This window comes from Thamnophis sirtalis, unplaced genomic scaffold, assembly GCF_051295495.1.
Source record: "Thamnophis sirtalis isolate CommonGarterSnake01/CBP01778 unplaced genomic scaffold, rThaSir2_p1.2 scaffold_1, whole genome shotgun sequence".
NCBI classification, from domain to species: domain Eukaryota; kingdom Metazoa; phylum Chordata; class Lepidosauria; order Squamata; family Natricidae; genus Thamnophis; species Thamnophis sirtalis.
In genome coordinates this window covers 176,926,781-176,998,635 of record NW_028261381.1, presented here as the reverse complement: position 1 = coordinate 176,998,635, position 71,855 = coordinate 176,926,781, and the positions used below count along the sequence as shown (strand labels likewise).

Below are 71,855 nucleotides of genomic sequence, written 5' to 3'. Positions count from 1 at the left end.
ATTTTTCCTCACTTTTCTCTCTCCATTTTCTTCTTACTTATTTTTGTATTTTGTATTTTATCTTATAACCTAATAAAAATGTGAAATTGGAAAAAAGATGTGTTTATTATTTTAAGGGTGAAATTTTCTTATTTTGTTCCTTACTTTATTTAGTTTATTATTAAGGTAGTTCTTTAAAGAATTGGGTTCAATATCAGTGTTTTTATACATATGTAGCTGTTTCCTCAGGTGTTTGAGGCTTTATAGAACTTCTCTATCACTATTCAGTTGTTCTTGAAATAACAGAGTTTAAATGAGCCAAGGTGGCACAGTGGTTAAAAGCAGCACTGCAGGCTACTGCTAGATCAGCAGGTCAGCGGTTCAAATCTCACCGGCTCAGGGTTGACTCAGCCTTCCATCCTTCCGAGGTGGGTAAAATGAGGACCCAGATTGTTGGGGGCAATATGCTGACTCTCTGTAAACCGCTTAGAGAGGCCTGAAAGGCCTATGAAGCGGTATATAAGTCTACTGCTATTGCTATTGCTATTGCTATAAATCCCCCTCACATCCAGATCTGCAGTACGGCCTCATCAACGTTGGGCAGAATTTCCCAGAGAGGAATGAGTAATAAATGTCATATTTGTATGTAGTATGTTAATCATCTCTTGTGACATTTCATCTCGTGGACTTCCATGGTAAATTACACTATTCTATGAGATCTGTGTGCACAGAGGTTCTCTACAGGAATCGCTCTATCCATGCCCACCATCACAATCAAATGTCTTCAATGAGGACAAGTTCCCACTAATGTCATTCAAGTTATGACTAGGTATGATAGTCACCAAAGTCAGGAGGCAGCTACAAATCACAGAGTGGTCATTTAATCCTGGGTCGTACAGAATTGTTATGTTGAGGATAACGTCTCCATTTCCATCAGACAGCCTTTCCTGTGAGAAACAGAAGCATAGGAGGAATGTGTGCGAATTATCACCATAAAATAGCAAAATCTAATTCTCTGGTTTTCATTAAACTTTATTAAAATGTCTATGGCAACGTAACCAACATACTTTTTTTATTAAGGTAATATTTCTCTACTGAAGATAGTAACAATAAAAGAGTGGCAACATAATTGATAGTTTGTTAATTATGAATATGTATGATTACATCATCTATTTCTTATGTATACAGTATATCATTTCCTCCTCCCTTCTCAAATGCATGAATATGGCTGGATCCTTTGATCTTCTCCCACTATTCTCTGGAGAAAATGTATCCCAAGCACACTCTTAACAAGCAATACTGCTGTGAGACTTGATTATTGGTTTTTGGTCCTGCATTTGAAGCCTGAAGGATTAAGCAGTTGTGATAGCTACATAAACATTACAGATAGTCCTTTTTTAAGCAACAATGATGAAATAGTAACTTCACAACCCATCACATTGATGAGGATGTAACAATTGGCTGCAGTCGCCTTGCCCCAAGCACCTCACCCCAACCTCCCCATTTCAGCTAATGCACCGTGGCCAGCCCTCCCCATCAGTCCCTTCCTGTTATCCCCTCCCTATCATTCCCCCCAACTGATTCTCTCTAACCACTGGTCCCCAGCCACCCTCCAATCACTGTCTCACTCTGGCCGGTTGACTGCAGTACAAATTGCCCTGGCAGATTTGCAATATGGGACAATTAGTCCTGCGTGTCTCAACTGTTCCCAGATCAAAACCATTCTCAGAAGGTCTTTCCCTCTGCAACAACCTCCTCCTCCTCTACTGACACCTGGAATTGGAGACCATTCCCCATTTTTTTCATCTTCACTTTGCAAAGAGGGGTGTATGAGCCATAGCAGCTAGAGAGAGAAGAATGCCATGGGACAGCTGGGGTGAGGGGGCTGGCACGAAATGACTATAGCCAATTGTCCTAAACTACACATTGACAATGTTCACAGGTCAATGAAGCATAAAGAACTGATGTTGTTCCATAAGTGTTGGGACAGATGTGCTTAGCAAGCACTTCCGGCATGATTTTGGTAGCAGCCACCAATGGTGTCAGGTTTCCAAGTGATGAAACCCATTGAAAGAAGAAATGTGCAAAGTTGAAAACATTTTTTTTTAAATTTAGGTAGACATCAAATTGGCAAAATCGGTTGTAATTCCGGATCTGAGACAAACCGGAATTACACTACATAATATTGAAAGTTAGAAAATCCCCAATAAACACTCCATCCACATTGACCGGTGTCTTCAAACTCCACCTTCCAGTCTCACCAGGAGCAGCCTCTGTTCCCACAGAAAAGAAGGTCACCTAGTCAAAACAATCCTCACTATCTATTCGCCCCTCCTCCCCACTTTAAGAATGTGGTGAGCCTGAAAACCCCCCTTACATAGTAAAGAGAAAGAAAAGGAATAAATGAGTATAAAAGAGAGCTAAATAAAATGGTTACACATATGTCAAATACGGGCTGGACAAATGGCGTCATTCAGCTGGTGTCACATGGAAAATGGTGGCCACCTCTGTAATTGCACCATGTGGCCATGTGAGAAAGTCGTTCGTTCTGCTTCTCTCTTGCTGTTTGTGGAGCGTTGCAGAAAACTCTGGAGCTCCACCGAAGATGAATTTTCAGGTGGAGTCAACAGCAGTGATTTTATTTCACAAAAATGATTAGGGACTGGAGGCTAAAACATATGAAAAATGAAGAACAGTTGCAGGATCTGGGTATCTCTAGTTTGATGAAAAAGACTAGGGATGACATGATAGCAGTCTTCCAATTTATTTTATTCTTTATTTTTATTTTAATTGAACAAAAACACAAAAAAGAATAACCCTTCATTACATCTTGTAGAAAGTGTGTGGATTGGTTACAGATAACTTTTGTGCATTTCTTCCACAGTAATTACATATAGTTCATATTAGATGATACACTTTAAATCAAAAATCTTTGTATACCTTCGAGACCACCTACTGCCACATACCTCCCAGCGGCCAGTAAGATCCCACAGATTGGGCCTCCTTCAGATGCCGTCAGCCAGACAGTGTCGGCTGGCAGGCCCCCGGAGGAGAGCCTTCTCTGTGGCTGCTCCGACTCTTTGGAATCAGCTACCCCTAGAGATCTGGACCATACCCACTCTCATGGCCTTCAGGAAAGCTGTTAAAACCTGGCTGTTCCGGCAGGCCTGGGGCTGTTGACCTCATTGTTGAGGTCCAGCCCCAATTAGAATTAATGCATGTGGTTTTGTGATTTTAAACTGTCTTTTTTTTCTTTTTTTTTCTTTCTCTTTTTTCTTCTTTTTTGTAAGCCGCCCAGAGTCCTTCGGGATTGGGAGGCATATAAATTTTAATAATAACTAACTAACTAACTAACTAACTAACTAACTAACTAACTAAATAAATAAATAAATAAATAAATAAATATCTTACTATCAATGTACCACAATTGTCATTTGACTACAATTATTTGAACATGATTTTACCTCAAATCATTCATACTTAAAGACACAACCACATAATGGCATTCATTAGCTATTTCAAAAAATCCTCCAATAACATTACACCTTTATGACATATTTTAAGTAAAAGTCAATTAATAAAGTTTCTAAACCTCCCCCCCCCCTTTTCCTGCCAACTCACAGTTTGGAATTTATATCCAAGTTACTTTTGCCAATACCATAGCATGTATATATTATTAAACAATGTCCATTGACATTTCCTTGTTGTTATAATTGGCTAAAAATCATTTACTATTTATGTCCCATCTCCTCTCATCAACCCCCCCCCAAAAAAAAACCTTACACCTTTATAACAAGATCTAAATAAAATGTTGTTAATAAAATTTATAGGTATTTTTCCCAAATCACAATTTGCAATTTATATTCAAATTTCTTTTACTAGATTGCCAATACATGTATATATATTAATTACACTGTATCCATTATCATTTCATTGTTGTTATTATAGTTAATTAATTGTTAGCGAATAAACATTTGATAACAATCTAAAACAATCTAAGAGTTACAAAATTCCTACTTATTAATCAACTAATTTTTTATTATCAACTTTCATTGTCAACCTGTATCTTTCCAGTAACAAAACAGTCTTATCTCTCTTGCCAATTGTGGTGTCAGTCTTCTTTTTATCTCCTTTATAAGGTTTTTATGACTTCTCTCCGCACTTTGTTGCTTGAAGGATCTCTCATTGTCCACCAGCTGCTACTAAAATTAGTTTGTCTTTGGTTGTCAATCTTGCTTCTGAAAATTTTTTTCTTCTTAAGTCCATCATCATTACTATTGTTTTTTTCTTCTGTGTCCTGGAATCTGGGGTAGAGCTCCAATTCTCCGAATTCCCTTTTCCAGATTCCCTTCTTTCCACTTTCACCCACATTTGCTCCATTAATAAATTCATCTATTGTCTTATCTTTATCTTCTATATATTCATTCTCCCTTTTAATTTTTTGGGCTCCAACCCCATCATCTTTTGCTGTGAGGAAGACTAGACTTTCCAACTTCTTCTCAATTCTCCCATATCCTTCCAATAGATTTTGAATTCCAGCCAAGATATTTTGGAATGTTAAGGTTTCCTCATCTGAATATTGATCCATGTTTCCAAAACAGAAGAGAGAGAAAAAACTAATAATGACTGCCACTCTAGTCTTCCAGGCCTCTCTGCTTTTATTTTAAATTGACTTGAACAAAAGTTATTTTATGCTCTTCAAAGGGAAAGGGTTCTGTTCCCCTCTTTCCTTCCTTCCTTCCTTCCTTCCTTCCTTCCTTCCTTCCTTCCTTCCTTCTTTCTTTCTTTCTTTCTTTCTTTCTTTCCTTCTTTCTTTCCCTGCCAAAATAATTCTCAGAGGCACCTGTGAAAACAGTTCCTGCCCTTGGTTCTTTATCAGTTTCTGTAAACAAGTTGTAAACCCTTCAGTTGCAAAGTTAATGAAGTCAAGTAAGAAGAGTGATAGGTTGTTTCAAAAAAACTCTGAGTCGCAGTTAATTTTCACCTTCTGTAGGAAACAAAGTTCTTTAGATTTCTTTTAGTGTGGTTTAATAACAAGTAGTAGGAAGAATTGTTAAAATAAAAAGGAAGGCTTTAATCCAGAAGTCAAAAAATAAAGCAACAAGAAGCAGAAGAAAAAAAAAATCAATCCGTTCACTTTAAGAGGAAAAATGGAGAATGTGACAAGCATTTCAATCCACAAAAAATACTTAGAGTGACAAAGGGGAAAAAATCTTTCCACAGCGATCCCATTAGGATTATTTTTGCCGCTCAGTTCTTTTGTTTAAGGATCTAATTTGGCTTTAAAGAAACATTTCTTTGGGCAGTCTTTAGCAAAATAGAAAAAATACCTCACCAGATGGACTCACTTTCTCTCTTCCTTTCTTCCGGAGCGTCCTGATTTCATCAGCCTAGGGGCTGCCTGTTTACAGCGGGCTTGAAGCACTTCCCTTGGGCCTATCAGGGATTTTGCCATATCCTTGAGACCAGCAAGGCTTCGTCTTCCTGATAACCATCTCTATGGGATGGTTTAGGTCTCAATGGACTCCCCCAGCGGCAAAAGTATCAACGGCGGTCTCAGAGTATCGAGACTGCATGTTGTAACATTGTGACGTGGCTCCTCCTTCTCTCCATTGAAATCACTTTTTCCCACCCTAATAGCATCCTGACCTTCAAGAAGTTTTTTCCAATCTCAACCATTTCTTAACCTGCCACAAATCAAACCTAAAATGTGTTATGTGCAAATCAGGCTTTGCACCAAATGGCTGCCATATTTTATGATCCAATAAAGCCGTTTTTCCAGTTAGAAGAACGTTCTGCCTCCCTTGGAGAGGAGAGAATGAAACTTTCCTTGATTTTATAATGTTGCCTTTCAAATCACATTTATGGCCCAAATGATTGCATCAGTTAATGGTGAAAACCTGGTCTGGTGGAGCCCCAGGATCGATGTGCCCGACTTTCACAAGAACCATTGATTTATTGTGAATGGAAACCCAGTTGAGAAGTTCATAATGAGCAGATCCCAGCCCATTTTCTGAGGAGGAGACTTCTTCTCCAGCACTGTTGTTGAACTGGACATTCCTCAAATAGGGAAGAAGCTGAAACAAAAGGGACCTTCTGAAATTGGGCGGCTAACAAATGTATTGCTATCAGTCATATCAGTTGAATGTGAGTTGTGAAATGAGCAAGTCTCATCCTCTTTTCCTCCCTTGTCCATTTTTTTTAAATTCTAAGCAAGCTCCAATGTCAAAACAAAAGTTTCCAATCCCTGCATTAGTCAGAGATATTTTAGTTCTTTGTTACAATGTCTGTGATTCTATTTGAACTTTAGCAGGAAATAGAACATTTGGGGGACCAGATATAAGCCAAAAGACCAGTTCCTGGGTCAAAAATACTCACTGGGGACAACTCACCTCCATGAAAAGTAAAATAGGGAGTGTTTATTGCTGATCAACAGGTTTCCCAAAGATGCTTTTTCAAGAGGCAACTGGACTTTCTTGGTTTTTTTTAAGATGTTTTTTGAAGCTTCCAAGAAGCTTCTTCAGTTCTGACTGGATGGTGGGGAATGGAAGGATTTATACTCCTTGTAGACAGTTGGTCATTTGCATTCTTTTAGAGAGTCATTGAGGCCACCTGGAGGTTTATCTGTGTCCTCAGGGTCACCTGAGTGGTGCAAATGGGGGTTGGGCCTTCTTAGAACTGCTTAAAGGACTGTGTTGTGGACAGGAGATATATGATGTCATATCCTCCCCCCTCTGTTTAGAGAGGACTGTTCAATTTTGACATGTTCAAACCAGCAGTCCTAACTGTCCAAAATGTGGGTGTTGCTGTTTTCAAAAGACTGCCCATTGTCTTTCTTCTTCCTTCTTCGCCCCACCATCCAGTCAGAGCTAAAGAAGCTTCTTTGATGAGAAGCGAAACCTCTTCAAAGACAAACAAGTAAGTCCAGTTTTATCTTTAAAAAGCACTTTTGGGACAGCCAAGACCTGGATGACTGAGAATATTCATAGACACTAGCAGAGAATTCTCAAAGCCTCAAGAAACTATGCAAACAAATATATATATATATATATATGCTCAAAACCACTGTCACCAAATCTTAACCTTTTAAAACAATGTAGTAAAAATACAAATTAAACGAATAAAGTAACAAAATATCCTCCTTAATATAACAAACATATATTTAACTCCAAGCATTATTTCCACAGTGGGCACTTGGTCTCAGTGGGGACAATGGGAAGACATGGGGAGGGGGGAAGGCTAGGTGATGGTTGCTGACATCAGATATAATGTGACCAGTTTTAGCATTTGATAAGGTCTTATTTAATCAACATGTTCCTCCTTCTCTGTCATTATCTTTTAGAAATATCTCCGTATATTATACATAACTCAATATAAATATACATGTTTCCTATCCTTGCATTAGAGATGTTTATTCCTTATCATATTTTCTCTAAATTCAAGATGGGGCCTCAGTAGGATAATGTAACATTTGGGGGGAAAGATGCAAGCCAAGAGACCAGCCTCAGAGGCCAAGATGGAGAAGATCTCCACGGCCACCATGGACTTCCCTTTGGTGCTCAGGTAGGTGGGGAGGAAGGTACCAGGACTGCAAAAGACCAGCATGCTGAAACTAATGAATTTGGCTTCATTAAAATTTAATCTATATCTTAAGAAATGGAATACAAGCAGGAAATTATACAAAGAGTCAGAAAACTATGGAAACAAATATATGTCTGCATTATTGCTGTTGATAGCAGTTTTTTTTGTTTACTTATTCATTTACTTATTCATTCAATCTGTGCACCTCAAACAAGCAACACTTTTGTAACCAGTTATCATAGTTGATAAGGCATTATTTAATGGACATGTTCCTGTTTCATGGTCAGCATGTTTTAGAAAACTCATAGGATACTAAATGTGCCTCAAAGATAAATTTAAATGTCTTCCATGCGTGCATCAGTTAGAGATTTTTGTTCCTTATCATATTTTCCCTACAATTCAAATGGGGTCTCAATAGAATAATGAAGCATTTGGGGAAAAATATGCAAGCCAAGAGACCAGCCCCAGAAGCCAAGATGGAGAAGATCTCCACGGCCACCATAGACTTCCCTTTGGTGCTCAGGTAGGTGGGGAGGAAACTGATCCAAACACTGCAAAATACCAACATGCTGAAAGTAATGAATTTGGCTTCATTAAAGCTGTCAGGCAATTTCCTAGCCAGAAAGGCCACCGTGAAACTGATAAAAGCCAGGAAACCCAGGTAGGCAAGAACAGTATAAAACATTGAAGTTGAGCCTTCATTACATTCCAAGATGGTCTCTCCTTCCAAGGAGTGGAAGTCCAAGTTGGGAAATGGGGGAGAGGTTATCAGCCAGGTGACACAAAGAATTCCTTGTATCAAAGGACAGACTAAGACAATGGAGTTGGTCAGTGGTTTTCCTAAGAGCTTCCTTGCCTTGTTCCCTGGTTTGGTAGCCATGAAAGCCAGAACCACCATGAGAGTTTTTGCCAAGACAGAGGAAACTGCAAGGGAAAAGAGAATGGCAAAGGTGGTTTGTTGGAAGAGACAGGTGAGCTTCCCAGGTCGACCAATGAAGAGGAAGGAGCAGAGGAAGCAGAGTAGGAGGGAGACCAGGAGGATGTAGGAGAGATCTCGGTTGTTGGCCTTGACAATCGGTGTATCGCGTTGCTTAAGGAAAATTGCCAATATGGCTAATGTCATCAGAGAAAGGAAGAGAGCCAGAGAAGTTAAAGTGTATCCCAGGGTCTCTTGATAGGAGAGGAAATGCATCTTCTTGGCAATGCATTGGTCCTTGTCCTTGATGGGATATTGGTCTTCTGGGCAGGGGTCACAGCGACCTGCATCTGAAATGAAGACTCTTTGGTTCAGTATTTCATGGGCATCCACAGTGAGTTTTATCCCTCCCACTTAGTTTCTCAGGTGTGACTCCCATCTATAGGGTCAACTCAAAAGGAAAGTGGTGGAAGGGCCCCTGGTTAACGTAGGTCCCTGAAAAGGGCAAATCATCCTGGTAGAAAATAAGCCTGGGCAGCATTTGTCATAGATTGTCATCTCTCCCACTCCAATCTCTGGACACTTGCGTTATTATTTTGGCCTTTTTGTCAGAAAAAGATAGGCACCTTTTGTTGAAGATTGACCTGCCAGTCAGGAATTCGGCTTTTTCTGCTTAATTACATTGTCATTTGTGTGTTATAAGATCATAAGCTGATGCAAATATGTGCAACACACACACACACACAAACACACACACACACACAGAGAGAGAGAGAGAGAGAGAGAGAGAGAGAGAGAGAGAGAGAGAGAGAGAGAGAGAGAGAGAGAGAGAGAGAGAGAGAGAGATCTGCAATAGGTGGGAGAGCCAATTCTTCAAATTGAAATAAGTTTCTCCCATCATTCGGTCAGACTCTTTGTTTCCAAGAAGTAAATAGGAGACATTGGCAGATTGATTTCTCTCTCTCTGACAGGCCTGTATGTTTCCAGGGAGACTGATAGTCCTGACATAACCAGCACATGACAAGTAACACAACTGTTAGGTCCACCGTTGTGTCCTGCCCTTCTGCTAGAAGAGGGGCAGAGGAAGCTTGCTGGCATTTTCACATGCTTTTGCTTTGACTGTAACTGCTTCGGAATTAGGGAGGGGGACTGTCAGCCTCTGTTTCGCTACTTGCTTTCAGCTGCCATTGAAATGGGAAAGGGGAAGCCTGGTATTTGGGAAGGGAAGTTTTAAGTACAGGAGAGATTGTGTAAAGGGAGTTTTGTTCTCACCATCTACTGCGCATGCTGGAGATAGTGATGGGAGCCGCCAAGGCCAACTGTGATGCTTTTTGAAGATGGAACTCACTTGACACCTAAGGGATTTGCAGATTGGACTAGGGATGGGGTTACCAGGGGGAGGGGGTTGGGTCACATATTGACAACTATGATTTCACGCGCTTTTGCCTTGCTTTGCTTGGCTGCTATCTTTTCATAACCAGTAAAAGTACTCTTAATTCTGCAAAATGGAGTTGTGGTTTCTTTCTTGGTTGCTGGCTTGACAGGGACTGCCTTTGGAGATGGAGCAGATTCACTCCCAGCCAATTAGCAATAGGACTTAGGGTTATATACTGCTTTACAGTGCTTTACAGTCCTCTCTAAGCGGTTCATAGAGTTAGCCTATGGCTCCTTCCTTCCTTCCTTCCTTCCTTCCTTCCTTCCTTCCTTCCTTCCTTCCTTCCCACTTAGGCTTATATACTGCTTCACAGTGCTTTTACAGTCCTCTCTAAGTGGTTTATAGAGTTAGCCTATGGCTCCTTCCTTCCTTCCTTCCTTCCTTCCTTCCTTCCTTCCTTCCTTCCTTCCCACTTAGACTTATATACCACTTCACAGTGCTTTTACAGTCCTCTCTAAGTGGTTTACAGAGTCAGCCAATTGCCCCTGACAATTTGAGTCCTCATTTTACCCACCTCAGAAGGAGCCAAGGCTGAGTCAATCTTGAGCCTGGTGGGATTCAAACTGTTGAATTGCAGGCAGCCGGCAGCCGGCAGACAGCAGAAGTAGCCTGCAGTACTGCACTCTAACCACTGTGCCACTGTGGCTCATTATAAGTTACAGCCTGACTTCAAGGCTGTCATGGCCTAAGAGTGAACCATTATCTCTTTAGCACCTCAGAGTTTCCATCACAATCTTGTGACATCACATTGGCTGCCAGTGGAATGGTCAGGGGTGGGTGGGTTTTGGGAAATGAAAGAATGCTGTGTGCTTTGTGTAGGATTTTTCAGATCTCGCCTTGCTTTGTGCAATCACTTTCTCTCAGTAAAAGTTCTTTTGATTTCACTTAATGGATTCAAGAGTCTTGCTTTCCTGAGGAACTAGCTGAGGCAGGTCCTTAAAACAATATTTGAATTCTCAACCACCGCTCTGTGTCATTCATTCAGAAAAGTAATCAGGAGGTTTTTTTCCCCACTGGTATGTGACAGGAGGATGGGAAATGACACAAAGAAATTTAAAAAATGTCTGCCTTGAGTGTTGACCCTGTGTGAAATTGGATCAGGAGAGCAATTCTGCCTATCCTAATTCCTCAGATATGGGCAATTAGACAGGGGATCAGAATAATTTTCATCCGTGTTGGGAAACAGGTTATATCTACCACACATGACCAAGAATCCCTTCATATTTGGGTTGATTCCTTGATCCTGGAAGATTTACATTTGAGGTATACTCTACCTGTCTGATTAGAAATGGTTCCTTCTGGACAGGGGGCACATTGGTAGCAGCAAACCTCCTTGCCTTCTGGAACACTTTTTTTCTCTCCTGCCTGGCATCTCTTCTTGCCACACCTGGCAAAGGGCACCTTCTAAGACAGAAAAGAGAAATGCTTGAGGTGCTCCATTCAATGAACATGCATCATTCAATTTCCAAAATAAGAGAATAACAGCATTAGAAGGAACCTTGGAGATCTTCTAGTCTAACCCCCTGCTTAGGCAGAAAATCCTACCCCAGTTCAGACAAATGGTTATCCAATCTTTTCTTAAAAACTTCCAGTGTTGAAGCACCCACAACTCTTGGCTGCAAGTTGTTCCACTGATTCATTGTTCTAATGCCACAATGGACCTTCCTCCCTGTTCTCCTGGGCAAATTATTATGTTCCTCCTCCCATGTGCTGGACTTTCTAATGTAATTAAGAAGTGCCGCCTTCTGCCATGCATCTGGGAAAGCACTGCCATTGCCACAGTTTGCCAAGAGGCCCCTCAGCCACAGCATGTCAAGCAGACCCAGAGCCATAATGCACCCAGAAGCTCCAAACCTTACAGCGTGAAGCCTCCGCTATCCCACCCTAGAAGCATGAAACATAGGCCCAACCACAGCCCTGCTCTTCACCTGCTACCATCCAGTGCTCCATCACCTCTGCTGACCTTCACCATATTTTGCCTCCTGCTGTTGATGATGCATGTCAAGATGTCTTCAAAAGACAGCTGCTAGCTACCCAAGTCCTCATTCCCAAGGTCTCCTGAGTGAACCAACCTTGAGCGACTTAGGCAGGCCAGGTGTTTGCATTCTCAGCAGCTGGAAGAAGAAGATGGCGAAGGTCAGCTGGAAGTGGCAGAGCACACTCTGCCTCCGAGCTGCAGCTTTTTCTAAAAGAAAGAATCATAATGTTCCAACCAAGCAGGAATGATTCAGGGAGTTCACAGTTGCCTTCTTGAATTATACCCTGGGTTTAAATAGAATCCAACTGAGTTTCAACTAGGATAGCGCCATGATGTCACAGTTGTTAGCATGCAGTATTACAGGGAAACTCTGCATTCCACTACCAGGAGTTCTGACCACCTCAAAGTTGACTCTGCCTTCCATCCTTCCGAGTTTAGTAAGATGAACTCAGATTGTTGGGGGCCATATGCTGACTCTGTAAACCACTCAGAGAGGGCTGGAAAGCACCGTGAAGCAGTATATAAGTGCTATTGCTATTTTTTCCTAATCCCAACCCTTCTTGGCCGTGGCACAAATCAGACTTGAATCCATTTCATGAAAAGATCTTTCATCACTTGGCTGTCAATTTTTCTGGTTCAACCCATCTTTTTTTTTTTCAATGAGAAGGAAATTCTGCATCGTTAGGAGAGAATGAATCATTTCCTGGATTTATAACATTTCCTTCTACCCTACCTTTCTGGCCCAGGTGATTGCACCAGAGTTGATGGTAAAATCCTGGCCTGGGGGAAGCCTGGGATTTTTTTGTCCGACTTTCACAGTGACAAATGACTGATTGCGTAGGAAAAGCCAGTTGAGAAGGTCATACTGAACTGTTCCGAGTCCATTTTCTGAGATTGTGACTTCATTTCCAAAACTGTCATTGAATCGGACATTCTTCAAATATGCAAGAAGCTGAAAGAAAGAAAAATAGATCCTTAACAACTGGGGTATATATGAGGACGGTTGCAGGAACTGGACATATATAATTTAAGGAAAACAAGGACTAGAGGTGACACAATAGCAGCATTCCAATATCTAAAGGGCTGCCCCAAAGAAGACTGGGTCAATCTATTCTCCAAAGCACCCAAAGGCATGACAAGAAGCAATGTATGGAAACTAATCAAGGGGAGAACCAACCTAGAACTAAGGAGAAATTTCCTGACAATTAATCAATGGACTGACTTTCCTCCAGAAGTTGTGGGTGCTCCATCACTGAAGGTTTTAAGAAGAGACGGGACAGCCACTTGTGTGAAATGGTATAGGTTTTCCTACTTGAGCAGTGGGTTGGAATAGAGGACCTCCAAGGTCCCTTCCAACTCTTGTATTCTGATACTCAAAAAGTACTAAATGTAGCATCTGTGCCTGGTCATCTGCCGTGTAGAGTCGCTGACTTACATATGACATAGTCAGGCAAAAGCAACAGCCAGACGGCATTTATCCCTCCATGACAGAGAAGCAACCCAGGTTAAGCCTTGATGAAGGTCAGGAGGAGCTCTTGAAAGCATTTTGCACAAGGGCCCTTCTGCGTGATCTGAGATTCACAGAAGCTCCTTTCTCCCAGCAAGCTAAGCTGTACAACAAATACTATATTAAACAAACACAGGATGCTAAACCATTAAAAGTAAAGCAAGTTTACTATACTATACTTTAAGTTGATGTAGCAAAACTATGGTTAAAATTATTAATTTGTAAAGATTAGTTGTTTAGTAATGACATGTAAGCTTAAAGAAATTAATGGGAAAAGATTATATAAAAGAGATGAATAGTGCAGAAAGTGTGGAGATCAGAATATACTGAAATTATGATTATAAATGAGATATATAAAATGTAACCCAGTCAACACTCTGTCCATAAAATATGTATGATGGGGAAAAATGAAAATTTGCAATAAAACTTAAAAAAAAAAACAAGTAAAAATGAAAAGTATATAAATACTTTCAAAATCATTTAATCAGAAGAGCGTTATTGCAAAAATGGCTCAAAAAAAAAAAATCCACTATGTGAAAATCCCAAATTGGCTATCACTGACAGAAAGGACGACTCATCCAAATTTTATAGATTTGAACAAAATGCTAAGATACAGAGACTTAATTGATAGACAGGGAAATTTAAAAACAATTGAAGAATTGGCACATCAGAACATGAAAGTTGACTGGCTAACTTACTTCCAAATCAAAACTAAATACAATAAAGATACTAAATTATATGACATCGAAACAGAACCACACAAATTGGATAAAATTATTCAAAGCTCAGATAGAAAGAAGATAGGGAGAATATATAAATTCCTCCTGAAGTATAAAATGGAAGAGGAAATTGTGAAAGAACAAATGATAAAATGGGCACAGAACTTTGGTTATAATATTGAATTAGACAAATGGGAAAAATTTTGGGGAACAAACTTAAAAATGACACTATCAGTTGCATACAAGGAAAACCAGTACAAAATGTTTTACAGATGGCACCTGGCACCAACAAGGTTAGCTAAAATCTTAACAAATACCTCCCCAAAATGTTGGAAATGCAAATCAATACACGGAACATATTGCCATTTATGGTGGATCTGTGAGGAGGCTATTTTTTTTTTGAAAAAGGATCAAAAATGGCTGGAGGCAATAACGGGGGTTGAAATAGAATGGAAACCTGAAGTTTTTTTATTAGGAATAATGTCTGCGAAATACAAAAAAGAACTCCAGTATTTAATACTACATATAATTACAGTGGCAAGGATTTGCCTTTGCCCAGAAATGGAAAAACAAATTAATTCCAAGCGAACATGAAATAATAAGAAAGGTTATGGATTGTGCTGAAATGGACAAACTAACTAAAGAAATCCAGGGAAAAGAAGAATCAGAATTCTACCAGATATGGGATAAATGGTGTAGGTGGATGGAGGAAAAAAACAAGAATCAATGAAGGAATATAACAAAACTCAAAAAATAATAGTTATGAGTAAAATAAGAGGGTTAAGAATGGTGAAAGCCAAATGAAATACAATAGAAGGGGAAATAATATAAGGTGAGCGGTATCTATTGATAATTGCTATTAGAAAGAACAGGAAGCTCCTGTTCGTATTGTATTTTGTAAATGTGATGTACGTCTAGATTTTGTGTGTGTGTATTTTACATGTTTGTTAATACAAAAACCAAATGTGTGTAGAAACATTGTGGACAATTTGTTTTGAGGAATGAACTTTGATGAAGAATTGATTAAGGGGAGACTAAGAAAGTCATGGTGGGAAGGAGATGATGATTGTCTTCCAAAAGAATCTGAAAGAAGCAAAGGCAATCATTTGGTGTTGTATGGGTTTGGTAGAAACAATCACTGTCTTGCAAAAAGCAAAGTCCTAAGTATCTTCTTATTTAACAGACTGAGCTTTTACAAAGACCTTACATGCCATAGCCAATATATGTGCCTAAGCAGGAGCTGAGAGTCCAGGAACACTCCCAGAATACTCAGCAGTGCTAATAATGGCACTGCAATATCATTGACACTTAGAACAATTAATCAGTGGAACAGCTTTCCTCCAGAAGTTGTGGGTGCTCCAGTACTGGAGGTTTTTAACAAGAGATTGGATAGACATTGGAATGGTATAGGTTTACTGCTTGAGCATCAGATTGGACTAGAAGACCTCCAAGGTCCCTTCCAACTCTGTTATTCCGTTATCCAGGACCAAATAGGAAAAGTCCCAATATTGGAAGAACCGAGCATTCACCCTTGCTTTGTTTGGGTTTTTGCTAGGATTAAGTCTGAGAGTTCCTTCACCTCCAACATCCTTCAAGCACTGGGACAGAACCTTCACAGCATTCCTTGGTCAGCAAAATATAGCAGAATATATTATCTGAGTCCAACTAGTTTAAATTAATGTAACATCTTGGGAGATCTTCCCACCTATTTTTAAGTTCTATGGGATAAGTTAATTTCTTTTCTTTTTTAAATAAATTTTATTCATAAACCCTTTTTTGAAAAACAGTGCATTGTCAGGGTAAAATTGACATACAAACTAATAACAATAATACAGCTATAGTAACAATACTAATAATATAACCAAAGAGCTTTTAGCTAAATTTCTTTTCACACTAAAGTATGTATTATCATTATTTATTTTCTTACCTTCAGAACTAACATTTATGATCTTATTTTTCTCTCATTCCTACCTCTTGCTTCTATCCATTAATAGAATTTATTCCAAATCACATCATAATCTGTATCTTCTTGATCTTTAATTTTAAAGGTTATTCTTTAAAGAAGGCATGAAGGTGACAAGCAACAGGGAGAAAACAGAACTATTTAACTCATGTTTTGCATCTGTCTTTACACAAAGGGATAAAACAGTCCAACCTATCAAAAACAGCACCACAAAAATCAGATTAGGAACACAAATTGAAATAGGGAAGAAAATGGTAAGTGAGCACCTGTCTACCTTAGACAAATTCAAATCACCAGGACCAGATGGATTATACCTAAGGTGACCATATGTCCCAATTTCAGCGGGATGGTCACGATTTCTAACAATTTGTCCCGTGTCCCGGGCCGTTTTTAAAAAGTCCCGATTTTGTGGCTTCATGTTGAAAGCCCAGTGGATTTGCTTAAGAAATCCTAACTGGGGCAAGACAAAAGACACTCTGTCTAATCTCTCTCTCTGTCTCAGTACTTTCATTGAAGATATTAAAACGTTAAAGCAACAAAACGGACCCCCCCCCGCCCCTTTTACCTCATTTTATAAGAAAAAATGACCTAGTACCATAGAGCTCCAGAAAATACATGGCTAGAGAAGCTGCGAGTGTTACTTCCTGGATTTTCCGGAGGGGAGGGGCACGGAGGTTGGAGGTCGGCTCGTGAAAAAAATGGTGGCAAAGTTTCTTTGAAAAATAATTCCTTGACTAATTTCACCATTTCGATTTGCTCAGTTCTTTGTATTAACATCTACATCATTCTTGGTTGACTTGGAGTGCAAGCCTGCTGGTAAGCGAGCTGGGTTTTTTTTTTCTTTTATTTTTTTAATGTATTTTAAAATAATATTTTATTTATTGTGCATAGGATTTTTTAAAATGCTGTGTGGATTCTTTTTTTAAATTGTCTTAGACTATTAAAAAAAAAATATTCTATCCAAAATAAATTGAAGTGAAATCATGTTTAAAAATTCTATGCACAATACTTTGAAATATATTGTGCATAGAAAGGATAGTTTGAAATGTTTTACTTCAATTTATTCTATGTGGATTCTTTTTTTAAATTGTCTTAGGCTATTTAAAAAAATATTCTATCCAAAATACAAAATACTAGGTGCAGTTATTCACTTAAGAACTGTGGCACAGAACTGCTCCCCGATCTAGTGGTATCCCGAAGGAACCGAGGAATGCAAGCACCTTCCCTCCCCCTGGTTCACATGGCTTGCCGCCTTTGGGATACTGCTAGGTTGGTGAGTGGTGCACTGTCTGGCTGGAGGGGGGTTTGTCCAGGGGGGTTATTTTCAGGGGAGGGCTTATATTTTTGCCCACCCAAAAAATGTGGCATGGTCTTATTTTCAGGAGATACCATATTTTCGGGCAAACACGGTAGCAGTCCAATTTTGGCCACAATTGAATAGTGTAAAAGTACACAGGTCCTGCTTTTCTTGTGTGGGCCCTCGTAAAATAGCTTCCCTCCAAACATTGAGATCTCCCATGTTCCCCAAGCTATTTGCAGAATAATTTCTCTGAAATGTAATTGCTCTGAATTTTGTTGGTACTGCAATTGTTTTTCTAGTTAACTGGAGACTGTGTTGAATTGCAAATGAACAAAGGAAGCATAGGAAATCTAACATCCTCCAGCCCCATTCAGTCTAGCTCTCCATAAATTTCTTTCCTTTAGCTGACCATTATTTCCAACAAATCCAAATAATTGCCTTTCCTTCTTTCAGGTTCTTTGGTGGGAAAAATCATCAACTCCCTCTAAGCAAATGTCCTTAATGACATTTGCTTTTTCTCCAAAATTCATTCCTCACCAAATATTATCTACAACGTTTCTATGTATGTTTGCACATCTCATAATTCTTCCAGCCATTTTTCAATCTTTACAATTTTGTCATGATACAATAATTCATCCACCTATCCTTAGCATGAATTTTTCTAAGCAGACCTTGGGAATAGATGTTCTTCAGTTCTCTCTGACAAGGGTTTCTTATAAATTGGTCATTCCATTTGAGGGTTCTTGTTGCTCCCTGAGCTTGGTTGTTTTCTTGCAGACATTTCATTACCTAAACTAGGTAACATCATCAGTGCTAGTTCATCAACCCTAGCACTGATGATGTTATCTAGTTCGGATAACAAAATGTCTGCATGAAATCAGCCAAGGTCAGAGAGCACCAAGGCCCCCTCATTTCAATCATTAGCTACAAATATCTCCTTTATTGGGCACTCCATTTCTCTGTCAAACATGATTAACTTATAGCAATAGCAATAGCAGTTAGACTTATATACCACTTCATAGGGCTTTCAGCCTCTCTAAGCGGTTTACAGAGTCAGCATATTGCCCCCAACAACAATCTGGGTCCTCATTTTACCCACCTCGGAAGGATGGAAGGCTGAGTCAACCTTGAGCTGGTGAGATTTGAACAGCCGAACTGCCGAACTGCAGTCAGCTGAAGTAGCCTGCAGTGCTGCATTTAACCACTGCGCCACCTCGGCTCTTGATGTTTGATGTCTTGGTATTCAAATACATAAAACAAGTCCGCATATATCACATCTATGGAACATTGTTGGAAATGATTTGAGTCCTTACATAACATACCATCATCGTTATATAGACAGTTGGTTTCCCAAATAGCAAATGTCTAAGCATTTTCTGTACTTTTATCTGTAAGTTGTTAAACAACAAGAGAACAACATATAATCTTGTCTTCATCCCTATTTAATAATGAACAAGTCATGATTTATTCTATTTATTCTCGCACATTCTTTCTTGCTTTCTTCTATCCAGTCCTCTGTCCATCCTTCCTTCTTCATAATATTTGGCATGGATAAAAATATTAATAATACCAATGATGAGAAAATATATACTGATATCTATTTCACATGATCTTTATTAATAAATAAAAAAATATTACAATACTATTTTTGCGTTATATGAAAATTTTTGTTGCTCCGTATAGAATTTTTAATCAAGCCCCACCCCACTGTCAAAGGTGTCCCTCTTTAGCAATCTGAAAATCTGGTCACCTTAATTATATCCCAGGGTTCTGAAGGAACTGGCAGAGAAGATCTCAGAACCACTGAATTATATCTTTCAGAGATCCTGGAGCACTGGGGAACTACCAGAGGACTGGAAAAGAGCTGATGTGGTTCCCATCTTCAAAAAAGGGGAAAAAATAGATCCAGGAAACTACAGACCTATCAGCCTGACTTCAATACCAGGAAAGATTCTGGTAAAAATAATCAAGCAACGAATTAGCAAACACCTAGAAGCAAACAAAGTAAGCCAACATGGGTGTGTCATGCCAGACTAATCTTATTGCATTCTTTGATGATGTGACAAAATTAGTAGGAATGCCGTTGATATAGTTTACTTGGACTTGATAAGGCATTTGATAAGGTGGACAATAACCTATTACTAGATAAAGTAGAAGAAAGTGGGTTAGGCAGCATCACCACCAGATGGATTTGTAACTGGCTGAACAACCGCACTCAACGTGTAGTCCTCAATGGAACTGCATCTTCATGGAGGGAAGTATGAGTGGAGTACCCCAAGGCTCTGTTTTGGGCCCAGAACTCTTCAACATCTTCATCAATGATTTGGATGAGGGAATAAATGGGGAACTCATCAAATTTACAGATGACACCAAGCTGGCAGGAATAGCCAACACTCCAGAAGTGAGGCTTAATATACAGAAGGATCTGGACAAACTTGAAAATTGGGCCCTATCTAATAAAATGAAATTCAATGGTTTAAAGAGTAAAGTCCTATAATTTGGCAAGAAAAACAAAATGAACAAATACAGTATAGGTGGTACCTTGCTCAATAGTAGTAACTGTAAAAGAGATATTGGAGTCCTAGTGGACAATCATTTAAATATGAGCCAGAAGTGTGCAGCAGTTGTCAAAAAAGCCAACACAGTTCTAGGCTGCATAAACAAAGGGATAGAATCAAGATCACATGAAGTGTTAATACCACTTTACAATGCCTTGGTAAGCCCACACTTGGAATACAACATTCAGTTTTGGTCGCCACAATGTAGAAAAGATGTGGAGACTCTAAAAAGAGTGCAGAGAAGAGCAACAAAGATGATTAGGGGACTGGAGACTAAAACGTATGAAGAATGGTTGCAGGAACTTGGTATGTCTAGTTTAATGAAAAGAAGGACTAGGGGAGACATGTTAGTAGTGTTCTAATATCTCAGGGGTTGTCACAAATAAGAGGGAGTCAAACTATTGCACACATTGTTTCTTGTTCTGCCTGATGGTAGAACAAGAAGCAATGGGTGGAAACTAATCAACTAGAGAAGCAACTTAGAACTGAGGGGAAATTTCCTGATAGTTAGAATAATTAATCAGTGGAATAGCTTGCCTCCAGAAGTTGTGAATGCCCCAACACTGGAAGTCTTTAAGAAGATGTTGGAGAGCCATTTGTCTGAAATGGTATAGGGTTTCCTGCCTAGGCAGGGGGTTGGACTAGAAGACCTTCAAGTTCCCTTCCAACTCTGCTATTGTATTGTATTGTATTGTATTGTATTGTATTGTATTGTATTGTATTGTATTGTATTGTATTGTATTGTATTTAGTATTGCATTGTATTGATGTATTGTATTGTTGTGTTCTATGGTATGGTATGGTATGGTATGGTATGGTATGGTATGGTATGGTATGGTATGGTATGGTATGGTATGGTGGGGTATGGTATGGTATTGTAATATATCCAGGTCTAAAACCTGAATAATAAGCAGAAGTGGTATTCAGCAGGTTCTGACCAGTTCTGGAGAGCCAGTAGCCGAAATTTTGAATAGAGAACCGGTGAATACCACCTCTGACTGGCCCTGCCCCCATCTATTCTCTGTCTCCCCAATCCCAACTGATCTCCATCACCTACCCCAATAAACTAATTTCTCCCATAGATTTTAAAAATAGGTAAGATGCTCTCTCAAGATCTTAGGCTAATTTGAACTCTAGCAACTAGTTGGAGCCAGCAAAGTTGGTCTTCTGTGTTGTCTAGGGAAGCAATATGTGTTTGCGATGGTGGTGAATATCTGTAGCTCGAGTGCAGGACAAGGGTGGAGATTTGTTCTCTGAGTTTGTGGGCTGGTTTACGAACGTTTCTTTACCAGGCTAAGTAACATCATCACATCTCCAGTGGAATGATACATGTGGGAACCAACCCACAAGCTTGGAGAATGAACCTCCACCTTCAGGACTATATGTCTCCAGTATTGTCAGCGGGTGTAGGAAGGATTCCATCAACCATGGTAAACCCTTGACTGATGGGGGTAATAAGAGTGGGTGCAATGTGTTTGTTGTGTGCTTCTTTCCTTTCTCTGAAGATGGTTCCAGTCAGTGTTGCTTGGAAGGGAGAGATTGAGCCCAAACTGCTGGTTCTTTAGTTGGCTCAGTGAGGCCTTTTCAGTTCTAGCTCAGAGGTCAACTGTAGGTTGATGATATTCAGTTCTACAAGCATTGACTGACAAAGCAATGCAGTCAATTTTTTGTCCAGGTGCTTGAAGGCTGTTGGAAGGGGAGGAAAAATCTCAGTTTGAATCCTAGGAAAACTAAGCAGCTGTGGATGATTGGTCCATTCAGGACTTTCTCTCTTTGGTCCTGCATGATGCTACACTGCCTTGTGGTGTGATATTGGTGTGTGTGTGTGTGTGTGTTTCCACCAAATCTGTACAGCACAAAATAATTGCCCTTCCTTCTTTCAGGTTCTTTTGGGAGGCTCTCCTCAGTTCCCCCCATCCATGACTTTCTGTTCCAGATGGCAAATGGAAATAGAGGTTCTGCAACACTCTGCCAAGGGCTTCTTCTAAATAGTTTGCTCCAGAGGTAGTATTGTGACCGCTTCTGGCAAACAATTAGTGAAAAATTTGAGTAGTTTGGAGAATCAGCAAATACCACCTCTGGCTTACCCTGCCCCCATTTCTTCTCTGCCTCCCAAGTCCCAGGTGATCTGAATCCCAGCTGATTGGCTGGGTCTTCTTATGTTGCCTTGCACCAGAGAATGGAGCTGGAAAGCAGGTTAGTGGAGTGGGGAGGGAATGGGGATTTTACGGTATCCTTCCCCTGGAATTGGGTGGAAATGGTGATTTTACAGTATCCTTGCCTGGAGTAGTGTTGGAATGGATATTTTATAGTATTCTTAGCCTGGGTGGTGTTGGAATGGAGATTTTACAGTATCCTTCCCCTGGAATGGGGAGGGAATGGAGATTTTACAGTATCCTTCCCCTGGAGTTGTGTGGAAATGGAGATTTGACATTATTTCTGCCCTGGAGTGGGATGGAAATGGAGATTTTGTAGTATTCTTCTCCTGCCACACCCACCAAGCCATGCCCACCAAGCCACACCCACAGAACTGCTAGTAAAAAAATTGAATCCCACCATTAGTTCGCTCAATTTCTCAGTTGCCAAATACAACAGTTTTGGTATTTGATATATTAATTTGCAAATATATTCAACAAGTATGCATTTCAAATCTAGGAAACATTTATTTTGACTTCTGAGAAAACATTTATTCTCATCCATGCTTCTTTCCTTTCTTCCATTCATCTCTTCGTCCTTCCTTCTTCATCAATAAACCATAAAAAGTAGTAACAATTAGCAGAGACAGAAAAAATATTGTTAATATCTACTTTTAATATCTGCTATTTTTATTATCTTATATCTTCATAAAGTATTTTTCAGTTAATAGAGAGAAGACCAATGTGGATTATTTGAACTATAATTTATTTTAAAAGAAGTAGTAATCAGGTGAATGAAAAAAATAATAAGAAATTCAGCAAACTTTCAGTGATCTATGGAAACAAACGTGCTTAAAAATAACGATAGTATATCCACCCCAACATATTTTCTTAGACACTTTTGATTCAAATAAATCCATCATTTTGGAAAGGAATGTTTACATATTTAACATCCAGATTTATTTCCAAGATGATCAACTCAAGGGGATCGACTCAGAAGAGAACTGGCATAAATGAAAAATAAAAGGTGAGGGATTGTTTAAGATTAACAGGTACTTTGTAATGGTTTGCATCATCTGATTATTTCATGGAAAAGCCCTTTCCTCATTTCATATTTTAAAGAAAGCTGATAAAATAAAAAAGTCCAAAAATCAAATAAAAGTTCTCAAAAACTACATTAGTCAGAAATTCTTGGATCTCATTATGTTTTCTCTACAATTTAGATCGGGTCTCAGTAGAATAATATAACATTTGGGGGAAAAGATGCAAGCCAAGAGACCAGCCCCAGATGCCAAGATGGAGAAGATTTCAACGGCCACCATGGACTTCCCTTTGGTGCTCAGATAAGTGGGGATGAAGGTGATCCAAACACTGCAGAAGACCAGCATGCTGAAAGTAATGAACTTGGCTTCGTTAAAGCTGTCAGGCAAGTTCCTAGCCAGAAAGGCCACAGTGAAACTCACAAGGGCTAGAAAACCCAGGTAGGCCAGGACAGTGTAAAACATTAAAGCTGAGCCTTCATTACATTCCAAGATGGCCTCTCCAGTCAAGGAGTGGAAATCAAAATTGGGAAATGGGGGAGTGGTTATCAGCCAGGTAGCAATAGCAATAGCAATAGCAATAGCAGTAGACTTATATACCGCTTCATAGGCCTTTCAGGCCTCTCTAAGCGGTTTACAGAGAGTCAGCATATTGCCCCCAACAATCTGGGTCCTCATTTTACCCACCTCGGAAGGATGGAAGGCTGAGTCAACCCTGAGCCGGTGAGATTTGAACCGCTGACCTGCTGATCTAGCAGTAGCCTGCAGTGCTGCATTTAACCACTGCGCCACCTTGGCTCTTGGCTCAGGTAGCACAAATAATTGCCTGGATCAGGGGACAGCCTAATACAATGGAGTTGGTCAGTGGTTTTCCTAAGAATTTCCTTGCCCTGTTTCCTGGCTTGGTGGCCATGAAGGCCAGAACCACCATGACAGTTTTTGCCAAGACAGAGGAAACCGCAAGGGAAAACAGAATAGCAAAGGCTGTTTGTCGGAAGAGACAGGTGAGCATCCGAGGTCGCCCAATGAAAAGGAAGGAGCAGAGGAAGCAGAGCAGGAGAGAGACTAGGAGGATGTAGGTGAGATCTCGATTGTTGGCCTTGACAATTGGTGTGTCATGATGTTTACGGAAAACCACCAGGACTGCAGATGTGGTCACAGAGAGAAAAAGAGCAAGAGAAACTAAGATGTATCCCAGAGTCTCTTGATAGGAGAGGAAGTGGAGCATCTTGGCAATGCAGTGGTCCTTGTCCTTGTTGGGATACTGGTCTTCTGGACAGGGGTCACAGTGAGCTGCATCTGAAATCAAGAGTCATTTTGTATTTCATGATGGATCAAAAAGGGTTAATCATCCTTTACTGATGACCCTGATGACAGGTTAGCTAGAGGCAAGGATGTTTTCACCTCTTTGGCTCAAATTCTCTGCTTTGTGTTTTGCAATTACACTTTCAGGATTTTGTTGCAGAGGAGAATACACAGATATAGCTGGATATAACTTCTCATTCCCCAACAGGTCTGTCAATTTTCTGGGACTGAACAATCATATTCTAGATAATAAATATTGGAGCTTGAACCTCACACTCCTTCATGAAAAGATTTGTGTGGGATTTCCCAATGGGTTGTAAGAGAAGGAGTTGTCAGCCTCTGCTTTGCTGCTGCTTTGGCTGCCATTGAAACGGGGAGGGGGTGCATGGTGTTTGGGAGGGGAATCATTGATGTGCTGGAGGAAGTTTCCAGATGCTGAGCTTCCCACCTTACTGTGCATGTGGAGGTGGGGTGTTTCCCACCAAGGCCAACAGTCCAGCATTCCATCCTGGTGATGCCTTTCAAAGTTATCACACCTGACAATTGGGGGCAATATGATTGGACTGTGCACAGGGATGCTAAGGGGAAGGGAATGAATTATACATTATATTATTCGATTTCGCGCCTAATTAACCAGACTCAGCTTAGCTTTGCAACTGTTCATTTATAATTAGTAAAAGTACACTTGATTTCAAATCAAATGGAGTCCAGTGGTTTTCTTTCCTGATTACTGAATGAAGTGATGCTGACAATAAGCTGAGTCACATTTTTTCACCCATCCCGGAGCTAAAACCTACCAAGGGGGGTGCCCTCAGAAGAAGAAAAGAAATGTCTTTGCATGTAAGTGACCAGGAGTAAGAGGAGGGGGCAATGTCGGGACCATCTTTAACTGAAAGGCTGGCTGAACTAAGAGTGGAAGAACCTGCCGTTCGTCCCAGATGGACTTGGGGTGTGGGACAAAAAGAGGGGCCTGAGTAATTGGATGCTAGAGTCACGAGAAGGATTACTTTGGGGTTTTTTGGTAATGGAGGTTGGAGCCTGATTTTTTTTTCTCACCTAAGAATCCAGACTAGAGAAAAGAATCAGAATAGTGGTGGAAGGGACCTTAGAGGTCTTCTAGTCCAACCCCTGCTCAGGCACAGAGACCCTATACCATTTCAGATCAGTGGCTGTCCAGTCTTTTCTTTAAAACATGCAGTGATGAAGCATCCACAACTTTTGAAGGCAAACTGTTCCACTGGTTAATTTTCCTCACTGTTAGGAAGTTACTCCTCAATTCCAGATTGCTTCTCTCCTTGATTAGTTTCCATCCATTGTTCTCTTCTCTGAAGAGCCAAGGTGGCGCAGTGGTTAAATGCAGCACTGCAGGCTACTGCTAGATCAGCAGGTCAGCGGTTCAAATCTCACCGGCTCAGGGTTGACTCAGCCTTCCATCCTTCCGAGGTGGGTAAAATGAGGACCCAGATTGTTGGGGGCAATATGCTGACTCTCTGTAAACCGCTTAGAGAGGCCTGAAAGGCCTATGAAGCGGTATATAAGTCTACTGCTATTGCTATTGTCCTGCCTTTTGGTGCCTTGGAAAATAAGTTGACCCCCCTCTTCTTTGTGATAGCCCCTCAAATACTGGGAAGCTGCTATCATGTCACCCATAGTTCTTCTTTTCTCTAGGCTGGCCATACCCAATTCCTGCAACTCTTCTTCATATGTTTTAGCCGCCAGGACTTTGATCGTCTTGGTTGCTCTTCTCTGCACTTTTTCCAAAGTCTGAACATCTTTTTTGTAATGTGTTGGCAGTTAGGAGAGCAGCCCTGCCAATTCTCATTACTCAGTGTTAGGAGGTTAGGCTGGCAGGAGGGGGGGGGGGAGGACAAGATAATTTGCATCGCTGTAATAAGACTCTCAAACCTACCAGGAATCACCCCAAATCTCTTAATATATTGATCTACTGAATGGCTTCCTTGATCCTGAAATAGCAATAGCAATAGCAGTTAGACTTATATACCGCTTCATAGGGCTTTCAGCCCTCTCTAAGCGGTTTACAGAATCAGCATATCGCCCCCACAGTCTGGGTCCACATTTCACCCACCTCAGAAGGATGGAAGGCTGAGTCAACCTTGAGCCGGTGAGATTAGAACCGCTGAACTGCAGATAACAGTCAGCTGAAGTGGCCTGCAGTACTGCACCCTAACCACTGCGCCACCTCGGCTCTTCAAATGTCGACATTTGTAGTATACTCTACCTATCTGATTGGAAATGGTTCCTTCTGGACAACCATCACATTGGTAGCAACAAATCTGCTTGCCCTCTGGAACTCTTCTCCTCTCTCCTGCATGGCACCTCTTCATGCCACACCTGGCAAAGGGGATCTTCTAAAATATAAAAGAAAAATACTTGAGATGTCCTGTTTAATGGTCATGCATCATTAAATCCCCACATTGATATTTCCGTCTTCAAAAAAAATTTTTAGGATTGGATATGGCACAAGTCAGACTTGAATCTGTTTCTTAAAAAGCACATCATTCGCCACACATCTGCCTTCTTTTCTGATTCAATGAACTTTTTAAAAAATATATTGAAAAGCATCCCCGGGAGAGAACAAATCTTTCTTTGCCTTTGCCTGAACGAGTCATTTCTGTCTAGCCCACCTTTTTGGCCCAGATGATTGCATCGGAGTTGATGGTGAAATCCTGGCTTTGGGGAGCTCCAAAATCTATTTGCCCAACTTTCATGGGGACAAAAGATTGATTGGGGAAGAAAATCCAGTTGAGAATATCATACTGAACAGATCCTAGTCCATCTTTTGAGAAAAAGATTTCATTTCCAACACTGTTGTTGAACCGGACATTCTTCAAGTAGGCAAGAAGCTGAAAGAAAAGAGTTTCTTAGGAAGTGGAACAAGTAGAAATGAGACATCCTGGCTTCTAACATTCTCGGATGACCATCATTTTAGAAGATAATTAGTAGATAGCCCAGTGTTGCCCAAGTATTTATTTATAGGGGAAAAATGTCTGGACCAAATGTAATTTCTAATGTTGGATTTTCCACCTTACCAGAGGGAGCCCCCTTGTGGAGTACTGTGAAGCAGTTACCATGGCAACTCTACTGTGCTGCACAGTAGAAGCCATTTTAAGGCTCAACAGGTCCTATATTAACAAAACACCCCCCCAAGTGGTGTTAGGAGTGTCTTACCACTACCACCACCACAACCCACAGTATTTGTTTCCAGAGAGAAAGTCATCTGTGTACCAAATTTGGTTGAAATTACTCAAAGCGTTCCAGAGTTATGCTGAAATATACACACCCACAGCCGTTTTTATATATACGTATATATAAGATTACAAATCTTTAAAGCTAGGCATGGTTGGTGGATATCTGAGTGATCAGGAGCAGCATCAATTCCAATAATCTATTCATGGGGCACGAGAGATTGACTGCCAACACTGTAAAATATTCTGTTATCTAGTGTTCTTTACCATGGCTTCTTTAATAAATGTTTAATAGAATAAAAGTACTCCTCAGGTTATGGCACCATTCAAAATGACCACACACACCCTCCAAAAAGCCCCTATTGATACATTGCTATACAATTTCAGATAAGTGGCTGTCCAGTCTTTTCTTAAAGACCTCCAGTGATGGAGCATTCACAACTTCTGAAGACAAGCGGTTCCACTGGTTAATTGTCCTCACTTTTAGGAACTTCCTCCTGAATTCCAAGTTATTTCTCTCTTTAATTAGTTTCCATTCATTGCTTCTTGCCCTGCCTTCAAATGCTTTGGAGAATATCACTGTGTTGTAACTCAAGGACTACTTTTACTTAATTTATGCATGAATCCCCTTAGACTCTGCCTGTCTTTACTGCTTTTTGGTAAGTGAATGTGTAAAGTAAAGAACTATTCTATTCTATTCTATTCTATTCTATTCTATTCTACTCTACTCTACTCTACTCTAGTCTAGTCTAGTCTAGTCTAGTCTAGTCTAGAGCAGCCATGCCTGACAAGATGCCAAGCAGGGTCTCTGGCTGACAGAGGACATTGTCTGTCAAAAGGAACCGGTTGCCCTGTCTTTTCCCTCCAGGATCAGGAGGCCACCCAAGTAAAGCCGTTGATGCAGAACATCTGGATGAATTTCAGAGAAGGAGAAATCCTGCAAACTGCTTTGCACTGGATCCCTTCTGTGGGTGCACAGATTAAGAGAGGCTGGGCAGTGCAACAGATACTTTCCTAAATAAATGGTCAATGTTCACACAGAATCCTAAGCCATTAAAAATAAAGCAAGTTGAAATGAATCGAGGTTAATGTCTTGTTACATGTTGCATTCACACTTTGGTGCTTCAGCAAATGTGGGCAGTGTGACTTCTCATGATCTGTGCAAGCATGTTGCACAAAGACACCCAAATCGCCCTTTTCCTCTGGGCTGACACTCTTTCCTCAAAGGGCATTTCATCCTCTGAAACTCCTGTAACTATGTTAAAGACGTTTCAGGACCTCAAAGGAAGAATATTCTTTTGTTGATGTTGTTTGGTTATCCCTCCCCCCCCTTTTTAATCAATCAACATTTTATCCTATTTTATTAATTGCTGATTTAGTTTGTTTTCAGATTTAGCTACAGATGCAGTTAGATGGGTGGCATAGAAATATCTAATGAATTAACCAAGAAACTTCCATGGGAAGTTCAAAGAATCTGTGGACTGGATAACAGTCAGAGAAATTACCTGCCATGGGTGGACATTTGAGACCCCCTTTGCAAGCCTCATCATGGCTCGTTGTGCTCCTGATCCACACATGGCATGCAAAGCGTGTGCCACAGCATAAACGGCATTGTAAATATTGTAACTTTCGCCCGTCATGCTCGTTTCAAATATGTAAGATGGCAGATTCTGTAAATTCTCCTTTCCCGTGCATGGTTTTCTCTCCTTTTGAAGGATCTCTCCTGGTTTGTAAATCTTGCACTCAAAGACATCTTCCCACCATTGTGAAAGAAAGACATCTCCTTGGGGGTTCAAGGGGTCTAAAGACAGAAGAAAGTGCCTGAATTCTGGGATGTCATGGCTATGATCCATAAAATGCAAAGCGCCATGGAAGGGCTTTCTGAATTCCAAAGTCTGGTGATATGCACTTATTTCCCAATGGGAAGTCAGGATCCAAACCTTTCTAAATGCAATCTTCGTCCTTTTTTCAAAGATATACAGAGCGGGATATAGAGTATTCACACACTTTAATTCTCCAAGTAAAAGGATCACTTCGGCTTTAAACCAAGTTTTGATTATAGAAATATATTTTGACCTTGCAATACCATAAGATTCATATGCCAGCAGATGACTGAAGGCCAGGCAGATCTCCTTCTCCTCCAGCAATGGACTCAGAGATGAGATGAAACGTTCTCCACTGTCACCTTCAGGGGCAATAAGACCAACCCAGTTCCATTGGAAATGCAGGAGCAGCTGGATTAAACCACCATATTGAGGAAATTCATTGGGGCTGATCCGGAAAAAGGAAGGAAAAACAATTCTGTCTTCCTGAGTGAACTTGAGGAAGTCAAAACCGAGCTGCAGAAAAAGAGAGTCTTGCTTTACAAATGGATTTTTCATGGCAAGGTCATATTTTATGCTGAGCTTAAAGCTCATCGTCCTCTGTTTTTTGTTCTTGTGCCCATCAGCCCCAATCCCATGAAGTTGTACAATAAGCTTCCAATTACATTGAGGTAAAACTGAAGATCATGCAGCTGAATGCTTTTCCTTTGCTATGGATAATCAAGATTGCTTTATTCTACAAAGTAAACTCTCTCATGTAAACTCTCCTCATAGCAATAGCAGTTAGATGTATACCACTTCCAGGAAAGCATTTTAGAAATTTCCTATTGTTCCATATAAAGGAACACACATCCTGACACACAACATATAAGTTCACCCCTTGCATGAGTTCTGCACATCATGTAGTCCTGATTTTCTCCAAGTTTATTTGGTCTCATCTTTGGCTTTTATGCTTGCATCTGTTCTCTATCTGCTCCAAACTGGTACCCTATGGAAGCCCCTTACCTGTGGAACCTTGAAGATGCTGAAGATGGAGGCCATCTGCCTTGAGTACTGAGAGGTGAGATCTCCAATGACAGAGAGCAGCATGTCCTGCTTGTCACATTTGTAATCTGGAACCATCCGGCTTTGTGTAGATAGGAGAGAGAGGCTATTCCAGGAAATTCTCATAATGGTCTCTTTATTGTCATAAATATGGAAGCCGAGGGTGATGTTGGGGAGAAGAACCAAATCCTTGTTGATCTCCGTGACGGCAAGTACCAAGGCCAAGAAAAGCTGGTAATTCCTGAATGTAGTGCTATAATGAGAAAACATTGGGGATTATTACACAAAAGCTTTTTTGTGCTGATGGAATTCACCTTTCCTTGAGTGTGTTTGTCTGTGTGTTCTCCTGGACTCTGAGGCGATGGATCCATATGTTGTGAGCCATTGGACAAGACAATGTGATTAAGAAGATTGTGTGGTTGGTACTACCATGAATCCATGGTTAATGTAGAGAGGGATGTACCACATCTGCAAACCTAAACAGCCATGACTCATCCACATGAGAAATATCTTAAGTAGCTTTGGCAGTTGGATGTCCTTTTCGAGGCTGTATCAGCTATGGGAACCACTCCTGTTCATAATAGTCCACTGGAGGCCACAAGATAGTTTTGCTAAAGGCCATTACAAATGACCTAGAACTAGAATAACAGAGTTGGAAAGAGGACTTCTAGTCCAATCCCCTACATCACTTCAGACAAGTGTTTATCCAACATCTTAAAATTTTTCAGTATTGGAGCATTCATAACTTCTGAAAGCAAGTTGTTCCACTTATTAATTATTCTGTCAGGGAATTTCTCTTTAGGTCTACGTTGCTTCTCTCCTTGATATGTTTTCACCATTGCTTCTTGTCCTACCCTCAGGTGCCTTGGAGAATAGCATGACTCCCTCTTCTTTGTGGCAGCCTAGCCCTTCTTTTCCTTAAACTAGGCATACCCAGTTCCCGCAATCGTTCTTCATCTGTTTTAACTTCCAGTCCGTTAATCAAATGAATCCAAAACTGGGTTTGTCTTTTCACACGACACCACTACATTGTAAATGGATTGACCTGCTCTTTGAGGTTTTCCCCTTGGCTTTGTGTCTAAATTAATATTAAAAGTCAACTTCTTCACTAAGTCACCACAACTTCTAACGTGTATCCCATTGGTCACTTTTTATGCTCTTTATTTCGTCTGTAATTAAACTGGAATATTCTAGTCTATTTCATGAGCATGGTTCTGCCCTGTAGCAGACCTTAGAAATGCTACCAGAACAAGAATTTTGAAAAAGTGACTGAATCCCAAAGAAAGCAGAACATCTTTTAATCCATTCCCTTCCAGGGAAAACATACCTTCTTAAAATTGCTGACTTTGATGGCTCACAATTAAATTCAATCATTTCAATAAGAACAAACTTTTCCAGGAGCAAATTCCCTCCAATAATGAGATCTTCAGGCCTGTAGTAGTCCTCCACAGTTCGTAGAGGATTCCTCGCTACACATATGCTTTGTATTACCTTATGAGTTGTTACAGGCAGGAGCCAAAACAGAAGAATCAAGAGAAGCAGCCCATTCATTGTTCTCACCTTCTTTCTCAGATCATGATCAAAATTCCCATCAAGGCTTTAATAAAGAAGAAGAAGGCTGGGACTCTTGGGTGGCCTTAATATCAAGTGTGCTTTCTATTACCTAGTTTGAGTTGTCACTGAAGGTCAAATTTGAGTTCAGTTTCATGGATCACAAGAAATCATGTGTCTGCAAAACAACCTAAACTAGCATTTCCAGACCCTTTGGGAAAGCTCAGGCCGTCTTTCATGTAAGCAGGTTTTATCTTGGAAGACACAGGGGTTGAAATCTATGAGGGATAAGAATTAGTGTTCTTCTGATAATTGCAAGGAAAAGCAATTGTCCTACCCACTGAGCAATACTCTTCAGACACCAGAAGGGGAAAACATGTTTGTATGCCTTGTTGTTGATCCTACGAGCAGATGGAGTTGAAGGTCAAGGTGCAGGTCAATGTATTCGGCCCACCTGAAACTGAGCATCTGCACCCCAGATGGATTCTGGCCTATGCAGGAGTTTGTTCAAATAGCAGGAAGGCTAAGCATGGCGATCAGTTGTAGCCTTATGAAAGTGATCAACAATGCAGTTGTGTGTGTGGAAGAACTGGCTTATTTATTCCAGTGTGGTTAGGGATGATATTGAAGGAGTATATGAATCAAACTAATATTGGCTATAGGCTTTTATCAATCAAACTAATATTGGCTATTGGCTTTTATTATGAATTGCTTAAATATACTATATAATTGTTACTTATTAAAGCAATATGGGCTGTTTGTTTCTGATACAATAAACCACTAGAAATTATTTATTAGAATAATAAATTGTTATTGGCTTCTGCTTATATTATTGTACATTGTCAGAAATTCAACATTAAGCAAACACAAGTAGTAGAACAAAGTCAAACTAGAGTCTTGGACTTTAAGAGAGCTAATTTCAATAAACTTAGAGAGAACTTGGGAAGAATTCTAGGGATGAGAATCCTCAAGGGGAAAACAACTCAAGAAGTTTGGGAAATTTCAAAAAAATGAGATTACAAAAGCCCAGTCTAGCACAATACAAATGAAGAAGAAAAATAACAGTTCCCAAAAGAAACCAGCATGGCTGCATAAAGAACTCGCTGACAAATTGAAAGACAAAAAAGATAAGTAGAAAAAGTGGAAGAGGGGGATATAACTAGGGCAGAATATCAGCAAATAGCCTGAGCCTGTAAAGACGAAGTGAGGAAAGCTAAGGCTCACAATGAAGAAAGGCTTGCCACAAAAGTAAATAATAACAAAAAAAGCTTCTTCCAACATGTTAAAACAAGAAAAAAGGTTAAGGAAACAATTGGTCCATTGCTGGGAGAAAGTGACAAGAAGGTGACAAGCAACAGGGAGAAAGCAGAACTATTTAACTCATTTTTTGCATCAGTCTATAGACAAAGGGATAAAACCGTCCAATCTATCAAAAACAGCACCACAAAAATCAGATTAGGAACAGAAGTTGAAATAGGGAAGAAAATGGTAAGTCTACCATTTTCTACCTGTCTACTCTAGACAAATTCAAATCACCAGGACCGGATGGCTTACACCCCAGGGTTTCTGATGGAACTGGCAGACGAGATCTCGGAAACACTGAACTATATCTTTCAAAGATCCTGGAGCAAAGAGGAACTGCCAGAGTACTGGAAAAGAGCTGATGTGGTTCCCATCTTCAAAAAAGAAAAAAAAAATATCCACGAAACTACAGACCTATCAGCCTGACCTCAATACCAGGAAAAATTCTGGAAAAGATAATCAAGCAACGAATTAGTGGACACCTAGAAGTAAACAAAATAATAGCGAAAAGCCAACATGGGTTTGTCAAAAAGAGATCATGCCAGACTAATTTTATTGCATTCTTTGACAAAGTGACAAAATTAGTGGACCAGAGGAATGCTGTCGATATAAATTACTTGGACTTCAGTAAGGCATTTGATAAGGTATACCATAACCTACTACTAGATAAAGTGGAAGAAAATGGGTTAGGCAGCATCACCACCAGATGGATTCGTAACTGGCTGAACAACCGCACTCAACGTGTAGTTCTCAATGGGACTGCATCTACATGGAGAGAAGTATGCAGTACTCCAAGGCTCTGCTTTAGGCCCAGAACTCTTCAACATCTTCATCAATGATTTGGATGAGGGAATAAATGGGGAACTCATCAAATTTACAGATGACACCAAGCTGGCAGGAATAGCCAACACTCCAGAAGTGAGGCTTAATATACAGAAGGATCTGGACAAACTTGAAAATTGGGCCCTATCTAATAAAATGAAATTCAATGGTTTAAAGAGTAAAGTACTATAATTTGGCAAGAAAAACAAAATGAACAAATACAGTATAGGTGGTACCTTGCTCAATAGTAGTAACTGTAAAAGAGATATTGGAGTCCTAGTGGACAATCATTTAAATATGAGCCAGAAGTGTGCAGCAGTTGTCAAAAAAGCCAACACAGTTCTAGACTGCATAAATAAAGGGATAGAATCAAGATCACATGAAGTGTTAATACCACTTTACAATGCCTTGGTAAGCCCACACTTGGAATACAACATTCAGTTTTGGTCGCCACAATGTAGAACAGATGTGGAGACTCTAAAAAAGAGTGCAGAGAAGAGCAACAAAGATGATTAGGGGACTGGAGACTAAAATGTATGAAGAATGGTTGCAGGAACTTGGTATGTCTAGTTTAATGAAAAGAAGGACTAGGGGAGACATGTTAGTAGTGTTGTAATATCTCAGGGGTTGTCACAAATAAGAGGGAGTCAAACTATTGCACACATTGTTTCTTGTTCTGCCTGATGGTAGAACAAGAAGCAATGGGTGGAAACTAATCAACTAGAGAAGCAACTTAGAACTGAGGGGAAATTTCCTGATAGTTAGAATAATTAATCAGTGGAATAGCTTGCCTCCAGAAGTTGTGAATGCCCCAACACTGGAAGTCTTTAAGAAGATGTTGGAGAGCCATTTGTCTGAAATGGTATAGGGTTTCCTGCCTAGGCAGGGGGTTGGACTAGAAGACCTTCAAGTTCCCTTCCAACTCTGCTATTGTATTGTATTGTATTGTATTGTATTGTATTGTATTGTATTGTATTGTATTGTATTGTATTGTCTTTAGTATTGCATTGTATTGTTGTATTGTATTGTTGTGTTCTATGGTATGGTATGGTATGGCGTGGTATGGTATGGTATGGTATTGTAATATATCCAGGTCTAAAACCTGAATAATAAGCAGAAGTGGTATTCAGCAGGTTCTGACCAGTTCTGGAGAGCCAGTAGCCGAAATTTTGAGTAGAGAACCGGTGAATACCACCTCTGACTGGCCCTGCCCCCATCTATTCTCTGTCTCCCCAATCCCAACTGATCGGGAGGGAATGGGGATTTTGCAGTATCCTTCCCCTGCCATGCCCATCAAGCCATGTTTACCAAACCACACCCACAAAGCCGCACCCACAAAGCCATGCCATGCCTACCATGCCACACCCACGGAACTGGTAGAAAAAAAATAGGAATCCCACCACTGTTGGTAAGGATCCAGATACTCCAGTTTATCCAGAAACCTCTGAAGCTGTTACACAGCCATCCTCTCCATCACCTACCCCAATAAACTAATTTCTCCCATAGATTTTAAAAATAGGTAAGATGCTCTCTCAAGATCTTAGGTTAATTTGAACTCTAGCAACTAGTTGGAGCCAGCAAAGTTGGTCTTCTGTGTTGTCTAGGGAAGCAACATGTGTTTGCAATGGTGGTGAATATCTGTAGCTCGAGTGCAGGATGAGGGTGGAGATTGTTCTTTGAGTTTGTGGGTTGGTTTACGAACATTTCTTTACCAGGCTAAGCAACATCATCACATCTTCAGTGGAATGATACATCTGGGAACCAACCCACACGCTTGGAGAATGAACCTCCACCCTCTGGACTATATGTGTCCAGTATTGTCAGCTGGTGTAAGAAGGATTCCATCACCCATGGTAAACCCTTGACTGACGGGGGAAATAAGAATGGGTGCAATGTGCATGTTATGTGCTTCCTTCCTTTCTCTGAAGATGGTTCCAGTCAGTGATGCTTGGAAGGGAGAGATTGAGCCCAAACTGCTGGTTCTTTAGGTGGCTCAGTGAGGCCTTCTCAGCTCCAGCTCAGAGGTCAACTGTAGGTTGATGATGTTCAGTTCTACAACATTGACTGACAAAGCAATGCAGACAATGTTTTGTCCAGGTGCTTGAAGGCTGTTGGAAGGAGAGGAAAAATCTCAGTTTAAATCCTAGCAAAACTAAGCAGCTGTGGAAGATTGGTTCATTCAGGACTTTCTCTCTTTTGGTCCTGCATGATGCTACACTGCCTTGCGGTGTGATATGGTGTGTGTGTGTGTGTGTGTGTGTGTGTGTGTGTGTGTGTGTCCCACTTGACTCTCAGCTCCTGCTCAAGAATCGGATTATTTTCTTCTGCTGCCCCTGTTCTCTGGAGGTTTTGTTTTGTCTATTTATTTAAAATATTTATAGAGCCTCCCACCTTCCAGGACACTGTCAGCTTTTCCTGAGAAACTAGATCTGATTCTTGTGTCCCACAAGCTATTAAAAATAGAATTATTCTGGAATGTATTTGGTGTTTAATGCCTTGCCCTCAATCTATACTAGTCTCTGTTTATTTCTTTGTTAGTAAAACATAAATTCAACACAAAAATACTTTGTCACAAAAGCAACTGCTTATGAAGGCTCCTGGATTGGGGCTGAAAGGCAAAAAAAAATGGAAGTGGTATGCTCAATCCCATAATTGGGTAGACCAGGTTGCCCTGACAAAAAACATTTAATGTTTCCCCTGGTATAGCCGACAAAGGGAGGAAAGCCCATAGCTTAAAGGTCAATACATCTACCTAATATGCAAGTAGCCCGGGTTCTAATCCCAGAAGGGTACGGCTAGCTGATGAGAGCTAAATAGCTTGAAATAGATCTGTACTAGTTTCCCTTTATATCTTTGTTGGTAAAACATAAATTCAACAAAAATGGTTTGTCCCAAAATTGATTGCCTGAGAAGGATCCTGGATTGGTCCTGAAAGACAAAAATGAAAATGGAAGCAGTACACTCCATCCCATAAATGGGTAGACCAGGTTGTCCTGGCAAAAAAAATTCCTTGCTCTCAATTTCATTGGTTTTATAGGAAATATGGCTAAACTCAGCATAGCTCTTCATACCTTTCCCTTACTTCAGGCCACCATAGTTTCCACCAAATCTGTACAGCACAAAATCATTGCCCTTCCTTCTTTCAGGTTCTTTTGGGAGTCTCCCCTCAATTCCCCCCATCCATGACCTTTTTTTTCCAGATGGCAAATGGGAACTAAGGTTCTGCAACACTCTGGCAAGGGCTTCTTCTAAATAGTTTGCTCCAGAGGTGGTATTCAGCCAGTTCTGACCACTTCTGGCAAACAAGTAGTGAAAAATTTGAGTAGTTTGGAGAACCAGCAAATACCACCTCTGGCTTGCCCTGCCCCCATCTATCCTCTGCCTCCCAAATCACAGATGATCTGAGTCCCAGCTGATTGGCTGGGTCGTCTTATGTTGCCTTGCACCAGAGAATGGAGCTGGAAAGCAGGTTAGTGGAGTGGGGAGGGAATGAGGATTTTACAGTATCCTTCCCCCGGAATTGGGTGAAAATGGAGATTTTACAGTATCCTTGCCCTGGAATGGTGTTGGAATGGATATTTTACAGTATTCTTAGCCTGGGGTGGTGTTGGAATGGATATTTTACAGTATTCTTCCCCTGGGGTGGTGTTGGAATGGAGATTTTACAGTATCCTTCCCCTGGAGTTGGGCTGAAATGGAGATTTGACATTATCTTTGCCCTGGAGTGGGATGGAAATGGAGATTTTGCAGTATCTTTTTCCTGCCACACCCACTAAGCCATGCCCACCAAGCCACACACACAGAACTGCTAGTAAAAAAATTGAATTCCACCATTGGTTCGCTCAATTCCTCTGCCAACTACAACTGTTTTGGTATTTGATATATTAATTTGCAAATACATTCAACAAGTATGTATTTCAAATCTAGAAAACAATTATTTTGACTTCTGAGAAATCATTTATTGTCATTCATGCTTCTTTCCTTTCTTCCATTCATCTCTTTGTCCTTCCTTCTTCATCAATAAAAAGTAGTAACAATTAGCAGGGACAGAAAAATATTGTTAATATCTACTTTTAATATCTACTATTGTTATTATCTTACATCTTCATAAAGTATTTTTCAATTAATAAAGAGAAAAACAATGTGGATTATTTGAATTCTATAATTTATTTTAAAAGAACTAGTAATCAGTTGAATGAAAAAATTAATAAGAAATTCAGCAAACTTTCAGTGAACTATGGAAACAAACATGCTTAAAAATAACGATAGTAAATCCACCCCAACATATTTCTTAGACACTTTTGATTCAAATAAATCCATCATTTTGGAAAGGAATATTTACATCTTTAATGTCCAGATTTATTTCCAAGATGATCAACTCAAGGGGATCGACTCAGAAGAGGATCTGGATTGGGGTGAACAAACTCGTACTCAATCCTGACAAGACTGAGTGACTGTGGATGTTGCCCCCGAGGGACAGTCCAGACAGTCCATCCTTGATTTGGGGGGTGGGGTGAAAACTTACACCCCTCAGAGAGGGCCCGCAATTTGGGAGTCCTCCTGGATTCACAGCTGACACTGGAACACCATTTGTCCGCTGTGACCAGGGGGACCTTTGCCCAGGTTCGCCTGGTGCATCAATTGCAGCCCTACTTGGATCGGGGGGCACTCCAAACGGTCACTCACACCCTAGTCACCTCAAGTCTGGAATACTGCAACACGCTCTACATGGGGCTACCCTTGAAAAGTGTTCGGAGACTTCAACTAATGAAGAATGCAGCCGTGCGAGCGATACTGGGTGTACTTAGGTACACCCACGTTACACCGATCCTCCACGAGCTGCACTGGCTACCTATTGGTCTCTGGATGCAATTCAAGGTGTTGGTTATTACCTTTAAAGCCCTACAAGGCTTAGGGCCAGCATACCTGCGAGACCGCCTACTGCCACACTCCTCCCAACGGCCGCTGAGATCCCACAGGGTGGGCCTCCTTCAGATGCCGTCAGCCAGACAATGCTGGCTGGCGGCTCCCCAGAGGAGAGCCTTCTCTGTGGATGCTCCGACCTTTTGGAACGAGCTACCCCCAGAAATCCGGACCTTACCCACTCTCATGGCCTTCAGAAAAGCTGTTAAAACATGGCTATTCTGACAGGCCTGGGGCTGTTGACCTCATTGTTGAGATCCAGCCCCGATCTTAACGAATTTATGCATGTTGATTTTAACCTGTTTTTATTTTCATTTTTTATTATTTCTTTTTCTTTTGTTGTAAGCCGCCCAGAGTCCTCCAGGATTGGGCGCCCTATAAATTGATTAAATAAATAAAAATAAATAAGAGAAAATTAAAAAAATAAAATAAAATGTAAGTGACTGTTTCAGATTAACAGATACTTTGTAATGGTTTGCATCATCTGATTATTTCATGGAAAAGCCCTTTCCTCATTTCATATTTTAAAGAAAGCTGATAAAAAAAGTCCAAAAATCAAAAAAAAGTTCTCAGAAACTACATTAGTCAGAGATTCTTGGGTCTCATTATGTTTTCTCTACAATTTAGATCGGGTCTCAGTAGAATAATATAACATTTGGGGAAAAAGATGCAAGCCAAGAGACCAGCCCCAGATGCTAAGATGGAGAAGATTTCCACGGCCACCATAGACTTTCCTTTGATGCTCAGATAGGTGGGGATGAAGGTGAGCCAAACACTGCAGAAGATCAGCATGCTGAAAGTAATGAACTTGGCTTCGTTAAAGCTGTCAGGCAAGTTTCTAGCCAGAAAGGCCACAGTGAAACTCACAAGTGCCAGAAAACCCAGGTAGGCCAGGACAGTGTAAAACATTAAAACTGAGCCTTCATTACATTCCAAGATGGCCTCTCCAGTCAAGGAGTGGAAATCAAAATTGGGAAATGGGGGAGTGGTTATCAGCCAGGTGGCACAAAGAATTGCCTGGATCAGGGGACAGCCTAATACAATGGAGTTGGTCAGTGGTTTTCCTAAGAACTTCCTTGCCCTGTTTCCTGGTTTGGTGGCCATGAAGGCAAGAACCACCATGACAGTTTTTGCCAAAACAGAGGAAACCGCAAGGGAAAACAGAATGGCAAAGGCTGTTTGTCGGAAGAGACAGGTGAGTATCCGAGGTTGCCCAATGAAAAGGAAGGAGCAGAGGAAGCAGAGCAGGAGAGAGACTAGGAGGATGTAGGTGAGATCTCGGTTGTTGGCCTTGACAATTGGCGTGTCATGATGTTTATGGAAAACCACCAGGACTGCAGATGTGGTCAGAGAGAGAAAAAGAGCAAGAGAAACTAAGATGTATCCCAGAGTCTCTTGATATGAGAGGAAGTGGAGCATCTTGGCAATGCAGTGGTCCTTGTCCTTGTTGGGATACTGGTCTTCTGGACAGGGGTCACAGTGAGCTGCATCTGAAATCAAGAGTCATTTTGTATTTCATGATGGATCAAAAAGGGTTAATCAACCTTTCCTATTGGCCCTGATGACAGGTTAGCTAGAGGCAAGGATGTTTTAACCTCTTTGGCTCAAATTCTCTGCTTTGTGTTTTCAATTACACTTTCAGGATTTTGTTGCAGAGGAGAATACACAGATATAGCTGGATATAACTTATCATTCCCCAACATGTCTATAATTTTCCTGGGACTGAACAATGATATTCTAGATAATAAATAATAGAGCTTGAACCTCACACTCCTTCATGAAAAGATTTGTAGTGGGATTTCCCAATGGGTTGTAAGAGAAGGAGTAGAAAGTCAAGGAGGTAACACATGAAGAGCACCAAGGACTCCTCAACACATGAATTGTGTCCCAAACTACCTTGCATTTAATTGCTGAGCAGCAGGACAGGTTGTCTCCTCAGGACAACCTCAGGACAACCCTGACACAGGTGGCCTGGGGTGGGAGGTGGGCAGGACAATTTAGATCCATGAAATCAGAATTTCTGCTGAAAAAACATGACTATGTTGAAGAATGTCAATTTATGAAAAATAAGAACAAAATTGATATTTGCTTCTACTGAGTGGTTTCCTGGATCTTAGAAGATCTACATTAAAAGTTTGTTCTACCTGTCTGATTAGAAATGGTCCCTTCTGGACAAGGGTCGCATCGATAGCAGCAGACCTGCTCTCCCTCTGGAACACTCCTTTTCTCTCCTGCATGGCACCTCTTCATGCCACACCGGCCAAAAGGCACTTTCTGAAAGAGAATATGGAGATGCTTGAGATGGTATAAGCAACAAACATGCTTCACTGATTCATTTGTACACTTCTGTTTCCATTATCAAAATGTCTTCAAAAGAAATGGTTAACTGGGCTCTAGCAGAAACCTGGAAAAGGCACAGGGAGATTAAGGGCCATTCCATTCCAGACCACCAATGGATGCTGGAAATTGTAACTGGGGCTTGACATGCAATAGAAGGGTCATGAATTGAGCTATAGCTTTTCTGAAGGAAACACTGATGGAGATCCAACTGAATGGGAATGGTCCATGGAAACCACTATTGGCTGCTCCATCTGCTTCCTGAGTATCAAGTAGAATTTCTTCCTAATCTCAAATCTTTTGGATCTGTCACAAATCAGACCTCAAATATGTTAAATGCAAAGTAGTTTTGTCATCAAATGGTTGCCAAAGTTTTGATTCAGTAACCTGTTCTCCAGTAAGGGAGATGTTTTGAATCCCCAGAAGAGAATGACTCTTTTGCTCCATTTATTTTAACTTCCAGCTCACCCTTTTTGTCCAGACAATTGCATCAGAGTTAATGTTGAAATCCTGGCCTGGGGGAGCCTCAGGTTCTACCTGTCCAACTTTCCTGTGGACAAAAGATATATTGTGGAGAAGAACCCAGTTGAGAAGATCATAACGAGCAGATCCCAGTCCACTTTCTGAGAAGGAGATTTCATCACCAGCACTGTTGTTGAAGTGGACCTTCCTCAAATAGGGAAGAAGCTGAATGAAAAGAAATTGGAATAACTGGTTTCTATCATTGTGTGATGGCCCTCATATTAGGGGATTTGTATCTATCTGAGAATCTAGAAGAGTTTCCTTGTTGAAGATCTGAGCAAACTAGAATAACATCAAGTTTTTAACTACTTCCCTTTAGTTTCTCTTTTGAATTGGCCATTTGTATTACAGCTACTTCAGCTGCAGTTTTTATCAGAATGATGTCTACATTCAAATATGTCAAATTCAAAATTCTTTGTATGATCTTGCTTCTGTGATATTAGGCTCTTTTTAAATGTTGACTTTGGCCCAAAGTCTTGAAAATGAGTAATGCATTTTAGGAACGATTAAATCATTTCTGCCACATTGGTGTAGAATCCCAGTGACTTTCTCTAGCTGAAAATCAAGGAAAGCAGAATGTGGAAACAAGATATGACCAAGTGGGGCCATGTGAAGGAATTTCCTGCCCCAGTTTGTTATTCTACTGTCCAGGAGAGACCCAAGGTTTAGCATTTGATGCCGAATTATGTGCTTGCTTATTCCCTTCTTGCCATTTTCTTCCATTAATGGATCAATTGTTTCCTTGATTTTTTTCTTCTTTTTTAAATGTTGAAATAAGTTTTTTTATTTTTTTGTACTTTTGTAAAAGTTTTGTAAAAGGAAAAGTTCCTTTTAATATGCCAATTAGCAAACATTCCTTCTTTATTTCTGTTTTGCTAATACTCCCTTCACTCTGCTAAGGATTTGTTTTCCACACATTGCCTGCCCTGATTTGTGGCTTCACTGGCCAAAGAGATCCGTTCTTTAGCCTTTGAGGCAGAAATAAAAAACATCTGATGAATTTCAGACTAGGTTGAGTCCAGTTCTGTGTGGTAAATTTGACAAAGGTTGCTTGGACACAACAAGCTGTTCAGTACAACACGTTGCAAACTAAAGACAGGAGGAAGGTCACACAGCATGCTAAGCCATAGAAACACAAACCAAGGTTAAAATCAACTGAGTTTACTATCTTTTTAAAAAGTAGTACCAGATTGGAAAATGAGGAGAGATCTGCACCACAGAATCACCAAAAGTCAGGCATGATGGATAACATCATCATCATCAAGGGTACATCCATAAGGAAACTGAGGTGGTTCTGCAAATGTGCCCACTAGGACTGTTGAAGCATCTGGTCAAATTGCCATCTTGCTCTATGTTCTTTCTTGCTCTGGGATGGTGCTTCCTCCCTGGAATGTCCACTTTATGAAACTCAGGCAACCCTTGAAGAACTTTTAGGAAAGTCTTTCCTATATGGACCTCATGGGCAACTGGCTTGGATTATTTCTCTTCTCCCCTCCACCTCTCTCAACAAAATATTGTGTTTAATTCACTTTACTGTTGTTTTCTGCTTAAATACTGTTTCAGTCTTGTTTGATGCAGTGATATGATGCCATGCATATATTTGATAAAAGAAATACAAATTGTGAGTTTCCTATTTAAAGATGATGATGATGATTGCAGAAATTACCTTTTATGACTGGACATTGGATCACTCTTGATAATCTTCCATTTATTACTTCCTATTCTGCTCTCAGTTACTTTGTGTTTTTGTTAATAATTGCTGTTTTAATCTGGTTTGATGCAGATTTGATGCAGTGATATGATGCCATAGAATTGTTTAATTCAAGAAAAACACCTGGGGAATTTCCTCTCTAAGCATCTGTGTCCTGTATTAAAAACCTTTATCCAGTCCAAGGAATGGACTGGGCCAAAAAAAAAAAAAAAACCCACAGAAATTACCTGCCATGACTGGACATTTGAGATCCTCTTTCCAATCCTCATCATGGCTGGTTGCCCTCTGGATCCATGCATGGCATGTAACACATGTGCCACAGCATAAATGGCGTTGTAGATGTTGTAACTTTCCCCTGTCATGCTTGTTTCAAACACGTAAGATGGCAGATTCCGTAAATCCTCCTTTCCTGTACATGGTTTTCTCCCCTTTGGAGGGATCCTGCCTGGTTTGTAGATCTTGCAGCCAAAGACAAATTCCCACCACGTTGGGAGAAAAACGTCCCCTTGTGGGGGGTTCAAAGGGTCTAAAGACAGGAGAAAACGGCTGAATTCCGAGACATCCCTGGTGTGGTCCCTAAAATGCAAAGCTCCATGGAAGGGCTTTATACCTTGCAATAGATATTGAGAGTTCAGAACATTAAGTTTCCAACTGGATGTAAAGATCCAGACTTTCAGAAATGATGCATTTCTCTCTCTTTCATAAACAAAAATAACTGCCTGTACATTTGCAATAGTATTGGAATCTGCAAACAAAACAATCACTTCACCTATAGACCACGTGTTTAAAATCTGAAATAATTTTGAATCTGAAGTAGCAGTAAAACCAGATTTCATAATTTCAGTGAAGGCCAGGCAGATCTCCTTCTTCTTCAGCATTGGCACCAAAGAGGAGATGAAATGTTCTCCACTGTCATTGTCAGGGGCCACCAGCCCAATCCAGTTCCACTGGAAATACATGAGCAGCTGGGCTATACCCACGTACTGAGGAAATTCCCTGGGATTAATCCGGAAGAAGGATGGATAAAGTCTTTTGCCTCCCTGTGAGAATTCAAAGCCAACACCTAGCTGGAGAAAGTGAGAATCCTCTTTAACAGACAAAGGACATTTTAATGCTGATTTTAAGGGTCCCCATTGTGTGATTTATTGCCCCACCAGTCAAGTTTATCCACTTCAAGTGGCAGGTTTCATCTTCCTCCCTTCTTAGGAAGAGCCGCCAGTTTCCGGTTTTGACTGGTTGTGATAGATCAGAAGTCAAAGGAACAAACCCTAAATCTGACACAGAGAATAAATTGCACCGAAAGGTACAGAAATATGATAAACTTCTATGAAAGTCAGGAACTAATTCCTCTTTCAGAATTATATCAATATGGCTTTGTGGTTATATAAAAATGTATCTTGATATATAAAATCCAGAAATCAATTCAAATATGGGATGGATTATTTAAGTCATATACACCTAATATCCTCCCCTCCCCACCAAAACATTGATTTCATCCTTGCCTTCTCTATGTTTGTCTACTCCATACTGTAATCCCCACTTACCTGTGGGATCTTTAAGATGCTGAAGATGGAGGCCATCTGCCCTGAGGATTTGGGGCCCTCACCCCCAATGACGGAGAGAAGGGTGTCCTGCCTGTCACATTTATAACCTGGAACCATTTGGCCTCGTGTGGAGAGCAGGGAGAGGCTTTGTAAGGAAATGTGCCTGTGAAACTTGCTATTCTCATGGACGTGGAAGCCAAGGGTGATGTTAGGCAGGAGATCCAGATCCTTGTTCACCTCCATGACAGTAAACACCAAGGCTAGGAAGTACTGGTAGTTTGGGGGTGTGAGTCTATAATGAGAAAAATATTGGGGATCATTGTATTCTGTGTTCTGTTGAAGTTGGAATTACCTTTGTTGGATGTCCTTGGAACAGAAAGTCACAAGTTTAATTGGGTTTTTTTGGGGTGGTGGTGGTGGTGGTTGTTGTTTAAGGATGTTCCTTGACTCAACTTGGGTGGATTTCTGGGTAAAGAGAAAATCCAGGTCTTACTTATCTCAGATCATTTTAACCCCCCCCCCCCCACTTTGTTCTCCTTCCTTCCTTCACTTGGTCTGAAATCCTCCCCAGTTGCTCTTCTTCATAGCTAATCATTTTCTTCCTCTCCCAGAGCAGCTTCTTCAGGTCTGAGCAAAAGACTCCAGTGAGGGTCAAAACACAGACTCACTAAGGGCCATTATTCATGAGCTCTGCTGATTCCTAGCCTATTTCTTGAATTTGCCTCTTTATTGAGACAAGGACTAAGATCTGAAAATCCCCAGAATGAGTATTTCTTAAAAGAGGCCCTGAATCCAAAGGAAAGAAAATAATCACCTACATCTTTCCCCTTCAGGTGAAACTTACGCGACTATATTACCTAGATGGAATGGGTCCTTTTGAAAATCTGGGATTTTGAACAGCAGAGAGGTGAGCAGGGACAAATTCCCTCCAATAATCAGATCACCAGGCCTGTAAAATTCCCATGAATATCGAAAATTAAACTGTTTTTGGGATGCACATACGGTTTGAATCTCCTTAGCAGCAATTGAGGGAAGGAGCCAGAGGAGCAGCAGCAGCAGGAGAGGCAGCCCAGTCATTCTTCTCACCTTCCCTCCTAGAGCAAAAATCAAGGTTTGTGCAGAAGCTGAATTGCAGGGAGCACTTGAAATCTCAGCAGAGTTTTAACACAATAGACAGCTTTGGTGCCTTTTAGATGGCCCCAGGGCAAATTTATATGCTGTCTCTTTCTAGTAACACATTTGTATTATGTCACTTTATTTCTTCTTATCTGTCATATTCTGAAATTAAACTATGTGCTGTATTTTATACTATTTTAATGATAAGGTTGCAAGACTAATCAATCAATAAAATCCTGTATCAACCATGCTTTCTCTTACCTGTCTTTGTGCTTTGATATGAAGGCCAGCTGAGTCTCACCAAACCCTGGAGTTAGCTCTGTGGTAGACAAGGCAAGGTCTCCCAGCAGTGTGAGAATGTAGAACATATATTTGAAAGCAGAATTAACCTTGGAATTTTTTTCTGGATTGAAATCCACAGGGGATACAATATGAATTACTGTTCTTCTGAAAATTGCAAGGAAAAGCCATTGTCCTACCCACTGAGCAATAGATGTTGTTTCTACATCAGATAGGAAAAAACATGTTTGTGTCCCCTGTAGCTAATCCACAGAGCAGATGGACTTGAGAATCAAAGTGAAGTAAACTTGTTGCCCTATCTGAAAGTGAACACCTGCACAGAAGATGGAGTTTGATCTGCACCATAGTATGTTCAGACCAAATGGGTGCTGATGGGGCAGGGTGGCTGTCAGCTGTACCCTAGTAAGAGTGAGCAATCATGCCAACATTTAGATGGAATAAGAGGTTTAGTTATATCCACAAGACAAGGGATGGAAGTTTATATGGCCACCCATCTCATGCAAATTGATTCTGAGCACATACAACAGTCCAGTAAAATTATTAATAAAGAAGACAATCATTGCTTAAAACCTTTATACAACATTTATTAAAAAGAATTGAAATTATCAGGGTCCCCAAGGCTGCTAGCATGACCAGCTCTGAGGGAACTTCAGAAGCTCAGGAATGATGAGGCCACCAATGCAGCTCAGCAAGCAAAGATATAATCAGACCTACCAGAAATATAACTGCTCTTGCTAATGCAGTTTGCACCAGCTGAAGTTTCTGGATACTCTTCAAGGGAAGGCCCATATGGAACACATTGCAATCGTCCAACCAAGAGGTGACATGGGCATCCTTTGTCCTAGAATGGGTGCAACTGGCACATAAAAAAAGTTGTGAAAAGGCCCTTCTAGCCATAACTGCCACTTGATCCTCAAGCAAGAGTTGTGAGTCCAGAAAGACCACAAAGCTCTCATGGGGTCTGTTTGGGGCAATGCAACACCACCCAGCACTATAGATGATGTAGTCCTAGAACTAGAGATCCCCCAAACCCAAAGCCACTCAGTCTTGCTGGGGTTCCTTAGAAGCCTGTTTTTCCCCATGCAGATATTCATAGCCTTCAGATAGCAGGACAGGACATGAACAACACTGCTTTATTTACCAGAAGCACCAATGTTCAATTGGATATCATCAGCATTTTGAGTATACCTCACCACATGGAGATGGATGAGGTTACCCTGGGGTCTCATGCAGATGTGGAATAGGAGAGGGGCCAGCATTGGCCTCTGTGGCACCTCATGGTGGAGTCCTTAGTCGCCACCTGGAATACAGCGGCGGCGGGGGCTCTAAACCTGATTGCGCCTTTGCGACCTCTCCGAGGCAGTGGATCCAGGAGGGCCCCTTGGTTCACCGAGGAACTCCGGGACATGAAGCGCCAAAAGAGGTGCCTAGAGTGCCGCTGGAGGGCCAGTAAATCTGAGTCAGACCGAGCACTGATGAGAGCCTTTATCAGAGCCTATCTCGTGGCAATATGGGTGGCGAAATGTTCGCATTTTGCCGCCCTTATTGCATCCGCTGAATCGCGCCCAGCTGCCTTGTTTAGAATAACCCGCTCCCTCTTGAAAGGGAGGGATGCGGATGACCCTTTACAAGGTAGAGCTGAGGAATTTGTTCAGTATTTAACGGATAAAGTCGCTCGGATTCGGACAGAGCTGGACTCCAATTGCACGGTAGCAGCTGAGGTACCGGGGGAAGGTCTTGAGCATATTTTATGGATTGAGTTTCAACTTGTCTCTCCTGAGGAAGTGGACAAGGCCATGAGAGCGGTGAGTGCCTCCACCTGTATACTGGACCCGTGCCCCTCCTGGCTGGTCTCGACCAGCAGGGAGGTGACACGTGGCTGGATCCGGATGATAGTTAACACCTCTCTCTGGGAGGGAATTTTCCCGCTCCTCCTAAAGGATGCAGTGGTGAGACCCCTCCTGAAGAAACCATCTCTGGACCCAGCCATTTTGAGCGACTATCGTCCAGTCTCCAACCTGCCCTTTGTTGGGAAGGTTGTTGAGAAAGTGGTGGCCTCTCAACTCCAAACAAGTGGCTACTGATGTTCCCTCCCAAAGATTGGCCAAGTATTCCATCTCTCAGGCTGGGGGTTGAAATTATATGCCCCTCCGAGAGGATTCGCAATTTGGGAGTTCTCCTGGATCCCCAGCTGACTTTAGAACACCATTTGTCGGCTGTGACCAGGGGGACCTTTGCCCAGGTTCGCCTGGTGCACCAATTACGACCCAATCTGGATCGGGAGGCCCTTCAGACAGTCACTCACGCCCTTGTGACCTCAAGACTGGATTACTGTAATGCGCTCTACATGGGGCTGCCCTTGAAGAGTGTTCGAAGACTTCAGCTAGTCCAGAATGCAGCCGCGCAAGCGATCGTGGGTGCACCCAGGTACACCCACGTTACACCTATCCTCCGCGAGCTGCACTGGCTACCCATTAGTCTCCGGACTCGCTTCAAGGTGGTAGTCGTTACTTTTAAAGCCCTACATGGCATCGGACCTGGGCACCTGAGAGACCGCCTCCTGCCAATTACCTCCCATAGACCAATCAGTCGCACAGACTAGGCCTCCTCCGGATCCCATCTGCCAGCCAATGTCGGCTGGCGACTCCACGGGGGAGAGCCTTCTCTGTTGCAGCTTCAGCCCTCTGGAATGAGCTCCCCGTGGAGATCCGGACCCTTACTACTCTCCCGGCCTTCCGCAAAGCCACTAAGATCTGGCTGCTCCGGCAGGCTGGGGGGCTGTTGAAATAGCCAGCCCCACTGTAACTATGAATGTTGTCTATTTTAAATTGTTGTTTGTCTATTTGTCTATTATCCCCTTCCTTTGTTTATTGTAAGCCGCCCGGAGTCCTTTGGGAGTGGGCAGCATATAAGACCAATAAAATACAAAAAAAAAATACAAATACACATAAAGAAGCTCCAGGGTGTGATCTCTCCTCCACAATTGCCATTGAGTCAGTTAAGACAAGGATGGACACAGTATCTTAGCTGTTCCTAGCACTTCATTCTTCTGGGCCTATAACTCTACTGTTGTTCCTGGGATCTGCTGGAGCTCCTTTATCAGTTTAGAAGTCACCGCCCAAAATACCCCTATCACTAGGACCACTTTCACCTTGATTTTCCAGATCTTCTCCAGTTCATCCTTTAGACCCTGGGACTTTTCCAGTGTCCTATCCTCCTTCTTCCCGATCTTGCTGTCATTTACAGATACTGATTAACAGAGTTGGAAGGGACCTTGTAGGTCATTGGATCCAACACACCACCCAAGCAGACCTTACACCATTTTTGACAGATGGAAGTCCATTCTCTTCTTGAAAGCTTCCACTGATGAAGCTCCCACAACTTCTAAAGGTAACTTCTGTTCCATTGGAGACTGCTTCATCTATCCCCACCTCTGTCTACTTCTCCATGAACTCTATGTCTGGTTCATTGGCCAGGACCTGCCTGTCTGATTTGATCTGGAAATCCCAGAGTATCTCAGCCCTATTATTCTCCACAACTTTGTGTGGAATATCACAACTGTGTTTTAGAAGGTTTAGCCCATACGCTGTGCTTATGTTCCTGTTCCAACTACTTGGTATACTGTCCCTGCCTGCATCTTATACCCTGTTACTTTATGTATTGGATTCTCTCTGAGGCTGGATGCAATATTGAGGTGTGATCCACCCAATATATAATAGGGATCCATATCCATTGAGTTGGAAACAACGCTTGGAATTCTATGGGCCAGATCTCTCCACACCTTCTGATCCTGCATTACATTTTGAGCTGTTTTATGCCACAGCTGCTGTCACTTTTTTTAGTGTCCAGCCATGGCATTTTTTGGTGGCCTGTTTTACTTTTACCACTAACTCTTCCAAATATAACTGTTTTCTCCAGTGAATTTCCCTACATGATATGACCAAAGTAAGTGAGACTCCATTTCATAATTTCCTTCCAGCATCATGGCTGGTGTTATAGCAATAGCAATAGCAGTAGACTTATATACCGCTTCATAGGCCTTTCAGGCCTCTCTAAGCGGTTTACAGAGAGTCAGCATATTGCCCCCAACAATCTGGGTCCTCATTTTACCCACCTCGGAAGGATGGAAGGCTGAGTCAACCCTGAGCCGGTGAGATTTGAACCGCTGACCTGCTGATCTAGCAGTAGCCTGCAGTGCTGCATTTAACCACTGCGCCACCTTGGCTCTTATGTGTTCCAGTGCTTGCTTGTTAGTCACAGTTACTGTCCAAAAGGTTGTTTAATGTGTTATTCTAATTAGTTAAGCATATCACATCACCATACTGAGACCTAAGTAGAAATGTTTTAATACTCTAAATTGTATCATTCCAAATCTGAAATGCAAATAAAAGGGATTTCAAACAGGAACTAAAATGATGTATCTTTGGACAAAATTGATTATAAATAAAAATAGCAATAGCACTTATGCTTATATGTCACATGACAGTTCTTTTGGAAGTTTACAGAGTCAGCTAATTGCCCCCAACAATCTGGGTCTTCATTTTACTGACCTCGGAATGAAGGAAGGCTGAATTGACCTTGGGAGGCTGAAGATAGAATCCCTGGGAATCAGCAAAATTAGCTGCAATTCTGCATTTTAACTACTGCACCATTAAATATTTCCATGATTTCCAATCATTGGAAGGACAAGCCACTCTCCTATTTCATTATTGTTAAGAAACCACATCAAATTAAAAAAGGGCCCAAGGGCAAAATAAAAGTTACAAGTTTGCATATGAATCAAAGATTCTAGTGCCCCATTATATTTTTTCTCTGGTTCAGATCTGGCTTGAATAGGATAATGTAGCATTTGGGAAAAAAGATGCAAGCCAAGAGACCAGCCCCAGAGGCCAAAATTGAGAAGATCTCCACAGCCACCATGGACTTCCCTTTGGTGCTCAGGTAGGTGGGGAAGAAGGTAATCCAAACACTGCAAAAGATAAGCATGCTAAAAATAATGAATTTGGCTTCGTTAAAGCTGTCAGGCAATTTCCTAGCCAGAAAGGCGACAGTGAAACTGACCAGGGCCAAAAAACCCAGGTAGGCGAGGACAGCATAAAACATTAAAGCTGACCCTTCATTACATTCCAAGATGGTCTCTCCTACTAAGGAGTGGAAATCTAAGTTGGGAAATGGGGGAGAGGTTGCTAACCAGGTGACACAAAGAACTGCTTGAATCAGGGGACAGGCTAAGACAATGGAGTTGGTCAGTGGTTTTCCTAAGAATTTCCTTGTCCTGTTCCCTGGCTTAGTGGCCATGAAGGCCAGAACCACCATGACAGTTTTTGCCAAAATAGAGGAAACTGCAAGGGAAAAGAGAATGGCAAAGGCAGTTTGTCGGAAGAGACAGTTGAGTGTCCGGGATTGCCCAATGAAGAGAAAGGAGCATAGGAAGCAGAACAGAAGGGAGACCAGGAGGATGTAGGTGAGATCTTGGTTGTTGGCCTTGACAATTGGTGTATCATGATGTTTAAGAAAAATTGCCAGAACTGCTAATGTTATCATGGCGAGAGAAAGTGTGAGAGAAGATAGAGCATATCCCAGAGGCTCTTGATAGGCAAGGAAGTGGATCTTCTTGGCAATGCAGTGGTCCTTGTCCACGTTGGGATATTGGTCTTCTGGGCAGGGATCACAGGAAGCTGCATCTGAAATCAAGAGTACTTTACAATATCATGGAATATAAAAAAGGAGAAATCATCCTTCAATATTGATTATCCTGGGGACAGGTTAGCCTGAGACAAGATTGCTTTCACTTCTTTTGCTCAAGTCTTCTGATTTGTATTTTGCATCGACTCATTTTATTTTTAGATTGAATCTTTCTTTGATCATTTTCATACCATTATTGCTTTTCTGGCCTTCAGGTGCCTTTGACAATTGCTTGACCATTTCCTCTCTGTGGCAACTCCTCAAATATTTGAAAATTTCTATCATTTCTCCCCGGTCCTTCTGTTCACTAGACTAGCCATGCCCAGTTCCTGTAACCATACTTCATTTGTTTTAGTCTCAAGTCCCCTAATCATCCTGGTTGCTCTTGTCTTCACTTTTTCAAGAGTCTCAACATCTCTTTTATAATTTGGTGAGCAAAACTGGATGCAGTATTCTAGTTGTGGTCTTACTATAAGGCTTTATAGAGTGGTATTAGTACCTTGATCTTAATTGTATCCCTCTGTTAATTGACCTTTCTGCCTGCTGCAGCACACTGTTGGCTCATTTTTTTTTCAAAATTTCTATATCTTTATTTTTTTTTTAGCAACAATCCAGCTTTCAAGGTACAATACACATTTAGAAGGCTGAGTTTTTCCACCTTCTGTTTAAGTACCAGCACGATCATGCATAGTACTAGAATCAGTTGTGCAGGAAATGTGTCCCCAAAATTTTATCCAACTAATATTTATTTTTTGTGGGTGCAAATTGTTTTATTTCATTTTCATTTTCATTTCATACAGTCACATATATACTGTGCATGATTGGGGCCATATAACATTGAGCAATAAACACAGCCTTCCTTGTATTCCCCAAAATACAAAACCAATATAACGCTTCAACCTTCCATACACCCTTTCTTTCTCCCCCCTCCAACTTTCCTTACTCCCCTCCAACATTCCCCTCTCCTACTTCCCCTCTCCCTCTAGCACTCCTTTCTCCCCCTCCCTTCCATCTCACCCTCCTTCCAATCCCCTCTCCCTCCCTCTCTACCCCTCCCTCTTCTTTCCCTCTGCTCCTCACTTCGGTGTATTTCTACTATCCATCGATATATTCAGCTTCTTATTTTTATACTAAAATTAAAGAAAAAGCAACAGTATACAAATGCTATCATGTTGTTTTAAAAACTGGCACAAACTATATTTCCCCCCTCCCCCCTCCATGACCCCACCTCCCTTCCCCCCTCCCAACTTCCCAGAGCCCATACAAGGTATAGCTTTTATCAAACACGGTCTTAAATGTATTACAACCAAGTAAGCTAGGAAAAAGAGAAAAAAAAGAAAAAAATACATTGAGCTCAGCTTCTTACCATTACACTAACTTAAGCAGTTTGCATTGTTAATTGATTAATTACCTGCAAGATTTCCCCAAAAGTTATTTACTGATTAAACTTATCCTGTACTCTTCCAGCTAGGGGCCTTATCTCTTTATCTAAATATCTATCTGTTTCCACACCCTTAATTTTGTCCCCTTTGTGCCTCCTTCCTCTATAACACAATTTAAATACATTTCAAATTTTCCTTTTGCTTTCCTCTCCCAACTCTTTTCATTTTTGCCCTTGTTTGTGTCTATATGTGCATATTTTTTGTTTTTATATATTCATCAATACTCCTCTCATATATGCTTTACTTACATCGTCTACAAATTCCCTAAATATACCCTTACTCATATTCCGAACAAAGTATTCAGATAGCAATTTTTGCATCATTAATATACTTTTCATATCAAAATAAACTCCCAGTCGACCTCCAAGACCTTCTGATATTCCTCTCATATATGCTTTATTTACATCTCCTACAAATTCCCTGGATATATCCTTATTCATATTCCAAACAAAGTTTTCAGATAGCAATTTTTACAATCATTAATATACTTTTCATATCAAAATAAACTCCCTTTCGACCTCCAAGACATTCTACCTGGACTACCCTTCCCTATTCCGTCCAAACTGAGTTATGATCCAAAAGAACCCTCGCCTCAATCTTTATCTTCTTCACCCTAGAAAATAAATCGTTAGTGATTTGTATAAAATTCAAAGTTATCCATCAAGACTTTTTAGATCTAATGCGATATAACTTCCAAAGGGGTCTGCTTCAGTTCGCTCAGCCTTAATGTCTTTTCTTCAGTATACAACTATGCCATTTTTCTTTTGCGTGGCAGAAGTCACAAAATATTAACCAAGTTTGGGATTGAGCAGATACTTTGGATCAGTTAGATTAATATGATTTTCTTACAAACAAATTATATCGTTCTTGAGCTGTTTGAAATAGCAAGATATTTTCTTTATCTTTTGTAAAGAGTTCGGACATATCTCCTTAATCAATGGCCGATGATTGTTGAGGTTGTTGCGGTCTCTCTTGTTTTCCCATTTGTCTGGTAGTCATACGGCTAGGTCCTTGTTCTCTGGTCCCTTGCCCTTCCAGAAGGGGAAAATGGTACTTTCTGTCTTGTAGTTGTGTAATTTGTTGTTTATCTTGTCCTTCTCGTTGTCTTTCTCCAGGTCCAGATGATTCAGGTGGCCCACCTTCAGGGTCTTATGATAGAAATCTCGGGCTTCCCATACAGAGTTGAGACGATGTTTTTGCTCCTCGAATGTAATTATAATACCAAATGGCACATCCCATCTGTACTGTATCTGACGGTTTCTGAGTTCTTTCACTAGAAAAGCGTAATCTCTCCTGGCTCTTAACATTTGGGGTGGTATCTCTTTGAAAACAATCAAGTCCTGTCCGCCAATTTGTAGCCTGGTATTATAAGACTCTTGTAGTATCGCGTTTCTAGACTCTCTTGTAGTAAATATATATAATTACGTCTCGAGGAAGATGACGCTGTTTTGCCGCCCAAGAGTTATGGCGATAATTTTTTTTGATCTGCCAGTCAAAATTGATTCCCGGTCTTCCCACCAGACGACTGAAGGCCTCTGAGAAAATCTGTTTCAAGTTCTCCTGTTCATTTTCACGCAGTCCCCTGACTCTTAATGCAAGCTCCATCTGCTTATAGTTCATCATAACAATTTGTTTTTCTGCATTTTCAGCTTTTTGTTGCATCACTTCAATTTTGGATGTCAAGTTTGTGTTGGCTTCCTCCAGAAGCTCTAGCTTATCTTCCATTCCAGCAACATACTCTGTCAAAAAAGTTACAAGTCCTACCATATCATCCTTTGTTTTAGCAATCTTGGCATCAAGCTTGTCACATAAGTCTGTGATAAGTTTCTTTATCTCCTCTCTAAATTCTCTAAGAGTCTCAAAAAGAAATTCTTTCGTTAACAAGTCTCCAGTAGGGGGCGTAGAGGGTGAAAGCTGCAACTTTGTGCCAAGTGCATGAGGTGTATTGGTAAAGGGACGTCTCCCCGACTTTGATTTTGGTGCCATTATTTCTTTTCTTCAAACAATTATTCAACAAATATTCAAACTTTGCTGGCCCGTTATGTAGCTTGCGAGGGAAGGAAGTATTAAGTCCCCCTTTTATTTGTTCTTAGAGGTTTTTCAAAAGATTTCCGAAAGGAGCATTATAACAAAGCAAAGCTAATATTTATTTTTGTAAGATGCATTCTATCATCATTTATAATGGGACCTGATATTCAAAAAAACAGTCAAAATCTCATATCTTTAAGTTTATCTTCAGCACTGATCCCATCAATCCAAGATCCCACTGGTTGAAAGGAGAATGGTTAATTTCTAGCATTACAACTTGATAGTTCTTCAGTGCACAACAGGGCTTCAATCATTTACCAGTTATTAAATGGTACCTTGGAAAAATATGTTGCAAAGTTGTGTACAGAAAGAGTATATTTGTCACTCATCCACTACCTGTATAATCCCAGTTGCCAACCTTTCTAAATCAGCCAAGACTGTTCTACAAATTTTAGGACAAAAATGCCAGTTAGCACACTCAGAATTAATCCATCTTAGCTTCAGACATTACTATATACCTCAGAAATCTTTAGTCAGCCATGGGCTGTATAGCAAATACCACTGTCTACCATTACGAAAAAAAAATTACACATCACTTCTGTTAGACTCAAGAGAGACAAGACAAGAAGTTTGAGAAAAGATTGGCTGAAAAAGACAAAACAAAACAAAACAAAAAAAATGAAGTACATAAAGTGCTCCTTTAATGGTAGTTTTGGAAGTACAGTCAATCTCAAATTGTGCAGTTCACAAGCATGGAAAAAAAAAGATAACAGACACAAGTTCCAAGTAATTAAGGAGTGAAGGAAAATTGAGCTTAACCGAGCACTAGACTAGACTTTCCCCCTGGTGGATTTCTCCTGGATGGTGCTGGGTTAGGATTCCTCCCAGCTGCTGGAACTTCTGGGCTAGGAAGAGGCGCAGCTGGTAGGGGCTTTTCTTTACTTGAGCCTGAAGCAGTTTCTTCTGTGTTTTCAGGAGCCTCACTTTCCACAAGCTTTGGAATTACATAGTCACCAGAGCTTGCATCAGAAGAACCTCTCCTTTCAGATCCAACTACTTTAGAATTATCCTCAACTTCGGTGGGCTTGGCTATTAACTTAGCCCAAGATGGCAGATTTTCTTCTGGAGTCCCAAAAATGGAAGATGCCATCTTGTTCCTTTTTCCTCCTTGCTGATCTTTTGGCAAATCAAACCCTATGTTGAAATTAGAACCACCACCTGGGAGCCAGAGAACCCTGGAGCTACTTCAGCCACTGGGGTCCATCCCCGTGTAAGTAGTGGGGGGTGGTCATGATGGGGAAGAAATTGGAGGAATTTGCCTGGGTGCGAAGCCAACGGAAGATGATATTTCCGCGCTCAGCTCCTGGCGGCTACAACTCTGTTGGCTCATATTTAGCTGGTTGTCTACTAAGGCTCCAATGTCGCTCTCATAGTTACTGCTATTAAGCTTGGTTTCACCCAGTTTGTATGCGTACTTTTGATTTTTTTTTCTTGCCTAAGTATAAGACTTCACTTTTCTCTATGTTAAATTTCATTTTGTTAGATAGGGCCCAGTGTTCAGATCTGTCAAGGTCCATCTTGGTTTAAGGGTTGGACTAGAAAGTCCTGTAGGGAACCCATGAATTGTGCTCTGGAATTACTCTGCTAATTGCTGAGGAGCAGAAAAGCTGTCGGAGGGGGAGGGATGAGGAGAGTTTAGATCCATGAACTTAGAGGTTCTGCTGAAAAGCATGAATTGTTTGAAGAATGTCAATCTACCAAACAATGATAATACATTTGACATTTGCTTTTTTGATCCTGGCAGGTCTACATTTAAAGTATGTTCTACCTGTCTGGTTAGAAATGGTTCCTTCTGGACAAGGGACACATTGGTAGCAACAGACCTGCTCACCCTCTGGAACTCTTCTCCTCTCTCCTGCATGGCACCTCTTCATGCCACACCTAGCAATAGGCACCTTCTAAAAGAGAAAAGACAAATACTGTTGGTGGCCCAAACATTGAATATGCTTCTTTTATTGATTTGTTCATTCCTGATTCCATTATCTGAATGTTTTCAAAAGAAATGGTTACTTAGGGCACATCACAAATCAAGAAAACCCATGGGGGGGGGGATTTAAGGCCAGTGCCATTCCAAACCACCCATGGATACTGGGGATTGGAACTGGGACTCGGCATGCAAAAGAAGACTTATGAATTGAGACATAGTTTTCCTAAAACAAACAATCTAAAACAATTTTTGATCTGTCACAAATCAGACTTCAAACATATTATATGTAAAACAAGTTTTTCATCAAATGGCTGCCCACAATTTTCTAGTAAGGAGGTTTTTTGTAATCCCCAGAAGGGAACGAGTCTTTAGCTGGATTTATTTCACCTTCTAGCTCACCTTTATTGCCCAGACAATTGCATCAGAGTTGATGATGAAATCTTGGTCTTGGGAAGCCCCAGGGTCTATATGTCCAACTTCCATGGGAACAAAAGATAGATTTGGGAAGAGAACCCAGTTGAGAAGATCATAACGAGCAGACCCCAGTCCATCTTCTGAGAAGTATATTTCATCTCCACCACTGTTGTTGAACTGGACAGTCCTCAAATAGGGAAGAAGCTGAAAGATAACAGACATTCATATAATGTAGTAATTTGTTGAAGACAACAAATGAGGCATCATGGTTTCTATCATTCTGGGGTAGCCATCATCTTAGGAGATGTGTATATATCTGAGAATCTAGAAGAGTTTCTTTGGTGGAGATCTGAATAATCAGAAGTAACACAAAAATTTTAATTGCTTTCCCAAAACTTCAAAAACTCCTCTTTCACAATGGGCATTTTTATTATGGCTTCTTCAACTGCAGTTCTATGAGAATGATACCTATATGCAAAGAATTCAATGTATTATTTCACATAAATAGGAGTGGAAACTTAGAACCAATTGACACCAGAGATAGTGGGTCCATCATCTGTCACTGAGATTAACCTTGCTTGGGATCACATATCCATCATCTGACAAAAATGAAAAAAATAACATAAAAATAAATAAACTATAAAAATAGTAATTAAAATAAAAACAAATACAGAGATTTAAAAGAAAAAAGAAAGAAAGAGGAGAGTCAATGGACTGCTATGTCTTTTTCTCCTGTCGGTTTCCATGTTTCTTTATTTCTATTTATTCTCACTATAATGAAATTTTTCCTTAATTCAAGGCTGGGTCTCTCTTTGATAATCTTCCATCTATTATTTCTTGTCCTGCCTTCAGATGCTCTGGAGATAAATTGAGCCCCTCTTCTCTGTGACAGCCCCTCAAAATTAGGAAAACTGCATTCAGTTCACCCCTAATCTTTCTCTTTGTTGGACTATTGTTCCAGTTCCCACAACCTCCAAAACTACAAAAGACAAAAACCCATGTGAATGAAACACTGATGGACACAGGGAATGGGGCATGAGAGAAAGGGCATTGAAGTAGAGAACTAAAAGAAGGATGAGGAATTTGGTGGAACAAGCAAGGTGACTCTGAAGCTACAACGATAGAGTAAGATGTAGTTGATCCTTTCAGCCTTAGAAGCCTTCCTGAGATACAGACCAGCTACAGCCATCAGGTCACAAGAAACTCTTTCTTCCCAAGAACTGTGTGATGAAGAAGCAACTCACTCAAATGGAAGATTACAAGGCTTCAGTATCAAGTATCAAGGCTGGAAGATGTTGGATAAAGGGGGATTAAGCCCTGGAAAATGAACCAAATCACCCAATCCTTAAAAGTGAAGGCTAGCAAGGAATGGTAGTTATGCTGCTTTCATGGCTAAAATGGTGGTAGTTAAAAGAATATAGAGTGAAAAGGCAACTTTTAACTTGTTTAGCACTAGTAATAGCACTTAGATTTATCTACCACTTCACAGTGCTATACGGCCCTCTCTAAGTGGTTTACAGAGCCAGCCTCTTTCCCCGAACAATCTGGGTCCCCATTTCACCCACCTCGGAAAGATGGAAGGCTGAGTCAATCTTGAGCCTGGTGAGATTTGATCTCCCAAATTGCAGGCAACTGGCAGTCAGCAGATGTCGCCTGCAGTCCTGCATTCTAACCACTACACCACACCGGTTTAGCTATTGTTATGGAATCCAAATGCAGGACTCAAAGCAAATAGTCAGGGCTTAGGGCTGTGTTTATTGTTAACATGACCATTGGAGGAATTCTCTCCAGAAATAATGGGAGGAACTCAGAGAACAGGACGAACTCGTATTTATGCATTTCAGAAATGAATTTTACACTACGTTAAGTCCTGTTGTGTGTGCTAAAGTTAACAGAGATTGTGTTCGTACAACTAGCTCTGCAGCGCAAGAAATGGCAAACTCAATACATGGGTCGACTCACACATGCCAAGCCATACAGTGTTGGGTTGACAATTTTTTCACTATGTGTTTTGGCGCGCTCCCACAAGCGCTCATGTGTATGAACAATGATTTTGTGCACACACAGAAATGTATGGGTGGGTGGGAAGAGCCTCCCACTGCCACTACTGGTTCTGCCAAATTGGGCTGAACTGGGAGCAACCCACCACTGAAGCCATAGAAACTAAGCCACAGTTAAAATGAACTGAGTTGAGTGTCTTTTTGGAAAGGAGGGCAAGATCGGAAAATGTGGAGGGACCTGGCGTATAGGATTGCAAAGAGTCGGACATGACTGAATGGATAAGAACATCACCATCATCATAATCACCACCCAGGCTACATCCAGAAGGAAACTGAGATGGTTCTGAAAATATGCCCACTAGGACAGTTGAAACATCTGGCAGAATCTTGTTCTATGTTCTCTGTTATTCTGGGATGATGATACCTCCCTGGAATGACCACTTTATGAAACTCAATCTCTGAAGACCTTTTTCAAAGGACTTCCCTAAATGGAACCTATCTCTTTTCAACAAAAACTATATGAAATTCACTTGATAATTGTTTTTTAAATTAGTTTCCATTTGGTTTCATGCCAATTATATGCAGTGATATGATGCCATGTGCATTTTATTTCCAGAAATGCATATGGGAAACTTCTTCTAGAAAGATCTATGGACTGGATTAAAAAAAAAAGTCACAGAAATTACCTGCCATGACTGGATATTTGAGATCCTCTTTCCAAGTCTTAGCATGGCTGGTTGCCCTCTGGACTCATACATTGCATGTAATGAATGTGCCAGTGCATAAATGGCATTGTAGATATTGTAACTTTCACCTGCCATGCTTGCTTCAAACACGTAAGCTGGCAGATTCTGCAAATTCTCCTTTCCTGTACAGGGTTTTTTCTCCTTCGGAGGGACCTTGCCTGGTTTGTGGATCTGGCAGTCAAAGACCCACTCCCACCATCGTGGGAGAAAGACATTCCTTTGTGGGCTCAAAGGGTCTAAAGACATGAGGACACAGCTGAATTCGGAGATATCCCTGGTGTGGTCTCTAAAATGCAAAGCCCCATGGAAGGGCTTTAGAGCTTTCAATAGATATTCAGATTTCATCACATTAAATTTCCAATTGGATGTAAGGATCCAGACATTCAGAAATGACTTTTTTGTCAATGTTTCATAAGCTAACACCAACAGTTGTACATTTCTGATGGTACTAGAGCCTCCAAATAGAATAATCACTTTGGCTTTAGACCAAGTGTTTAAAATATGGATTCCTTTCCAACGTGGACTATTAGCAAAATCAGAATTTATCATTTGAGTGAAGGCCAGGCAGATCTCCTTCTCCTTGAGCATTGGCATCACAGATGAGATGAAATGTTCTCCATTGTCATCATCAGGGGCCACCAACCCAACCCAGTTCCACTGGAAATACAGGAGCAGCTGGACTAATCCCACATACTGAGGAAATTCACTGGGATTAATTTGGAAGAAAGAAGGATAAACTCTTCTGTCTCCCTGAGTGAACTCAAAGCCAACACCAAGCTGGAGAAAGTGAGAAACCTCTTTAAAAGACAAAGTACATTTTAATGCTGACTTTAAGGGTCCCCATTGTATGTTTTATTGTCCCAATACTCAGGTTTATCCACTTTCAATGGCAGGCTTCATCTTCCTCCCTTCCTAGGAAGAGCCATCAATTACCTATTTTGCCTGGTTGTGATTGATCAGAAGTCAAGGGAACAAACCATCCACCTGATGCAGAGAATAAACTGAACTGAAAGGTACAGAAACATGATAAACTATGAAAGTCAGGAAGTGCTTCTTCTTTCCGAATTATATCAATATTATTAGTGGTTATGAAAAAATGCATCTTGACATATAAAATGTCAACACCTTCTTGGCTTCTGTTGTTTTTCTATTACATATTATATTCCCCTTACCTGTGGGACCTTGAAGAGGCTGAAGATGGAGGCCATCTGCCTTGAGGATTTGGCATTGTCACCTCCAATGACAGAGAGCAGGGTGTCCTGCCTGTCACATTTGTAATCTGGAACCATTCGGCCTCGTGTAGACAGAAGAGAGAGGCTGTGTGAGGAAATCTCCCTCGGAATCTGGGCATTCTCATAGACCTGGAAGCCAAGTGTGATGTTGGGGAGGAGATCCAGATCCTTGTTCACCTCCATGACAACAAACATCAAGGCCAGGATGTGCTGGTAGTATTGGGGTGTGAGTCTATGGAGAGAGAAATATTGGGGAACATTAAATTTTGTGTGATTTTGTGTGCTGGTGAAGTTGGCCTTGCCATTTTTGTGTCTCTTTGGAACCGGAGTTTCATTACTGGAGGCTTTCAAGAAGACATTGGATTTCCATTTGTCAGAAATGGTGTAAGGTCTCCTGCTTGGATGGGGGGTTGGTCAAGATGACCTCTAAGTTCCTTCCAAGTCTGTTCATCTGTAATCTCTTTGATTCAGCTTGGATGGATTTCTGAGGAATGAGAAAAGCCATATCTCATATCATTCTATCCCCCTCTGTTCTCCCTCCCTTCTTCACTTGGCTGAAGCCCTTCACAATGGGGGGAGAGGCACAGATTTACTAAGATTTACTAAGAGCCATGATTCATAAACTTTGCTGACTTTTAAACTGAGTGGGTTTTTTTTGTAGTACCCCACATGGGCAAAGATTGAACTTTTCTTTGAGGGTTTTTTTCCCCTGTAACTTTATGTTCAAAGTAATATTACAAGTCAACTTCTTCACCAGGGCAGTGAGTATCATAGGTGCTGTCCCTCCTAACCTTTAAGTTGTATCTCATTTTTCTCATGAAGAGTTCTGGCAAGTTAGGAAATTCTAGCCTATTTCTCAAACGTTCCTCTTTATTGAGACAAGGACAAAGATCTGAAGATCCCTAGAACAAGCATTTCTTGTCCTAACATTATTTTATTTGGACTAGATGACACCAACGAACCTGGTATCACAAAGGTTTGCAACATTATCAGTAACCATCCCACACCAACCATCTCCCCTGATGAAATCATTGAAATTTCCAGAGTTCAAGAACAATGATGGCTCGTTAGCCCCACAATTTTGTAGAGTCATTTGCAAGAATGAGTCCAGCAAATGCAAATTCATGTATACAATAAACTCAATTGCGAGTACCAACTGCAACCATAATAAACTTTACTCATGGCCTGACCTATCCATACTGCAACGAGCCCACTCCCGTGAACTCTGTGCAGAACTCAAAAGACGTCAACACCAAGGAGATACTGACTTATACATTGACTGCCACACTGATTGCATCAAAAGTAAGTCCCATAGCCCATCACCCAGCATCCAACTCCCATCATCCAAAACTAGGTACACATGCCCCTAACTTCCTCATTACCAACCACTACTGACCTTAAATGCAAGCTAATTAATACAAGAAGCATCATAAACAAAATGCCTGAATTTCTCCTCTTACTACATATGGCTACGCTCAACATTATATTTGTCTGAGAAACATGGTTGAAACCATCCCTCCCTGACTCCATTATCAAAGTAAGAGACTCCCATGTTTACCAATCTGATCGTGCAATCTGTAGAGGAGGTGGAGTTGCGATCTTCTATAAAAAGTCACAAAATCTTAAATAAATATTCAAGTTAAACATGAACACGCTCTGCTTGATGAAATGAATGAATGAATGAATGAACGAACGAACAAACAAACAAACAAACAAACAAACAAACAAACAAACAAACAAACAAATAAATACAAATTTCTGAAAGGAGGCCTTACATCCAGAAGGAAGAAAACAATCATCTACATTTTTCCCCTCCAGGTAAAACTTACACAATGCCAATATTAAGCCGCAATGGGTACCCATGAAAATCTGGTATTTTGGACTGCACAAAAGTTACCAGGGGCAAATTCCCTCCAATAATCAGATCTCCAGGTCTGTAAAATTCCCATTGATCTCGGACCTTTACATGTTTTGGCAATGCACATATGGTTTGTATCCCCTTAGCAGTAAGTGAAGGAAGGAGCCAGAAGAGCAGAAGCAGCGGCAGGAGAGGCAGCCCAGCCATTCTCCTCACAATCCCTCCTAGATCAGAAATCAAGGCTAGTGCAGAAACTGAATTGCAGGGAGCATCAGAAATCTCACCAGATTTACGTAGTTGAGCCTTCCTTGTCAGCTGGATGGCCCCAGGGCAAATTTATCTGATGTCTCTTTGCATTAAAGCATTTGTATTGTCTTGCTTTATTTGCTTCTATCTATCTTATTCTGAAATTAGACTACGTTCTGTATTCTATTGTAATTATAAGGTCACAAGAATAATCCATCAATAAACTACTATTATATCAATCATGTTTTCTGTCTTTGGGCTGTGACATGAAGGTCAGTTGAGTCTCAACAAACCCCAAAGCTGGCTTTTTGGAAGACAAGCTAAGGTCCCTCCCCACTGAAAAACCCAGAGCATGGTTTGTAAAGCAAGTTTTATCTTATAAGATTCTTGTGGGTTGAAATCCAGAGGGAATACATGAAGAATTATTGTTCTTCTGCTAATTATAAGGAAAACAAATTGTCCTACTTACTCAGCAACAGGTGTTGGTTCCACCTGAGATAGGAAAAACATGTTTGTGTCTCTTGTTGCTAATCCACAGAGCAGATGGACTTGAGAGTCAAGGCGAAGTTGAGGTTTTGATTGACATGAAAGTGAGCACCTGCACACAAGATGGAGTTTGGCCTGTGCCATAGTATGTTCAGACAGAATGGGTTCTAATGGGGCATGGTAACAGTCAGCTGGACCCTAGTAAGAGTGAGCAATCACACCAATGTTTAAGAACTGGTTTAGTTACACCCACAAGACAAGGGATGGAATGGATTAATTGACTAATGAAATTTTTATGGCAATCCATGTCGTGCAAAATGATTCTCAGCAGCATACAACAGTCCAGTAAAAACTGCAAATAAAGAGGACAATTATTGCTTAAAACCTTTATACAACATTTATTAAAAGGAGTTAGAATTATCGGGGTTCCCAAGTCTTCTAGCATGAACAGATATGAGGGAACTTCAGAAACTTTGAGTAGAGATGAGGCCAACCAATGCAGCTCAGCAACCAAAGGTATAATGAGATCTACCAGAAATATAATTGTTCTTATTCATGCATTTTGCACCAGCTGAAGTTTCTGGATGGCCCATAAGGGAATGCATTGCAATAGCCCAACCAGGAGGTGACTATGGCATCCTTTGTCCTAGAATGGGTGAAACTGGCACATAAACAAAGTTGTGAAAAGGCCCTTCTAGCTATAACTGCCACTTGGTGCTCAAGCAGGAGTTGTGAGTCCAGAACAACCCCACATTTCTTGCAGGGTCTGTTTGGGGCTAATGCTACCCCACCCAGCACCATCGAGTATGCAGTCCTAGAACTAGTGATCCCCCAAATCCAACGCCATTCATGTCTTCCAAACATCATTGCTTTCTCCAGGGAATTTCCCTGAATGACATGGCCAAAGTAAGTGAGACTCAATTTCATGATTTCCTTCCAGCATCATGGCTGGTGTTATGTGGTCCAGTTCTTGATTGTTAGCCACAATTACTGTCCAAAAGGTTGTCCAATTAGTTAAGCGTATCACATCACAATACTGAGACCTAAGGAGAAATGTTTTAATACTCTAAATTGTATTGTACCAAATCCGAAATGGAGATTGAAGGAATTTCAAACAGGAACTAAAATGATGCGTCTTTGGACAGAAATGATAAAATGATCATCTAAACAAATAATTCCCTCAACACTGTCAAACTATTCACTAAGGCTGTGTTAATATTACTATTAGTCTTCTCATCATTCCTATCACCCATTCCCTCCCACTTACGACTGTATGACTGTAACTTTGTTGCTTGTCTCCTTATGATTTATATTGATATAGATTATTTCATGATTGCTTATTTGTACCCTATGATTATCATTAAGTGTTGTACCTTATGATTCTTGATGTATGTATCTGTCTTTTTATGTACATTGAGAGCATATGCACCAATCACGACCAATAAAGAATTCTATTCTATTCTATTCTATTCTATTCTATTCTATTCTATTCTATTCTATTCTATTCTATTCTATTCTATTCTATTCTACTCTACTCTACTCTACTCTACTCTATGCAAATATAATAGCAGTATTGGAAGGGACCTTGGAGATCTTCTAGTCCAACCCCCTGCCTAGGCAGGAAACCAGAAATCAGATTGAAATGGTAATTTTCAGAAAAAGAAAGCAAATTCAGTATAATATTCTGTTGGAAAGAGGTTGGGGGGAGGGAAGATAAGTAAACTAAACCACTTGTCCATGAGATTCATGTAGGAAAGACCTTCCTAAAAGTTCTTTCAAAGATTGTCTGAGTTTTATAAAGTGGTCATTCCAGAGTGGAGATATGAACCACAGAGCAACAGAGAACATAGAGCAAGATGACCATTCTGACAGATGCTTTAATGGTCCTAGTGGGCATATTTGGAGAACCACCTCAGGTGGTTTCCTAAGGTTGTTTCTATGGATTAGCATGCTGTGTGACCCACCTCGTGTATTTCATTTGCAATGTTTTTCTAGTTGTGTGAAAGCAACCTCTGTCAACTTTAGCACACAGAACATGACTCAACCTACTCCAAAATTTATCATATTTTTTTTTATTTCTGCATCAAAGAATAAAGAATGGGTCTCTCTGGCCAGTGAAGTCATAAATCAGGGCAGGCACTGTGAGGAAAATAAATCCATAGAGGAGTGGGAGAGTGTTAGCAAAACAGAAACAGAGAAGGAATGTTTCATAATTGGCATATCAAAAGGCAACCTTCAAGTGTCTTAGCAATATTTATACGAAAATGTAAGTCATGTGTTTCCTTTATTCAGGCAATTCTCTCCCCCCCCCCCCCAGGAATACTAACAGTAGAGGTTTAGGAAAGTAACTTGGCTTTTGGTCATTGTAAATATTTATGCTTACCTACTTTATTACTTATGCCTATATATGAAATAGCCTGAAAATCATAGAGTGGAGTAGAGTACAACCAAAGAGAACAGAACAGAATAGAAATAAAAATATCATTTTCTTCTGCTATCTGAAATGCATAAATATGTGTTCATCTTTTTCTCTGCAGGAGTTCCTGCATTATTTCGGGAGAGAATTCCTCCAGTGCATATGTTAATCGTAAATATAGCCCAGCCTAAGATGATGAAAAGTCCTACCAATGGGGAGGCCTCAGGGGAGAAAAATGCCAAAGACAACCCAATGGTGAGTGCACCCATCTGCCCCTTCGCCTTCCAAGCCAAGCTCCAAGTACCTGAAACAGGGGTGGAAGGGGAAGTTGAAGGTCGTGGACACCAGCTGCACTCGATGCTTAATCAGCATGTCGATTGTAAAGCAACTATGCATACATACAAGACCTCTAGCCTGGTGTGATGGTGGAACAATACACCTGGTGTTACGTGGACTATCAGCAAGACAACTAGTCAGACTTGCTGCCCTTCGCTGAAGTGGCATGCAACAATGCGGTCCACAACAGCACTGGATTAATTCCTTTCCAGATTACCAGTGGCATGGAATTTCTTCCAATGCCTGAGCTACCTAGAGAACCTCCCTCCTCCATGTCTCTGAATGAATGGATGGACACACTAAAGAAAGGATGGGAAAATACAAAAAAAGTTCTAGCAGATGCGGCAGAAACCTACAAGAAACAAGCTGATAAATACCGCTCACTCCAACTCCCCTTTCATGTGTGGGACAAAGTTTTTATATCTACCAAATACATAAGATTAAGAATGCCTAGCAAGAAATTTGGCCCAAAATTTCTAGGTCCATTCCCAATAGTGAAGATAATTAACCCAGTTACAGTTCAACTCAGTCTACCCAGAATTCTAGGGAAGATTTACCCAGGATTTCATTGTAGCTTGTTGAAACCAGTAATTGGGTCCAGCATAAGATCATTCACACAAGCTCCCCCTCCTCCTGTAGGGGTAGAAGGAGAAACACATTATGAGGTGAAAAAATCTTAGACTCCAGGCTGTATAGGGTCACTTACAGTATTTAGTGCATTGGAAGGGGTACCATTTGTCCGTAGCCACTTGGGTGAAAAGCTGGGACCTAAAAGCAGATAAGTTAGTAAAACAATTCCATGATAAGTTTCCCGATAAGCCAAAGGGTCTCCTGGGGGGGGGGGAAGAGGTGGTTAATTTTGTTATGTTAACTTTTATGTTATTCTCTTTTCAGGAAACGTTTTTCTTCTGAGGAGAGGCCGCCTGTCAGGCCTGCAGCCGGTTCCTTTTAGGATCTTTGGCCTGCCACACTCTCTCTTATTTTACTATGCTGTTTCATTAGTGGGGAATTGGGAGGGGGAATAGTAAGTTGTTGTCAAAATAAAAAAAAATCCTTTCTAGAAAGCCAAGGTCATTCTTTGTCTCCGCATCTCTGAGCCTGACCAGAACTGGAGGGGTGGAAATGCCAGCGAGGCAGTGGAAGATTGGACCATGTGATGGACTTGTGATGTGGGGGCAAGATCATGAACTTTCAACTGGGTGGGAACCCCGGGAAGCTTTCAGATTCAGGTTTCCCGCAGAAGTACCAACATGTCTCTCTTAATAAATTGGAACTCTGAGGAAAGCTCTGCCTTGGACTCTGATTTAATTTTGTATGATATTTGGAATGCTGACATTCATTTTGAAACTGTAAGTTTCCTTTCACATCTTGTAGTTTACTTATCAATTTCTTTTCTTTTTCTTTTTTCAATTTGTAGGCTAAACATCTTCCTGATTTATTTGCATTTTCAAAAAAAGTTTTGTTTTTCTCTTATGATTTGTTGCGCCAATTCTTCCTTTTCTATTAAGTTCAGTTTGTGTTTTATTATTTCCATTCACTAGTAATTCTTACTTCATCTCAGTGGATTTCCAAAGATTAACCCTCCCTTAGCATAAAGAGGTTTGTGTCCAGTCCAAACATGTTTACTTAGCATGCTCTGAATAACATGGCTGGGTCTCTTCAGAGTTGGACCTGAGATGAACACTTATCTTGAAGACTTAAAACCTTGCTTGAGCCCTCTGAAGTCATGAGAGCATCACACTCCCTACATCATCCTTTCTTGATTTGCTCTAGGAAGAGGGTCTCTCTCTGTGGCCAATGATTTGGCTTTTAATGTTGCTATGGTCCTTGCCTGCAGCCGTCCAGATGGTCCTGAGGCCAAACTGCTTCTGGAGGAGACCTTTCCAAGCACAGAAAGACTATTACAGACCTGGAGATCTCATTATCGGTGGAAACCTGCCTCTCTCAATTTCTGTAGTCCCATTTTTTACTTTAGATGAGCGTCCTGGTGATTGGGATGTCTATTATCTGTAAGTCTTTCCTTGATTGTCTTTTTATTCAGGGCAACATGGAAAGGGCAGACTTGAAGATGGGGCAGATTTAAATCCCACCTAGCCGCACACTGTTTCTCCTTGATGATTCAATCTCCTTCTAATCTCCTTCTCAAGCCCTCTGACTCTTCAGTGGAGAAGAATAGCTTGTCATACAAGGGAGTCAACCTTTTCTCCATATTTCTGTAGGTAAAGTGCACGTTGCAGAGAAGCCAATTTGGACTGAACTTAGGGAGAAATAATGCCAGGATCCTCTATCTTATAGTTGGACTAAATTCATCTTCCCATCTCATTAGTCTGATGATCTGTAACACCATGCTTCATGCTTTCATTATATCAAATATAGAGAAAGTCTGTCTTTTGTCCCACCATGTCTCGCTTACCATAAATCTCCTTTAAATCCTGGGCAAGCCAAGAGAGTTTCTTGGAGAATCCCCAACAGAAAGAGTTCCCCATTCTGAGGCATTAAAAGGGCTTTTTCTAAGTGGATGTCACCCAGATATATCAGCTTAATCGTTACTACCCAGAAAAAAATAATCTGGTCAGGCATTCAATTTAATTCTAATTTAATTTAATTTCAATCTCCTGTTAATCCTGGGCCCTTCTAGGTCAGCCAAGTGAGCTTCTTTGAGAATCCCCAACTGAAAGAGTTCCACATTCTGAGACACTAAAAGTGCTTTCCAGATTTATTGGGTAAATCATTGCGGGTCAGCAAAAGTCAATCTGGTCAGACTTTAATTTATTGGATTTATGAAGCCACCAAATTGAAAAGGACTCTGATAACATGATGGGTGAAGGGTGGGAATAAGTCCCTGAGAATGCAACTTGTCAGCCTGTAAAGATTTCCAAGACTGGATATAATAAAGTGTGTAGCTTTAGCAAGATGATCAGCCTCGTTTCCTTAACTGGAGTGAGAAATACATTTTGGAAAAGTCAATACTGACTTAAACTGAGTTCATGCTGTAAATGATAATTTCTGCACCCGCTCATAGAAAGGTGCTTCAGACTGAGGGAGAGACAACTGATTGACAGCAACCCTGTTTTCTGACAGCAGTAAAATAAATTGTATTGATCTGTTTTATGATTAACTCCTAGAATCCTGATAATGCTTTCTTAACCAAAATCTCCCTCCTGCTCCTGTCTAATTTTTGTCCTCCAACACATCCTCCAACAAAGACCTATTCCCAAGAACTACCAACATGTCCTGGCCTTGGCATTTGCCATTCAGGAGGTCAACACAGACCCACGGCTTCTCCCCAACATCACCCTGGGCTTCCGCATCTACCAAGAGAACCAGTATGCAAGCATGACTGAAGAGGTCAGCCTGTCTCTCCTCTCCAGCTGGGGGAATTTGTTTCCTAACTATAAGTGTGACACACAGGAGAGCCTTCTCTCTGTCCTTGGGGGTCTCAACTCTAGAACCTCATACCAGATGGCAACCGTGTTTAGCTGTTTCAAGACTTCTCAGGTACCTGGACACGTAACATGATGAAAGGGGGAATGCAAATGTAATGCTGTATATTCTGCCCTGTGTAGTTACTTCCAACAACCTGCAGAGCCAATTCTGTGACCTGTAGAAAACATCTCATGAAAGAGGAAGGTTGTGGGGACGAGGTCTAGAATAGGATAACCTGCTTGTCTAGATAGTTAGTAACAAAAATACAGATACTATTTTCCTTGCTTAGCTTCTTCCTTTTTCTCCATCTCCAACCTCCCTTCAGCTAGGGTATTGCTTCTCTGACCCTGTTCTGAGGGATAAGACTCAGTTCCCCACCTTCTACCAGATCGATCCCCAGTATCACCTGCAGAATGCAGCCATTGTCCGACTCCTTCTGTATTTCCAGTGGAACTGGATTGGGATTGTTGTTCAGAAATCAGAGAGCAGTGACCATTTCATCCAGATTTTTGATGCCACCCTGTCTCAGTATGATATTTGCATACAATTTGTGGAACAGATCTTGCCCGTAATCTCAATATTGAATATATTGCACAGGGCTCAAATATATATGCTTCAGACCATTTTGAACAGTGATGCTCATGTTGTGATTATTTCTGGGGACTCCAATGCTCTGCAAAGCGTTATAGTATCCCTCTATACTTATGAAGAAGAGAACCAGGCTTCTTCTGGGAAGGTCTGGATCCTGACCACCCAATGGGAATTTTCAGCTATTGGCTATCACTACGATTGGGTGAAATTAAAGTCCCTCCATGGTGCTTTGTCTTTCACGGTCCACACAAACCCAGTGTCAGGATTCAAAGATTATCTCTGGGCTCTGAATCCACACGAACCTCACGGAAACGTCTTTCTCCCCGAATGGTGGGAAGTTGTATTT

General features: G+C 40.9%; 3 protein-coding genes and 2 pseudogenes across 3 annotated transcripts; all 5 read right to left on the bottom strand.

Annotated features, from left to right (window-relative positions):
• Positions 1-7,599: 7,599 nt before the first annotated feature.
• On the bottom strand, positions 7,600-10,593 carry LOC148049897 (vomeronasal type-2 receptor 26-like). Its single transcript, XM_087705178.1, has 2 exons — positions 10,572-10,593; positions 7,600-8,889 (listed from the first exon to the last, which is right to left on the bottom strand). Exons 1-2 carry the CDS (start codon positions 10,591-10,593, stop codon positions 7,922-7,924), a joined length of 990 nt encoding a protein of 329 aa, XP_087561304.1. The 3' UTR covers positions 7,600-7,921.
• A 12,658-nt stretch (positions 10,594-23,251) lies between these two features.
• On the bottom strand, positions 23,252-31,862 carry LOC148049896 (vomeronasal type-2 receptor 26-like). Its single transcript, XM_087705166.1, has 7 exons — positions 31,816-31,862; positions 30,450-30,741; positions 29,127-29,960; positions 27,061-27,279; positions 26,655-26,784; positions 23,926-24,409; positions 23,252-23,672 (listed from the first exon to the last, which is right to left on the bottom strand). Exons 1-7 carry the CDS (start codon positions 31,860-31,862, stop codon positions 23,252-23,254), a joined length of 2,427 nt encoding a protein of 808 aa, XP_087561292.1.
• A 7,809-nt stretch (positions 31,863-39,671) lies between these two features.
• On the bottom strand, positions 39,672-47,845 carry LOC148049895 (vomeronasal type-2 receptor 26-like). The gene is made up of 7 exons (XM_087705156.1): positions 47,758-47,845; positions 46,578-46,719; positions 45,201-45,492; positions 43,884-44,723; positions 41,892-42,110; positions 41,231-41,360; positions 39,672-40,576 (listed from the first exon to the last, which is right to left on the bottom strand). Exons 1-7 carry the CDS (start codon positions 47,843-47,845, stop codon positions 39,672-39,674), a joined length of 2,616 nt encoding a protein of 871 aa, XP_087561282.1.
• A 3,550-nt stretch (positions 47,846-51,395) lies between these two features.
• LOC148049893 (vomeronasal type-2 receptor 26-like) lies at positions 51,396-63,243 on the bottom strand (annotated as a pseudogene).
• LOC148049894 (jupiter microtubule associated homolog 1 pseudogene) lies at positions 56,451-57,049 on the bottom strand (annotated as a pseudogene).
• Positions 63,244-71,855: the final 8,612 nt, after the last annotated feature.

Coding starts and splice junctions, on each gene's coding strand:
- LOC148049897 (XM_087705178.1), bottom strand. CDS start 10,593: ATGACAGCCTTGAAGTCAGGCT. Junction 8,890..10,571: donor GACAGCCTTGAAGTCAGGCT/GTAACTTATAAT, acceptor TGAGAAACTAAG/TGGGAGGGATAAAACTCACT.
- LOC148049896 (XM_087705166.1), bottom strand. CDS start 31,862: ATGATTGAATTTAATTGTGAGCCATCAAAGTCAGCAATTTTAAGAAG. Junction 26,785..27,060: donor CAATCATCTGGGCCAAAAAG/GTGGGCTAGACA, acceptor TTTATATTTTAG/AAGATCCCCTTTGCCAGGTG. Junction 23,673..23,925: donor CTGATCCAGGCAATTATTTG/TGCTACCTGAGC, acceptor TGCTATTGCTAT/TGCTACCTGGCTGATAACCA.
- LOC148049895 (XM_087705156.1), bottom strand. CDS start 47,845: ATGAGACCCCAGGGTAACCTCATCCATCTCCATGTGGTGAGGTATACT. Junction 45,493..46,577: donor ATATCAAAGCACAAAGACAG/GTAAGAGAAAGC, acceptor TTCTCATTATAG/ACTCACACCCCCAAACTACC. Junction 40,577..41,230: donor GACCATTTCTAATCAGACAG/GTAGAACAAACT, acceptor TCTTGATTTCAG/ATGCAGCTCACTGTGACCCC.